This window comes from Anastrepha ludens, chromosome 2, assembly GCF_028408465.1.
Source record: "Anastrepha ludens isolate Willacy chromosome 2, idAnaLude1.1, whole genome shotgun sequence".
In the NCBI taxonomy this organism is placed as follows: domain Eukaryota; kingdom Metazoa; phylum Arthropoda; class Insecta; order Diptera; family Tephritidae; genus Anastrepha; species Anastrepha ludens.
In genome coordinates, this window is record NC_071498.1 from 54341614 (window position 1) to 54411650 (window position 70037).

The 70037-nt window shown below is 36.4% G+C and overlaps 2 protein-coding genes across 2 annotated transcripts; both read left to right on the top strand.

Annotated features, from left to right (window-relative positions):
- The first annotated feature begins 30530 nt into the window (after nucleotides 1-30530).
- Nucleotides 30531-39254, top strand: LOC128871187 (esterase B1-like). Its single transcript, XM_054113308.1, has 5 exons — nucleotides 30531-30751; nucleotides 36616-36928; nucleotides 36994-37144; nucleotides 37278-38017; nucleotides 38095-39254. Exons 1-5 carry the CDS (start codon nucleotides 30702-30704, stop codon nucleotides 38554-38556), a joined length of 1716 nt encoding a protein of 571 aa, XP_053969283.1. The 5' UTR covers nucleotides 30531-30701; the 3' UTR covers nucleotides 38557-39254.
- Nucleotides 39255-51566: 12312 nt separating this feature from the next.
- LOC128871201 (esterase B1-like) lies at nucleotides 51567-60731 on the top strand. Its single transcript, XM_054113310.1, has 4 exons — nucleotides 51567-52370; nucleotides 53397-53547; nucleotides 59052-59785; nucleotides 59848-60731. The coding sequence occupies exons 1-4, from the start codon at nucleotides 52014-52016 to the stop codon at nucleotides 60301-60303; spliced, it is 1698 nt and encodes a 565-aa protein (XP_053969285.1). The 5' UTR covers nucleotides 51567-52013; the 3' UTR covers nucleotides 60304-60731.
- Nucleotides 60732-70037: the final 9306 nt, after the last annotated feature.

Consider the following 70037-nt stretch of genomic DNA (forward strand, 5'->3'; position numbering starts at 1 on the left):
ATTGGGCAGAGCACACTTAAATTCCAATCGGCAGGCATGCTTTCATCCGACCATATTTTGCATAGGAGCTGATGCATGCAACTTACCAGCTCCTCGCCGCCATGTTTGAATAGCTCAGCCGGTAGTCCGTCGGCGCCCGCGGCTTTGTTGTTCTTTAGCCGTGATATTGCTATTCTCACCTCGTCATGGTCGGGTAGCGGAACTACAATTCCGTCGTCAACGATTGGGGATCTTCACATTCTCTATGACATGCGCAGCTGTCACTGTTTAACAGGTTCGAGAAGTATTCCCTCCATAATTTAAGATTGCTCTGTACGTCAGTCACCAGATCGCCGTCTTTGTTCTTACAGGAAAAAGCCCCGGTCTTAAAACCTTCTGTAAGCCGCCGAACTTTCTGGTAGAATTTTCGGACGTTGTTCCTATTGGCCAGCATCTCAAGCTCCTCGCACTCACGTATTTCGGCCTCTCGTTTCTTCTGTCGGATAACACGTCGCTCTTCTTTTTTCAGCTCTCTGTAGCGATCCCACAGGGCTCGCGTTGCGCCCGATCGCAGCGTGGCTCTATAGGCGGCATCTTTTCTTTCGGCGGCAGCATGACATTCCTCGTCGTACCAATTGTTTTTTCGGGCTCGCCGGAATCCGATTTCTTCTTCGGCGGCGGTACGTAGAGAACGAGAAATGTTGCTCCATTGCTCGCGCATGCCGGTGTGTTCGGCAGTGCTCTCCGAGAGCAGGAGTGAGAGTCGAGTGGCGAATCTTCTGGCTGTCTGTTGTGATTGCAGCTTTTCGATGTCGAACATTCTTTGCGTAGGTAGATGTACGTTTTATGCTGCACAGAGGCGTGTGCGCAGTTTGGCTGCAACAAAGTAATGATCCGAGTCGATGTTGGCTCCTCGGATCGTACGTACATCTAATACACTAGAAGCGTGTCTTCCATCTATCACAACATGATCGATCTGGTTTCGCGTTTTTCGATCAGGAGACAGCCAGGTAGCTTGGTGTATCTTTTTATGCTGAAATCTGGTGCTGTAGACTACCATGTTTCGGGCCCCGGCGAAGTCGATCAGCCTCTGTCCGTTACCGGATGTTTCGTTGTGCAGGCTGAATTTTCCGACTGTGGGACCAAAAATTCCCCCTTGCCCACCCTGGCGTTGAAGTCGCCAAGCACGATTTTTATGTCGTGGCGGGGGCAGCGCTCATAGGAACGTTCCAAGCGCTCATAGAAAGAATCCTTGGTCGTATCGTCCTTCTCTTCCGTCGGGGCCTGGGCGCAAATTAGCGAGGTGTTAAAAAATCGCGCTTTGATGCGGATTATTGCGAGACGCTCGTCCACCGGAGTGAACGACAGTACTTGGCGACGAAGTCTCTCTCCCACAACAAATCCGACACCGAATTTGCGCTCCTTTACATGGCAGCTGTAGTAGACGTCGCAGGGTCCTATATTTTTCTTACCTTGCCCCGTCCATCGCATCTCTTGGATGGCAGTGATGGCAGCCTTTCCTCTCACGAGGACATCAACCAGCCGGGCAGAGGCACCTTCCCCATTAAGGAACCGGACATTCCAGGTGCATGCCCTCAAATCGTATTCCTTATTTCGTTTGCAGGGGTCGTCATCAGTGTTGGAAGTTCTCATCCGAGGCTTTGTTGCTGTTTTCATTGGGGAGGCGTTTTACGTGGTGGGTCCCAAACCCAGCGCACAACCAGCTATGCTGGGATGCTTCGCCTTCTCACTTTAGCTCACTCCCGAACGGGTGTTCGGAAGCTACCCAGAGAATACGTGGGCTAATCCCGGACGTTGTGAGCTGCTTGGACCATATGTAGACGAATCGTCCTGGTCACTCCCAAGTGAATGGCGATCAGTAACTTTCCCCACTTGCGTGGACTTCTACACATGGAACCATCCTCCTAAAAAACTAGACTCACCTGCTTGAAATTTAATACATTGGTATTCATACATACCAAAAGTGCACGCCCCTGCGCTGTTTACTGATTTGATTTCCCCATGTACTCTCCTCTGCGGTAAATCAGCCTAGAAAACAATTTCTATAAGTTCTCTGGGCTTACTGTACTTATCGATTCTGTTCATTCTATTCGTTGTTGCCGAACAGAGAAGCTACTGCTACTGCCAATGTTACTGTTACATTTTCTGCTAATCAAAATGATGTGCTGTTAACGGGAACCTAAATGTTGCCCCACAAATATTTCAAACGCGTCTACTGAAGTTTTCAGCTACTCACTGTGGTACCCAGTTTCAGGTTTTTACAAAACTCTGGGCTGGTGATCCATTCTAGACAGTTTAACACGTTCACGCCGGCGAGTACCACCGGTGGCTCGCACAAGTCTGCTTCATGGGGCGGCGTGTACCAGCGGTGGCCCGCACAAGATTGCTTCATGGGACGACGTGTACCACCAATGGTACTTTATTAGACGGTACCTATGAGATGAGAAGCCATAAACGACTACCCTTATGAAAAAATTTCGTTTTATATAACCTGCAATCGCTTCCGATAGAGCGAAAAGATGTAAACGTTGCCGTCTGTGGGCGAAGACCATGAATAACAGCGCCGGCGGGAACGTGTTAATTAGCGGCTGTCTTCCACTATAGGTTCAAAACGAGTGCCAATGTGCTTCTCGCGTTTTTCATAAATAGCCGTGCATGCATATGGAACGTTTCTATATTTCAAAGTAGTAAAAACATAAATCAATAATTTTGTTTTCTGAGATGGTTTGAGCCCTAAGCTTTTTCAAGAATACTAAAACTTATAGGTATTGTAAACTGTTTTTAGAATCTGAATTTTAACCGCGATGAATTTCGTGACCTTGTAAGAATAGTTCTATGAGTAATTACTTAAGAAATAAGGTCGAGCTTTGATAAAAAAATGTCGGGCATTAAAAATATGGACGTATATGGCATCCGATAAGGCTATGCTTGAAGTGTTTAAGAGAAAGATTTTGATAAAGATTTTTTGAGCTTTTATGGTGGTGAGTATCGCAGACTATGAAACGATGAGTTTTGTGCGCAGAAATGTGTAAGTGCTTCATATATGGAAAATTGTTCCAGCGCTGAAAGCATTCAAGGCAGTACCATCTTGTAATGCCAGATCTGTTTTACTAATATCAATTGGAGAGTAACTTGGAGCTTATATTTAATAACAGTTGGCAAGCGCGACGAAGAAACGATAGGCCCATTTTGTTGAACTCCATCACAATCACTTAAGCAGCTCCAGCGCATATCAAGAAAAGCAAAAACTGCCTAGCAGACTTAGACTCAGTTGAGCCAGAGTTGAGCAATTATACAGTTCTTTAAGAGCACTTAACAATCAAATTTTTTGGGAGGGGGTAAAATGTGCCGAGCAAGTGCTTTTAACTGCGATCCAATTCGATTTTCCTGCTAAATACCTACAGCCATGCTTTTGAAGATTAAACTTTTTCTGCTTAACTGAAAGCTGTACAGATACATTTACGGCTACATATTCCAGAATAATGGATTTGTACATTCACATATACAAATGAGTAAATAAATATGTGCATGCTCAGGAACGACCATACATACAAAAATATATTTCGTCGCACAATTCAAACAGACTTCAGTATTTTTAAAGTTTTTAATTTCATTCCTGTGCCAATTCATTGGAAGTGCTATACATTTTTTTTTTTGCTGTTATTGTTGTTTGTTCGCCTTTTGCGTTTGAAAGCTGCTTTTTCGGTTGGTGTTGCTTGAATTGATTTTTGATTTCAGCTTTTACTTGTTTTGTGCTATAGTAATTTTCATTACAAAAATGTTGATAAAATTTAATTATTTTGAAATTCAATAAAAAGTTAAACGAACAAATTGGATGCACATGTAGAGGGGAGCCTTGCGATTTTCAAAACAAAAAACAAATAACGAAAGCAAATCAAATTTTATTTACCCGAAAATGTCGGCGCTTTATTTGGTTCTGCTTTATTGCCAAACTACAAACTTTTTCAATTTTTCGCTTTAATCATAAAATTAGCGAATCTCAAATGCGAAATAAATTCTGCCGCCGGCATTAACATAATCCTCCTATGAGCCACTAATCAAACAGCACTAAGCAATAAGTAATTAAAAATTACTACTGTCGGTTGGCGGGCGCGTGATTTTATCGTTTGCAAAAGGCAAATAAGCTGAGTATTTAATTACACTCGTTGGCCATTTTATTTCAAAGTGAATTTACTCAACGCAAAAATGCGTTGGAAAAATCAAAGCGGACCAAGGAGGCCAGCAAGTGAGCGAAAAGTTAAATTAGGCTTAAATTCTATTACTTTTTAGCTGTAGAACAACACTGCCGCGATACTGCTAAATGCAACCTACCACTTCCTCGATTTATCGACCTCTGCAAACACCTTCCACCACTTCTTACTACACTTCAATACTTTCATTTATGGGCACGTGCTGTGGTATTGCGGCATTGACGCTGAGATTCGCAGATTTTCCACTGACGTAATGTGACACCTTCGAAAATTGAGTGGATGAGAACGCAGCTGACAGTGGAAAGCAATATGAAAGGGAAAATTCCCAGTGGCAATCACGCTGCAAACGTTACTTTCCACCACAAGGGAGCTTATTAAATTATAATATAACGAGTGCGACGAAAACGATGAAATTGTAAAAGTAAACGCCCTTACGCGGCTAACGACTAGGCGATTATTTTAAATTTAAGACAGCTGGCATGCGGATTAATGTATACTTTGTTTTATGCAATAAGAAAATTCTAGCCTGAATAGTTATTTTATTTTTCACCAAGTTTTATACAACACTGCTTTCATAGCAAACTATTTGGTGATAATGATTAGTGAAATGCATCTTAGGACGAAAGGATTCCAGATAATTTTGCTTGCTTCATACGAACATTTTACCGCCTATTTTAGAGAAGTTTTAGTATTTAAAATACCCTGAATCGGTTAGCGGGTCAGAAGGCCTAAAAAATATGTTTAAGGTTAAGGGAATTTAGGTTAAGGGAACATCTTTTATTAGTGAAACGAAATGATTTCGCCAAGTTGGGAATTAACGAGGGAACTGGAACCCAAACCAGTGGTGTCACAACGATCCTCTAAGCTTAAGTGTACCCCTTTACAGCATCAGGGAAAGTGGCTGCTACCGTAACCTAACTTAACCTTAGTTAAGGGAAGAATAAATATATGAAAAAATCTCATACTCATACACGAAGTTACAATTCGGCATTGTAAATACTCTCTATGAATGCCAGAAAGAGGTAAATCTGCCTAATAATGTTTTTTCTTTTTTCAATAAAAAGGCAATTTTCTATCAGACTACTTACTTATCCCAATGAAATAGTGGTGGTCCAATAGTTTTATCTTCATTATATCTGTAAATCAGATGAGCGAGTCCATGCCATGCGTTCCAAGTATTTTGAATATAATAAGAAATCGATCGATTTCCAAACGGGTGTGATAAACGGGTACGTGTGGTGTTTTTCTCTGATTCGCTTTACGCATTTGATTATAACTCGAAAATTTATTGGAAACCTATTATGAAACTTGCTTGGGATTAGAATGCATACCCGCAGCTATTAATAAAAAAATAAGAAAAACATCTGAGAAAGGGCGCTTTTAAAAATAAATCACAAATTCAAATTTGAAGTAAGTTGAAAAGTAATACAACTTTATTTCAAATATTTTTTTTGCAAGTATAAAAAATAAAAATAAAAAATTTTAAATATTAAACTTTCAACTGAAGATATTTAACTTTAGGAAACTGTATATCACTATTTTCAATGTTTAATCTAAATATTTCGAATATTTTTTTTTAAATTTCACTCCTACTTAGACTCAAGTCGCCAAAACAAATTTTTAAAAGAATTGAACACAATATTCACAATACAGGGTCCGGCACTCGAAATGTAACCAGTTAAAAAATCCATAAATTTGCGTTCGGGCAAAAACAAAAATTTGAAATTGCCTTGCAAAAGCACGTCGCACTTAGGGGTGTACGGCGAATACGCATTTTTCAGTGTGAAGGTCAGTATGCAAGTAATGAAGTTTATAATTATGTAAGTTTTATTTGAAGTGATCGTAAATTGACTTTATTGCTTTATTATTTGCTATATAGCCACTTCAAAAAGAATATTTCAGGCTATCTCTTAATTCTTGTCCTCCCTGATGAAACATAAGGCCTCTACATAACGCTTCCAACGGTTACGATCCTTCGCTATAACTATACGTTTTTTACAAGATTTCCTTGCAACCTTAAGTTCTTTTTCGAGAATTCTCTTCCGAGTGCTCCTAAGACGTCCTTTTTTTCTGCTGCTTTACGGGTTCCAATCGAGTGATTGCTTGCATATTTCTGTGGGATCCTTTCGAACTTCCACTTCCTCTGATTTATTTCAGTGTGGTGGTGTGGTAACTGCTTACAATTCGCCCAAAGCTCTCTGTTGTTTATTGTTCCGCAATAAGCGCCTTGAGTGCCTTGGTGACACCTTTCTGGTCTAGAATTTCGAAAAAATTGATTTTTGATTATGATTATGTTATGATAATTTATACTTTCAAAAATATACTTCCAAATTTGTATATTGAAATTCGTTGTGGTTTAGACGTTACCGTCCTTTAAAACGACACCGGTTTGCAGTACGACGCCCAGGTATAAGCGTGTTAACCGTGTTTTTCTCGAAACTATTTTTTCCGAGTCGGCGTTGGTAATTTCTCAAAAAGTACTGAAGCGAACGATTTGAATTTTTAATATGTTATTGCATGACGGAAAGAATAATGAGATGGCACCTATCGTGGTCCCGTTACTTTGCTCCCAGCGAATTTGACAACGAGTTACGTGATTTTAGCACCGGTATGGCCAAATTACCATTTTCGTAACTTAATTTAGCTTTTTTTTTTTGTTATTTAGTCTCGGAGTTTAAGTTCTTTCTTCATGACATTTTTCTAGCCTGTTCTAATTAAATGTAATGTTTATAATTTTGTGAAATATACATTCTTTTTTTAATTAGTTAAATAATTAAATCAGTTTTATTTAGTTTTACTTTTTTTTTAACATCTGGTGGCATTGCCGGCGATTGCAGGTGTTGTTGGTCTTCTTCTGCTTTCGGCAGTCAAATCTCTCTCTCGCTATTGCAGTGTTGCCTAACTTTGGATATAAAAACACACTAAAATGCCCATTTAAAGAAAATAAAACATCAAATTTTTGTTGAATAACTTAAAGAACTTTGTGTGCGGGACAAATTGTCTTGAGAATGTGCGCTTTTTTGAAATAAATGTGTTATTCTTATGTACAATTTAATTTAAGAGTTTTTTTTTTGTTAAGCGCAACTCTTTTGTTAACCCATTTTCTACCGCCGTTACGTTTTCGCAACAGCAACTTTGAACCTTTGTGGCTACAGTAAAAAAAAAGATATCTCTAAAATGTTATATTTTATATTGTAGTTTGGACTTTTGACTTTATAATTATGTTCTAAGATTTTTTGTGTGCGGATTTGTTCCAAATCAGGATAATTGTAGAAAAAAGTGTGCAAAATAATAACCTTTTCATAAAACTGTTTGAGAACTAAAAATAGCTTTTTTTTACGTTTTCTACTTTGGTTGGTTGGTTAGAGTGGTGATTCATCCAGAATCCAACTAGCGCTTCCGCACCATTTTGTTGCCACATCCTCGTTACCAAATTGTTTAACAGTTATTTACAGCAGGTCTGTGCGGTTTAGGAACCTTATTAGGTTGTTGGCATCTAAGTCAGGCAGTTGCTCGAGACTCTCGAACAGCGGTTTGCCTAGGGTTAACATTATGTTCTTCCATAGGGCAGGGCATTCACAGAGGAAATGGAAGATTGTTTCTTTTTTCTCCGGTTGTTTACAACTATGACAGTATGTGTTGTGAGGGATGCCCATTTTGGCGGCTTGTTCTCCGATAGACCAGAAGCCAGTTATGACTGCCGTAAGTCTAAAGGTGTCCCGTCGTTTCATGTTTATTAATGTCGACGATTGCTTGAAGTTGTAGGTGGGCCATAACGTTCTGCTGATTTTGCATTTCGTCTGGTCTCTCCATCTATATACAATCTGCCACGTTTTCTACTAGATAAGATATGAAATAAAAACATTATCATACCAGCTGCTAATGCAGCTTAAGTTTTCTTGCAAAAATAAACTCTTAAAAACAGGTGTTGCGAAAACGCAACGCTGGTTGAAACGACTCATATGACTTCAACGTTTTGATGACATTATTTTTGGCGGGAAAATTGATGTTTATGTCATTTTCATATCGCAATTTGTACCATAAGTGCTATTATTTTTATTTGTGCAAGTAAAAATACATTTAGAAGTATTTCATTGGAAGCTTTTATCGTTTTGGTAAGACTAATGTGCTCTTGATATTTTTTGTCCAAATTTTCTACCCTTACTTAATTCTTTATTGAAAAGTAATGGATCGTCGACGTTTTTTAACCATTGGGGAAATAGAATCCTACATAAATACTTCGAGCAGTGAGGATGAAAGCGAAGTAGTTTCAGCTAAATGAATGAAAATTGTGAAGCCTATTTCGAAATATATTCGAAAATAACTTCTGTCGTACATATTCCACTAGCAGATGTTGATGCTATAAGTGACGAAGAACTTATTGACGATAATGAGATGATAACAGAGGTACCAGCTATGACGGATGTTTGTGGAGAGTTGGAGGTCGAACATAAATCAGATGTGGAAGATTTTGCGTCGCCGCCGTCATGCTTAGTTGGAATACCTCATGATGGGCCATCCTGTTCTGCAAAAACAACTGGGTACACAGCAGAAAAAGATTTCGGTACACCAAACTGGAAAAAAACCAAACGAATTGATTTTAAATTTGGACCCCCTGACGAATCAGGTGTGGAATCTTTAAAAAGCTATATTGTTGATTCTGTGAGAGAGTCTGAATATTTTATTCCTATTATAATTTTTGGCTCATAAAATTTTTCTTTCAAGTGGCAAAACACCATTTGAATTGTTTCTGCAGTTCTTCGACGAAGAAATAATGGAAATGCTGGTCGTGAATACAAATATGTATGCTCACCAAAATAATATCGTAGTGGATATTAGCAAACAACAGATATATCGTTTCATCGGAATTTTGATACTAAGTGGTTATCATAAAGCACCTCACGTTGAACATTATTGCAGTACACAGCAAACACTTGGTATACCTATAGTAAAGCAAGCCTTATCACGTAATAACTTCCAGTTAATCAAACGAATATTTCATCTAATGGACAATTATGGCATTGATGCCACAGACAGATTTGCTAAAGTTCGTCCACTTATTGATGCACTGAATCGTAAGTACATGCAGTTTGGAGTTTTTGAAACGTTTCTGTCAATTGATGAACAAATGATACCATATTTTGGTCGACATTCGAGCAAAATGTTTATTCGTAACAAACCAATTCGATTTGGTTTCAAGTATTGGGCTCTTTGTTCAGACAGCGGTTATTTATATGCAGTAGCACCATATGGAGGATCGAGTGTACCTTATGACAAGAATGTAGGCTTAGGCGCTTCTGTTGTTCTATCATTGTTAGAAAACGTTCGAAATGCAGATAACCATGCCATATATTTTGATAATTTTTTTCCGTCATACTATTTGTTTGGTTTGTTGAGTGAAAAACGTTTCAGAGCAACAGGAACTGTAAAATCGAATCGTCTTAGAGGTGCAGAGAAATTGCTAAGCACTGAAAAAAAACTGAGAAAACACCAATACGACTACTGTTCCGAGATAAATAATAAATTATTTGTTGCTCATTGGCAAGATAATGCAGAAGTAACAGTAATTTCTAATTTCAAGTCTGTCGACCCATTATCTCTCACAACGTTGGTGCAAAGCCGAGAAGAAAAAAGTATCTGTTGAACAACCTGGACTTATTCATGACTACAATCAACACATGGGAGGGGTAGACCTACATAATAATGCAAATGAAAAAGATGGTGGTGGCCGTTATGGACTAATTCAGTCAATAGTACCACTGTTAACGCATGGAAAATTCATTGCCTGGTTTGTAAGGCAGAAGGAACTCGCCATATGTCTCAAATTTCTTTTAAAACTGAAATTGCAGGATCTTTACTTTTATATTGTGAAGAAGTTTCTGATGAAATAAGTGATTCATCAGACATCGAAGAAGCAGAGAGACCAGTCCACTTACCTCGCATAAATGTTCGTGATCATGTCGTATGGAAACCTCCAGGCAACAAACGTAAAATATGTGCTATGTGTCACTCACAAACTGTTTATGAATGTAAAAAATGTAATTTGAGGTTACATTCAAAATGTTTTGATGAATACCATACAGATTTAGGAAATAAGAAAAACGAATGTTTTTTTTTTGTAAATATTGCAAAACTATTACATTGTTAACTTAACAAAATACAACTATATTAATAAAGAGAATTCAAAAAAATACCCAACTACAACTCTGCGTAAGCTATATTATTTCTATGAATAAGATCACAGCGTTTCAACCAGCTTTGCGTTTTCGCAACAGTCTGTCCTGGTGCATCCGGAAGACCTATCGGTCTGAAAATTTGTAAAGGTGATCAGGAGTCCTTTAATACCAACCATACAAAATTTCACGCAATTATCTACAGGGAATCTATTACCGATAAAAGATGGGTTAAGGGAACGACTTTTTTGCTATATTTGTGGTTATGTAAGGTACTCTTTTTGTAAAAAAGTCAATATGGTTTCTTTCTGGTATTTCGTGGCTTATTTTTACAATGAATACACCCCTTGATGCCCTACGTCCCATTAAGGATTGAGGGCAAGAAGAAACGATTACACCTCTATGGTTTTAATCCGCGTTCATTAAATTCAAACGCCTTTTGAAATGTGTAAAAAGGTTTTCAATCTTAAGAAGAGAGAGGGACATTTAATATTCAATTCCATTTTCCAATAAACAGATAAAATGTCCAGAATTTTTTTTTTCAAGCGTACCTGAGCAACCAAATCAGTTACGCCAGTGGCGTGTGTTACGTCAGGGGAAGCAATTTTTGTATTATTGTCATTGAAAATATTTTTTTTTTGTAAATAAAGAATTGTTCTAATGAATAGAAACGATTTTCAATTGATAGCGATTGTTTTTGTTCAATTTTCAACGCCTTCATTTTTCACATCTCTAGACCAAAAAGGTGCCTAGACATTTGTTGAAAAAAATTATTAGGTTATTTGCGAACAAGCCTGTCATCAGCCAGGTCTCACAGCTATACCAAAGGCCCGATTATACATTTCAGTTGAAAATACGAGCTTCGTATATGTGGAAATCAATATAGAATTCGATATCTTGTTCAACTGAGCAAACGCGCTACGAGCTTTTGAGATTCAGCTTTGTATATTGTCTGCTGCACTTCCTTCCTTAGAAATTACACTTCCCAGGTAGGTGAAGTTATTAACGTTTTGAATGCTGGATTACATAACACTAAAGCTACTGCTTAGATCTGCGACATTTACTTTAAGCGATTTAGTTTTTTCCTCATTCATCTTTAGCCCGACTTTCTTTGACTCTTCCACCAAGACGTATAGCTTCTTCTGCATGCTTTGTTGATGTCATCGACGTAGTCTTCAAGGTGTTCGCTGAAGTTCTATTTTGGGCCCCTGCGGTATCCATCTACAGATCTTGAAAGCACGTTTAGGAACAGCATAGGAGAAATTAGGTAACCTTGTCGAACACCAGATATGGAGTCTAAGGTGGACCACAGACGACCATTTTGTTGAACACTGCGTTTGAGGCTATCATACTTCGTTTTAATTAGCTGGATAATGTTCGGCGCAATGCCTTGAAGATATAGGGAGTCACATCCTCTATATGCTATCGAAAACAGTACTGTAGTCGACGAAAACGAAGTATAACGCCGCTCTCCATTCTGCCGACTGCTCAACAATTATTCTTATTGTGTTGATTTCGTGGACACAAGAACGGTGTGGCCGGAACCCAGTCCAGAAGTTGTCTTTCAACGGTATTTACCCCGTATCTAAACTATAGTTACACGTTTAAGAAGTGCAGTACTCTCCAATACCAATTTCGCTACTGCCTTAAAGCGCAAACTCTGAGTACTTTCTCGAAGCAGCCATAAAGCCTTTAACCCCATGTCGCTTCCTACAAGGTTGGCAGGCACTGCTCTAGTTGCGCCAGAAATATCTAGATGATAATACTGCTTCCACATTAAACCGGTGGCAGAAAGTAAAGGCTCTATACCAAGACTTTTGCAGACGATGGGAACTGGAATACCTCGAATATGAATACGCTTTTTGTTTTGAAATAAAAGACACAAGACGTTATACAGCTGAGACTCATTTTATCTTAAGGGGTCCCGGTGGTCTAAAGCTCGAAAAATTAAGGTACTTTCAGGAATTTTTTTTTACAATAGGTACAAAAATGAAAAACGATTTTTAAATTGGTTTATTTGAGAAAATGAATGCACATAATCTCAAGAATGTTGTGTCCAAATTTTAAGTCAATCGGTGCAAAACTCACAAAGTTAGAGCATTATAACCGTTGGCCGCTCCGACTCGTTTTTCAAGTCGGTGGACACTTTTTCTCTGAATCTACTCAACCGATCTTCCTGAAATTTTGTACACACTTTCTCTACATAATTACCGAGGTAACCCTGGGAGGTTTTTGTTTTTCTTCAATTTTTTTTTTGTTTACAATGAACAATATTATGCGATTTATCGTCTAAAAATCGCACTTCTACTTCAAATGTTAAAAAAAATTGGAAAAAAATTTTTTTTTTAATAAAAACTCGACAGGGTTACCTCGGACAATTGATTACCTAATGAAAACTCTTTGATTTTTTGATTTCAGATGATCCAATGCTGAGAAAAACTGTCCACGGCAAATTGCCTTTTTTTCGAGACGTCTGCGTAGATCTGCTGTCAACGGCTCAATTTCGTATATTTTCTTGTGAAAATTTTTGAAAATATTTTTGAAATATGAGTTTACAGTATACTAATTGGATAAATAAATTTACATGAATCATCTTTCCAAAAAAAATTCATAAATAAGTGCATATTTTTAGTGGAATTAACCCTACCCCCCTCTTAATGGGCTGTAGAAGCTATAATATTGGGAATTTCCGCATTAAATTTTCATAATATATTCTTAAATTTCTATATTTTCGAAATATTAAAAAAATAAAAAATCGATTTTTTGATATTTCTAGACCACCGGGTCTAATTTAATTTGAAAATAAAGTCCTAAAATATGTAAGTAAGCCAATAACTTTATACAGAATACTCCGATTTGTATAGAAATCTTTACATTTTGAAGCTGGCCTCTCCTGGAAGGTTTATTTTTGGCAAAAAATTCGGAAACTTACAAAAGAGGAGTGTCAATAAGGCAAAATGTGTTAAAAAATCACAAAATTATTTTCAAACTGCAACAAATAAGAAATGATTAAGCCGATTGAAGTACGATTTCTTTGCCTTAAAATTTTGAGCTGTTTGTCATCGCCCTGTATTAACCAAATTTAGCAATTATTTCGTTCCCTATTTACCAAATTCCACTAAGCGGGAACTTCCTAATGCACAATTTTTAATCCCTTTTCATTTTACTTACATTGGTGCTACCGGAATATCCTCAATCTGCGTCGCCGCCAAAGACATACATCGGGTGTATAAAGTCTATTTAGACCCACATTTGAACACTTATTTACTTGTTCTATTTATATTTGCGTAATGGAACTTTAATTAGTGAAAAGTATTAGTATATTCGCTTTACTTCTTCTTTGTTAAAGTGCCGCAAAATTTTTGGAAGGAAAATTGACTCGAAAATGTTGTGCTTGTATATTTTATATACACAAAAATAAATGGTAATTGACAAATTTCAAGTAAATTCTTTAATTTTCCTTTTTCCATTATGCATTTGAAAAGAACTACCATGCGGAAAATAATTCCGTCATCAGCATTCCGCCAAAGTGCAGGCTAAGCGCGTACCCAAGCACAAGTAGGTATACCATATTTATTATTTATGGATGTGAATATATTTTTGGCAATGATCAACCAAAAAAATAAATTAGAATAAAATGAAATAACATAAAATAACGAGACCCCCTATGATGCGCGCCATTTTTTGTATTTGCTTCGCCACAAGATGTATGCACTTGTAAAGCGGGGACGCTGTAAAAGTAGTGTACGAACAGGAAAAAAATGTAAGTAACAGCAGCCAAAGCTGAGCTACTGGCATTAGTACTTCCACATTTACACATACACGTTTGCGACAATGATGTTGGTGTTGAAAAAGGCAGTAGCTGTGATTTTCGCGCGGTGAACTGCAAAATCTGGCAGTTTGGAAAATGGAAAATTGCGGTTACAGCAATCATGAAGAAAATAGGGTGTTGCTAACCGAAAAGTATGAGTCGCTCAAAAAAAAAAAGGCAACACAAATTTGCTGAGAGCTGAAGGCTCAGCAGGGCATATATGCTTATACATATATGAGTACAAGTATGTGTATATGTATGTGTGTGAGTATACGTTCAGAACTGCACTCTGGCTGCCATACTCACTTCGCACTTCTTTCGCTCTATGTCTGTTCGCTGCTCTTTAAACTTACAGTGTTTTTGTATGAGTATGTACAGAGTACACATATGTTAAAAATCGTTGCAGTATATATGTCAAATGCATCACTGAACAGTAAAGCAAACGATTTATAGCGCGGCAATCACTCATACATACAAACAAATAGCTAAAGGCTTTTATGAATATTCGGAGTGAAACTGCTTCTTGTGTGCTGATAATGCGCTTGTTTGTGTTATACTTTATTCACTTTGTGTTTTACGGTTAATTCAGGCGTACAATTTAGCAATTTCTAAGTTATTCACTGATTCAAAACAAAAACAAAAACAATGTGGGATATAGTATTACCATATATATGTGCCTCCCAACACAAATTTCCCTAGCATACTAGGTACTACAAAATATTTTTAATTGTTCAATTTTGTGCTGTCTCTGCAGCTTTAGGTTAGGCTAGGTTAGCCCTGTTGCTTGTCTAAGGCAAGACACTTAGTCGCCCTAACGCCCATTGTGATACATCCATTTCCTAACTAAGTTGATTAAACCATCATATCTTTTTAAGAAAGTTATAGATCCCTCCAGTGAGACGTTTTACAAATTCTCCAGGCCTTCACAGAAATAATCGCCACGTTATTTGAAGTGCAGGACATTCACACAGAGGAGGTGCTGCACCGATTCAATTTCTTCTTCATCTCCACAACTCTTTGCAGAAGTCACTGTCAGAGATACCAAACCACCATGCAATTTTTTCTACTGGCTAACGTACAAATAGTGCAGGGACTCGTTATAAGGGGTAAGGGGTAGTCAGAGGGCCGAAACAAATGATGACTTTCAATATTTTTTTTTTTTGCTAGTCAGTTGCCTTATTTTACAAAAATAAAAACATAGCATTAGTATCTATAGTACATCATATTTCGACTTCACTTTAGCAAAATTAAAAAAAAATTAATAATTGTAATATACAAGTTATCGCTGTTTGTGTTGAGCCCGCTTCTCTAGACGTCCCTTGCGGAGATTCATATAAAATCATCTTATGCTTGATCGAAGCGTTTTTTTCACAATTAACAATATGGCGGCCTCAGAAAATATTTTTCAGATTTTCGAAAAAAAATCGAACTTTTCGAAAAAAATCCTTCAATCAGGCACGAGATTTTATGTTTTTCAAAAGTAGTATAGATTTTATTGAAATCTACCAAGTGGTTTTTAAGTTACAGTGGTCACAAGTTCAAAAAGCATAGTTTTGAGAAAATCGCATTTAAATTGTTGCACCGAGCGCTCTTTTTTAAATTGTTTAATAACTCGAAAAATATTTGTTTTGTGAATTTCCACACAATATTTTTAAGATATTATACTTCTTAAAAAATGCAAAAAAAAAGAATCAATTCTTTGAAAATTCTGACTGTCCTTAGCCCCATAAAACCTGTTAGGACGCTGGTACTTGATCCGTTGAATCCAAGTAGGCATTTTGTCTCTTTAGATTCAGTTTTGGCAAGAGCGCTTTGGAGACTCTGCTGTTAGTAGTCAGAGACAATCTTTTAGTTGTTTCCGCGGTCACGCTCAAGTTAATTGCGGTATATAAAGGGTGATTAAATTTCGGTCGATGTTGAATGTGAACCACACCTAAGCATCAAGGTTTTTCTGCATTTCATTTGACATTTTTCAATTTCTCAATTTGAACCATGGAAAGATACACAATCGAGCAACGCGTTAAAGTTGTTCAGGTTTATTATGAAAACGGGCGTTCAAATCAAAATGCATATCGCGCACTTTGTGATTTTTTCGGTCAATTTAATCGCCCAAATGTGCGTATAATCGGAAAAATTGTGCGAAAGTTTGAGCAAACCGGGTATGTAGGAGATGTGAAAACACCAGTGCATGCTAGAACAGCTCGTACTGCAGTAAATATTGCTGCTGTTCGCGATAGTGTGGTTGAAGAGCCGTCCACCTCAACTCGTTGTCGTGCCCAACAATTGCACCTCTCACGCTCGTCGTTGATGAACATTATGCATAAAGACTAGCATTTACATGCTTACAAGGTGCAACTGACTCAAGAACTAAAGCCTCTTGACCATTTCAAGCGTCGTCAATGTCCATTGGGTCAGCATGGTGGCAGGAAATGGCAACAGTGAATGGCCAATTTTCGAAGAAAATCATATTCAGTGATGAGGCACATTTTCACCTCAGTGGACTCGTCAATAAGCAGAATTGCCGCATTTGGGCGAATGATAATCCAAGAGTGATTGCCGAAAAACAAATGCACCCACAAAGAGTGACTGTTTGGTGCGGTTTATGGGCCGGCGGCTTCATTGGGCCGTATTTTTTCCAAAATGAGGCCGGTCAGGCCGTTACTGTGAATAGTGTTCGCTATCGTGAGATGATAACGAACTTTTTATGGCCCGGATTTGAGGATATGGATGTGGACGATGTGTGATTTCAACAGGACGGTTCCACTTGTCACACAGGCAACGAAACAATGGCTCTTTTCTGCGAAAAATTTGATGGCCGAATAATCTCACGTCGCGGCGATGTCAATTGGGTGCCAAGGTCATGTGATTTGACACCGTTGGACTTCTTTCTTTAGGTGTACGTCGATAAGCCAGAAACAATTCAAGAGCTAAAGAATGAGATAATTCGGCACATTAACGGCATAGAACCTCAATTTTGCCTCAGCGTCATCGAAAATTTGGGCCATCGGATGGAGATGTGCCGCCGAAGCCGCGGCGGCTATTTGGCCTATATTTTGTTTTATACGTAATTGAGCCATACCAATATTATCATAATAAAGAGAAGTGACAATAATTTCCTAAAAACATTCTATTTTATTCAAAATCAACACCGGCCCTTAAAACTTAACCACCCTTTATTTCCTTTAGAGGAACACTCATGTCTTCTACTACTCGCGGAAGGTCAAGCTCAGAGCCTTACTTTGCACACTCATCCGCTCCTTCATTTCCCTCCACTCCAGGGTGTAGTGTTGTTGGATACGCGAGAGGGATATTCTGATTTCTTTAACACAACTTGAATTGATGCGCGTTGAGGCCAATGTCCGTGTCTTGATTGCGTCTTGACTATCACCAAAAATGGTAAGGTTTACCGGAGGTAAGTCCATCAGTCTCATCGTTTTTGCTGCTTTGTCTATAGCGTAGATCTCAGCTTGAAATACCCTACAGCGGTCTGGGAGTCTAAAGAAGAAATTTAAAGATATTTGTCCGGAGTACCCTCCCGATCCAGTGCCATTGCCCATGTTTGAGCTGTCAATATAAATATAGTGACCACTACCAACTGATTCTTCTCTGGTCTACCCATCCTTTCTGTCGGGTATTCCTGAATTGGTTGAAGTGCCAGTCTGGCACTCCTCAAGTAGCACTAAAGCGCCGGGTATTCCAATTTATAGTATTTTTTCAGATCTATCTTGGGAACCAGATAGTCGTTTTTCGATGCATCTTGCGTGATAGTGACAGATAGTAGAACTGATGCATGACAGTGAGTGTTTTCTTTTAGCTTGCCTGCTGCTTTAATCCTGGAAGCAGATTTGGCCGATATCCCTTTAACATAGGGCGGAATATGTGGGCACCTACTATTCCTAAACAAGCTAATTGTTGGACTTTTATGAGACTCTTTAGGTAGGATTGTGTCTGCACCATAAGTCAAAATGGGTCTGATGGTCGTAGTGTACACCCAGTGATTTATATATGGTTTCAAACCCCGTTTTTTGCCTAACGTCTTCTTACAGATAAAGCGGACATTATAGGCTATCTCCATCCTTTCCTATACATATATTCCTTGATCAAGAAAGGTTTGAGTCCAGAAATACGCCAAGATACTTGTCTCTGCAGCTTACTTTGATCTTTTTAAAAGTTCACACCATCTACCAGGAAAGCCATAGAAGGCGTAGAGAAAACATCTGCTACCACTTAAACTTCAGAACCTAGGGAAAAGGCAGTTAATTGTATTGAACCTCAGAGGCATCACATCTTAAAACACCCTCCCTACAGCCCAGACCTGTCCCCTCCGGACTTCTTCTTGTTCCCGCGCCTGAAGAGAAAGCTGAAGGGGAGGCGTTTCGACTCCATCGAGGCGATCCAAAAAACTGTGACAGCCGAATTGAACGCGATTCCGGCGGATGAGTTTAAAAAATATTTCCTGCAGTGGAAGAACCGCTACCAGCGGTGTATTGACGCTCAAGGGTCCTATTTTTAAGAATATTAGTTGTATAAGCCAAAAGGTTTAATAAAACTGCTTAAAAAAATAAGGCTCATTACTTTTCAATCAAACTCTGTATAAAAAAAAAATAAATAAATAATTGGCGCGTACACTTCTGTTAGGTGTTTGGCCGAGCTCCTCCTCCTATTTGTGGTGTGCGTCTTGATGTTGTTCCACAAATGGAGGGACCTACAGTTTCAAGCCGATTCCGAACGGCAGATATTTTTATGAGGAGCTTTTTCATGGCAGAAATACACTCGGAGGTTTGCCATTGCCTGCCGAGGGGCGACCGCTATTAGAAAAATGTTTTTATTAATTTTGCTTTCACCGAGATTCGAACCAACGACCTCTCTGTGAATTCCGAATGGTAGTCACGCACCAACCCATTCGGCTACGGCGGCCGCCGTATACCAAGAGAAAATTCCTTGCAATAACAGCACACCTGAGGACCGTGCAATGGAGCAAGAAGCCGAAACCGAGCACAGCTATACCTTAAAAGGTGCCGATGGCTGCGCGAGCAGGTCCAAACAGCAGTAACAGATAATCATACAGAAGCAATAAGGCATCTTCAAAAATGGCAGCTTATGTAACACAACAGTGCAATGCTCTTGAAATAGGAATTTGAAAAAGGCGAGCCAAGAAACACCGATAGATTGGTAACTCCTATAACACTCCAGCTAAAAAGCCCATTGTATTCAAATCCCTGGAAAGTAAAGTAGTAGATAGTCAAATGGGAAAGGTGAGAAGTAACAGAGAGAAAAAGATAGCAAGTCCTGAGAGAATTTTCCTGACTCTTTGGCAAATCTGAAAATATCCTCCACTTTGAGAGAAAACATATTACGCAATCTCATGACATTAGAAACCAGAAATCGTAGCCTTGTTCTTATATAATTGGCCCGTACACCTTTTTTGGGTGTTTGGCCGAGCTCCTCCTCCTATTTGTAGTGTACGTCTTGATGTTGTTCCACAAAATGGAGGGACCTACAGTTTCAAGCCGACTCCGAACGTCAGCTATTTTTATGAGGAGCTTTTTCATGGCAGAAATACACTCGGAGGTTTGCCATTGCCTGCCGAGGGGCGACCGCTATTAGAAAAATGTTTTTTAATAATTTTGGTTTCACCGAGATTCAAACTAACGTTCTCTCTGTGAATTCCGAATGGTAATCACGCACCAACCCATTCGGTCACGGCGGCCCCCATCCAATTGCGGCCATAAAAAATCGTTAATCATCTCTCGATAGCGTTGCTCCAGCTTCATTTTCGAAAAAGTAAGGTCCAATGACTCCGCCGGATCATAAACCGCACTAAACCGCACAAATCACACGTTGAGGATAGAGAGGATTTTCAACAATAACTCTTGGATTTTCTGAGCTTCACATCTTACAATTTTGCTCGTTGACGAAGCCACCGAGATGGAAATGGGCCTCATCACTCAAGATGGTTTTTCGATGGAATTCCAGATCATTTTCATGCATTTCAACAACCCAATCAGCAAAGACACGACGTCGTTGATGAGCGGACGGCTTGAGTTCTGACGTTAACTAGACTTTGTAAGCCTTAAGACACAAATCTTTATGCAAAATACGGTGTAATGACATTTGTGGAATGCCTAATTCCAAAGAATGACGAGGAATGGACAAACCTGGATTTTCATCAACACTTTCGGCTACAACAGCAATATTTTCGGCTTTTCTTGAGGGACGTGCACGGGTTTTATTCTTCACATCACTAATTTTCTCGAATTTGTTCACCACTTTCTGTATTGCGGTTCGACAAGACTCTTCACGATGACCCAAAAATGTTCGAGTTTTAGGAACCGTCTCTGCTAAACTTTCACCATTTTTATAGTGAATTTTAATAATTTCAGTGCGTTGTTTAAGCGTTGCTTAAGCGTGTATCGTTCCATTTTTATTAATGGTGTAGCTTATACTTGTCAAATATCAAAAAATTACAGCTTCGGAAGTGGCAGCTACCGAAATAGCGGGCTATTCAAAATAATACCTGTTATTGGAAAACGCTTTACTTTGCACAACTGGGAATTTCTATTCATTATTCTGAACATTTTGATATCTAAATGTGTGTTTACTATATTTCACTTCTGTTTAGCTGTTATAAAGAACCCTTAAGTAAATACTGGAAGTGTAACCCATTCCTCATTAGGTCAAATGGCCGTTTTTGCTGTGCAAATGTGATAGGAATGGAAGTGCGATTTACTTTTGTTTTTATTGTTTTGTTGTTATTGTTTTGTAGTTAGAAATACTTCAAAACAACGCACCTTTGTTGGATTTTATATTCACCTAATAAAAAGCACCGTTACACTGGCACGCGTCAAAGTCAATTCGTATAAATTTGTTTGCGAGTTCCGCAGTGATTGGTGAACTTTGAGTCCGCGTTTCGCGAATTGTGTTGAAAATAAATCATTCGTATAAAATGGAAAATAAAAAGACATGTAAGTATATATGCATTTAGTTATATTAACACGCTTTATATTTATGTTGCTATATTTGTAAATAACTTATTAAGCTACATAACCTTGAAGCGACACAAGTTATCTTCCACATTGACTTTCTGGAAGCCCTATAAAATTTTGACCCAATTTGACCTTTTTCAAATTAGAAAAAATAGATGCAATGTTATTTAATGAGTTATTGACAATTTATTTCAAATTGCGATTTTTTGCGTTTTAAGAGTAATTCCACTTTTCTTTAGGCATCCTCGGTATAAAAAAAAAACGATTTGTTTGAAATATGTAGAAAAGAACGTTCACAACAAGAAAAATTTATTCTGTTTTTAATCATGTTCTTGGAAAAATTATGGTCATTAATATTTCTGATGAAATGGAGAAGGATTTGGTGCAAAAAATACATTTTTTTACTGTAAAATTAACGCAAACGTGGAAAAAATGTCACAGAAAGATAAACGTTTTTAAGGATCAAAATCATGTGTGGCTAAATTCGGAGTTAAAATTGGTGGAAAATAGCATAGCCGAAAAGGAAACTAATACCAATGTTGGTCGTCCGCGTGTGCCATTTAGTGAAAAATCAAAATCTAGCAAAAGAAAGAAGCGGCAGACCTTTCAACTGAGAAAGCTGATGCTAATCTTCTTGTTCGTACAGCAGTAACATCGGGATGCCGATTTGGCTGCAATCCTGAAAGAAAGTATGAAAAACCCAACAAGCCCATTAAGAATGCGGAAGATATGTATTCAAGCTACCAAATCGCCAATTCAACTTTCTGCAGATGAGGTTTTAGCTTTTCTTCTTGAAAATAATTTTTCAAACGAGCAATACAACGCAATACGCTGCGAAAAAAAGTTAAGAAACTATGATATTTATCCACACTATTCAAAAATTACAGCCGCTAAATTCAAATGCCGACCTCAGAAGCAAATGAGACCCTTGTAAAAGTTTCGTTGCAATATATTTTAGAACATACGGCTGAAAGAATTGTTGAGATACAAAAAGAAATTTTTCTGTAATAATGGAAGAACAGGCGTGAATTTTTTAAGCTCTAAGTTATTATTAAGCTATGGATTTGATAGTAGCACTGGCCAAGCAAGCTAGCAAGCTCAATTTAAACAAACGTTTGATCAACCGGATTCGTCGAATTGCTGTGTTGCCTCTCTTTTCGCTACTATAGTAATTCCATTAAGGTTTTCTGCTCTTGTCAAGAAAACCAATTTGGAACAATCGCTCGCCCGCAATCTGTAAGATTTTGTCGGCCCATCAAACTGGAATTCGTAAAGGAGACAAAAGAAGTTGTTTGAAAGGAAGACGTTTGGCCTTGAAAGAAGAAATTAATGCTTTGAAAAATCTACGAGCTTTGAGACAGCCATATTAAGAGCTTTATTCTTTCTTGCCAATGACTTCTACGATACATAAAGAACTTATACACTGAAAACAAGGTATAGAAAACACTGTACTTTCAATTGGTTCTTTTGATGAAGATGCTGCTAATTCGCGCCGTAAAATATACAAAGCTGATAGAATCACAGAAGCTCACAGAAACAACTGCAACTGCATTATATTTTTGTTTTTATTTAACTTTTTATTATTGGTTCTATTTCATCTTAAAATATTTTCAATACCACTATATATAAGTGTATATATGTGGGAATGGTATAATACCTACTTCCCCTCTCGTGTTTCTGGCAACCCTGGTTGACAACAACGGCGAACGAGAGAGTCGTGTTTTAACTGGCGTGGAAGGTGGTCAATTTCGGGCGAAAAACTAAATGCACAATTAATTAATTCCTTAATAAAAACTTACCTTGTTAATACTCATATTTTAATAAAAGTACGGTGAATCTTATGAACGAATAAACCGGCGTACTCAAGAAAATTATAGATTTCTAATCGGTATGATTTGAACATATATCAACGATAACTTCTTTTTCTTCTTGATTGGCGCGATAAACGTTAAAGAATGCGCGCCAGTCATATCTTTCTGGTGCTAACCGGCGCCAGTTGGAAACACCATGTTAAGCCAAATCCTTCTTGACATTTCCAACGCAGAGGAGACCGTCCTCTTCCAACGATAACTTCGTGTCTCCTTTTTTCTTGAGTCAAGTTGTGGTCCACCACATTTTTTTTTTGGAGTAAAAAAATTATTAGCATTGCGCCAAAGATTGCATTATAGTCGATCTAAAATTATACAGAGTTACTTAGGGCATAAAAGGACATCATCACAATTTTCATGAGAGGATTATGTACATATACGAGTATAAACGGAAAATTGTCGTCTCATTATTAATAAGGTGTGCGTGACTGTGCATACGAATTTGCATCTTAAAGTTGATGTTATTGTATTGATGTATTCGTTCCATTTTCTAGGAGGTCTTCCTGCCGGTCTAGTTGTTAAGGTATTTAAAACATAGCTGATTTCAAGAGTCGTTGTGTGGGCATTCTTTTAAGGTTTTTGGTTTATTTTTCCCTGTGTTTTCTACTCTATTAAGTTAAGTCTTCAATTTCATTAATGCGTCTTATATCGTCGTTCTTTCGGTGGTTTAGTTTCGAGTAGCCCGCTATATATCGCAGAGTCCGCATATCTCTTGTGTAAGCGTATCTGCTCGTGTCTCCATATGTCATAATGAGTCTGACGCATTTCTTATGGCTATAGACTTTAGTTATGGTACTCATATGCTTAATTTTCCATACTTAATCGCGTGATTAGCTTGATATGCAAGATTCTTTTGTAGTTTGCCGTTTGTTAGATTTCTATACGTCGTAATGTAAGTTCCTAAGTATGATACTTAAACTCCATGACTTGCTTCACACTTTCACCACAAACAGTAAGATTACATCTAACAAGGTTTCTTGATAGTGTCAAGGATTCAGTTTTTGTTGCTGATATTTTGATATTATATTTTGCTGCAGATTTCCCAATCTTTTAACTATTCGTTCTTTTGTTTGTTTAATATCTGTTATTATTCCATTCATGGTTTTATTGGAATCTATCAAACTGTGATCATCTCCTCGCCTTACACCTTATTTTTTTTTTTTTTTTTTTACCCTTTATTATTGTTTCTATTTCAACTTAAAATATTTACAATTTTTCTTTCTTTTTGGGTTTCAACAGTATTTAGAAGCCAATACCACTATATACATTTATCTAAGAAAAAAACAAACATTAACTCGTTATTTAATTAATTTAATTATTTAATGAACAAATATATTCATAAAATTGTGACACCATTTACATCTGCAGGTCAGTTGGTCGTTTGCGCTTAAGTCTCCTCGTCTCGGTTTCCTCTTTTAATGGAAGTTGCCGAATTTCCCTGTTAGAATGTTGTAGTAGTCGGTTTGTGTGTCTTAAGCTGTTGTTGCGTATTTCTTCATGGACTGTTTTTACTTTAAGTTCCCGATGGATATTATCATTTAGTATATACCACTCTGCTTTTGATATTATACGGAGTATCTTATTTTGCGTTTGTTGTATTGTATAATTTTTATATTTGTTCTGCTCGCAGTTCCCCAAAGCTCTGAGCCATATTTCCATATTGGTGTTATAATTACTTTGTATATTAGTATCTTATTTTCTAGTGAGAGCGTTGACTTTTTTCCCAAAAACCCATGAAGTTATTTAAACCTAGTCTTGATTTCGCGTCATTTTTGCCCCATGTGTAACTTCCAGTTAAGTTTATTGTCTATAATCATACCCAAGTATTTTGCCCTTGTGTCGTGGTGGATTTGTTTATTCTTTATGAATATTGGATTGTACTGTTTTTTTCTCTTGTTAGTGTATGTGACGTGGGCGGTTTTATCTTCGTTTATTTTGATTCCCCATTTCTCGAACCATTGAGTGGTGTTGTCAAGTAATTCCTGAAGTTTATAAGCAGCCGTTCTTGGATCTTTGTCTGACGCTAACAAGACAGTGTCGTCTGCAAATGTTGCTATTAGAGAATTCTTAGTTGCCGGTGTAGGGATATCAGCAGTGTAAAGAAGGTACAGAAGCGGCCCAAGGCCACTACCTTGCGGTACACCTGCTTCCATTGTTAGTATATCAGAATACTTATCTTCGAATTTTACATAAAATTGTCTTCCAGTTATATAACTTTTCATTAGTTCGTAGTAGTCTGTTGGTAAATAAGTCAAGAGTTTTTGTAGAAGTCCTGCGTGCCATACTGTGTCAAAAGCTTTGGCCACGTCGAGATATACTGCTTCACACGTTCGTTTTTTATCGATGCCTTCTAAAATTTTGTTTGTAACTCTGTGAACTTATTGGATGGTGGAATGTTTTTGCCTGAATCCGAATTGGTGGCAAGGTATTATTTTGTCCTTTTGTATAATGGGATCGATTCTGTCAAAAAGCAACTTTTCAAAAATTTTTGATAATACTGGTAGTAGACTTATAGGTCTGTATGAAGTTACTTGCGTAGGATCTTTGCATAGTTTTGGTATTGCGGTAATTTGAGCAATTTTCCATACTTTTGGCAAATATTTCAAGTTCAAGATTTGCTTGAACAAGTTCCTTATATAGATAAGCGCCTTCTCTTGGAGTTCTCTTTAAAATTTTCCAGTTATTACATCGTATCCTGGCGACTTTTTAGGATCACTTCTCTTACATATGCATTGTTTTATTTCTTCTAATGTAAAATTTTTTGGTTTGCATGGATCTTTTTTTGCGTGGGTGGGGGAAAGGTTTACATTAGGCGTATTGTTCGTAAAAGTACTTTTGAAGTGTTTTGCGAGAACTTCAGCCTTGTAAAGATTTGTTCTAGTCCAGCTACCATCAAATTTTCTGATAGGTGGTTTGTATAAAATTTTTGTTTTCGATTTTGTTTGTAGCTTTCCATAGTGAATAGTATGTCGTTATACCGGGTCCAAGATTTTCGAAGAGTCTTTTAAGTTTCATATTTTTATGGTCGAATAACATTTGCTTGAATTCCTTTGTAGCTGCGTTTAGCTTGCTTTTGTTAAGTGGCAACCTTGTTATTTGCCAGCGTTTACGTAAGCGGTTTTTGACTTTGATTTTCTCTTGGGTGTGTGCAGGTATGTTTCTTGTGGAGTGTATTTTATAGTGGCATTCATTATTGTGTCATTAAAATAGGCTATCGCACTGTCGATTTCGTCAAAGGTATTTAAGCTTATTTTATTGTTAAGTTTTCGAATGACTATTTTTTAAATGTATCCCAGCAAGTTTTTTTGTTATGTATGTTTCTATTCGAGGATTCCTTCGTATATGAGCTCTGCTATATCATTATTATTGGGGAATAGTCAGATGACAATTCAATTAACGATTTAATTGACATATCTTCGTGGTTAACGTTTTTGGTTACAAAAAAGTTGATCAGATCTGGACTTTTTTTTGGATCAGTTGGCTAGTATGTTGGGTCACTACTTATGAACTTGCTGTTCTTCCTTTTTAGGGTGTCCAGTAAATTACGTCCTTTGGAGTTCGTCAATCTTGAACCCCAAATTGCATTTTTAGCATTACAATCCCCGCCAGCTATATATCGTTTGCCAAGTGTTTTTAAAAAGTCGTAGTATTGCGATATGGAATTTATGTATTTTGAGAGATTGTTAGTTTGCCGCCTTCGTCTTCAATTTGGACCGACGTCGCTTCTATGTTTTCTTTTTCGTATTTTTCTAATTCAATGAATTTAATGTCTTGCCTAATTATTATCGCTGTGCTTTGTTGTCAGGGTGGCTTGTGACAAATATTATTTGTGATAGTGATAGTTTGTAAACACTATCTGTTCTTTCAAGTGTTGCCCCAAGCCGTTTGCATTCCAAGCGACTATTTTCAGTTTACTTGTGCTGTCCATCTATTTTGTTAACGAGCAATGTTATAATATTCTTTATATTGCACATTTGTGTGAATACTCGTACCTGCTTCATCATTTCTTTTAATTCTTTGATGTCGTCATTTGAAGATGCTTCAGAATTTGTTACACCCTATTGTGGGTTGTTAGAAATAACTTGGGCATTAGACTGGCCGTAACTTTTTTTTTGTGGAAATCCATAAATTTTCGGGTCTTAAAACATGAGGTTAGGAGTAATGAAAAACGGTGTAAATTTTTAACCCGATCCGATGATGCCTAACCGTGCCCATTTGATCCCAAAGTATGGACAATTTCAAAAAATCACAATTTTTACAAAATTTTTTTTTGTTTCCAATTTATATAATTTATTTTAATTTAATATGTATATACTTAATATATATATAATTTCACTTTATCTATATAATTATTTTAATTTAATAAAATTTTAATTAAAGAATTAGATTTTCTATTTAATGAGAGATGTTTTGGTGTAAGACGGATACAATTGCCTGTAGTGCTCAACAGCTTGCAGTAAGTACTGTTATCTTCTTCATTATAAGTAAGCGATCTGTTGTAGTCTGTGATCAATTTCAATGACTTAGAATTAATGTTTTTCCAGCTTTCAGAGAAACGATTGAATAAGGGAACTTCCGGTGCTGATGATTTGCCAAAATTTAGTTCGAACACAGCTTTGACTAGCAACTCACTAACATGGTGACGACAGGGAAAGAAAAGTAGATTTCGGCCCAACCTTTTTTCAAGCAAGAACGCTGCTCCATTATTAACTCCCGTATTAGCAGCTGTTGTATCAAATGATACAACTTCCACTAAATCATCGAGCTTCCACTTGCACAAAAAATTATGTATTTCTGCAACTATTGCATCTCCCGTTGATCTTTCAATTTTTAGTATCCCCAGCAGTTTTTCCGTTAACGTTCAGTGCCGTTAACAGCAACAACGATATCAGCCTGGAGATCAAACGAAGAATCACTCTTGCTAATAGGTGTTACTATGGGCTAAGTAAGCAATTGAGTAGTCGAGCCCTCTCTCGCATGACCAAACTGACACTTTACAAGACGCTCATCATACCCGTGTTGCTTTATGGCGCAGAGACATGGGTAGTGTCACAAAGCGATGCAGCCGCTCTTGGGGTGTTCGAGAGAAAAGTTCTTCGTAAGATCTTCGGTCCTGTCCGCGTTGGCGAAGACTACCGTTCAAGAATGAACCACGAGCTGTATGAGTTCTACGCCGACATTGACGTAGTTCAACGCATCGCCATCCAACGCCTGCGTTGGCTAGGGCATGTCGTGCGTATGGATGAAGAAGCTCCAGCAAAGAAGGTGTTCGAGGGCGAAGTCCAAGGGAGCCGACGAAGACGAAGACCATTGCTCCGACGGAAAGACCAGGTGGAGGAAACCCTATGCTCGCTTGGTATACAGAATTGGAGAAGGCGCGCGCGGAGCAGAGGCGCCTGGAGAGAGCTAGTGGTGTCGGCCGTAACTCGGTAACGGGTTGTTATGGCCACCTAAGTAAGTAAGTAAGCAGTTTTTCCATATTTTCTCCTGTGACAACGAGAGACAATCTATCTTTCTTTTCTGTGCCTCGGATTTCTGCAAGCAGCTTGCCATCCCAGTGGAGGGCAAAAACGTCCGGAATCTACCAACAAGTAAAAAGAAAGGTCAAGAATTCAAAATCTTATAACATATTCAGTAAAACCATTTCATTGAATCCATTAATAACCTCTTGTTGTTCGATTAAGAATTAAATCTTCCATTTTTATTGACGGCGTTGTATTAACATTTTGCATGGTATTTATGAAGGCAGCAACCGTTGCACTCACCAAATGCATGACATCTCTTGTTGAGAGGTTACATTTGTCCATGCATGCAAGCATTCTATCATCAATAAAATAAATTTTTCCTCGATTTGCCTTTTTGGGTAGTAAATTAATTAATTAAATTGTAAATTTCTCCATTCCTCGTAAAGATTTTTAAGTTTTTTAATACAATATTTTTCTTGCATCGTGGGAATTTTAGCTGTTTTCCAAAATTCAATCGTGGCACCAATCGTGTATTTCATACTACTTTCCAAAGTCAAGTTTTCGTGCCTCATTTTGTAAAACAATAATTGGAGCACCTGTTTCATTGATGGCAACTTGGCACCCAAAATAACACTTTCACATTCCCCCACAAGAAATATTTTTTGCTCAGAACGTAATCTTTTTTTCGGAATGCCTGATGATGATTTTGAACTCATTTTTTCACTAACTAATTACTTCTGTACTATTAAATTCAAAACTTTTAGCGTATTCAGCGAACACAACAGTTGATGAATTGTTTAGTGATCACCAATGTGTTGATTATGAAACAAATTTTTATTTTTATTATTATAGTGAAGTGTGAAAAATTATTTAAAAAGTACCTTTGCATAAAATTTAAAAATCATTATTTCATTTAGCAGCTGGCTCAACACACCGTATATAAAACACAATTTCTATTACTCAACTGACGGTGACATATTTTCCATCAGTTATGTGTGCTGAAAGCGCCTTTTGTCAGGTAGCTTTCGCGATATAAATTGGGTCATACCGCAATAAAGTAAACAAGATCATTAATTAAAATCGCATCACATCAATAAATATAAGATTCGAACAAAAAAATTGGAAACGAAAAAAAATTAGTACAATAAAAATTGTGATTTTTTCAAATTTTCCATACTTTGGGATCAAATGGGCACGGTTAGACATCATCGGATCGGGCTGAAAAAATATACCGTTCTTTATTGCATCTAACCTCATGTTTTACGACCCGAAAACTTTTGGATTTTCAATTTTTATTTTTCTCCATACAAGCTGCGGCCAGTCTATTGGGCATACGACATTGTCGGTTTGTATGTAATTATGACAAGTAATTAATAACGTTTTCTATAATTGAAAAAAAAAAAATTAAATGTCTAGTTCACATTAATTGTTGCAAAAGTGTTAATGTTAATTTATGGTCGTTAATGGGTTAAATTCCATTTTTTTTTTTAATTTATTCTAACTAGTTTTGGATTGAGTATCATGATTTTCTAGCTATAATTAATTTTGCACAGAAAAAGTAGTCATTTGACCTATAGTGCATTCGAAAGTACGGACGCCCTTACTTTATTTCATTCAAGGTAATAAACCATTTCAACGATGAATGAGGTAGTTTTATTTATAAATATTCATCGTACATTTACCGGCTCGGATAAAGATAATAATTCTATAGACACTATCTACACTTATTAGGGTATTTAATCAACAGCATTTCTAATTGTAATTACTACAGGTTTAGTTTAAAATATGAATAGCAATTTGAGACTTTGTTATAAAAAGAAGGAACAAAAAAAAAAATAGATTAGTGACGCATATACACATGTACTCATATTTATTTATACTTAATCGTGCCTACTTTGTCTACTTACATACGTAATTAAATTCATAGTCGCAATTGCACTTGATAATTAAAGTCACTGACTACTTACCGAGGTCCAACGGGTACCGTTGGAGTCATTATCACAAATGTATTCGCTGGCTATTTCATAGCGGCGCATTGTGTCAGTTTCCGATCGTCCGTTGTATGATAATAAAGCAACTCAAGTGCCGGGCGCGTGTTTTTAAGTCAAAAGAATTTTGATTACTTCTGCTCTAATTTTTAATTTATTATAATTTCATCACCTACAAATTGTTTGGAATATCGCAAAAATGGTCGATATTAGTTTGCCGTTTATCGATTTGTTGCGAATGGGAGCAAAGTAAGTGAAATGTAAAAGGGGGAATATTGGCTGGGAAGCTTCTAAAGCAATATTAAATATGTACACTGATACTGTATGATGTGAAAAGTGATATGAGATTGGCTTCAACTACACTCTATGTTTACAACAAATTCTTGACTTGAAATTGGAATATACGCGTATTGAATCGCACAAATAAATTTTAATAATAATATTTTTAATAAGCGACAATTCGAATTCGAATCACTTGTTTGTGGTATGGGAATATCATTCCAGTTCATGAACTTCCACAGATTAGAAATATGCACTGGCTTCTGGAGTTCATTCAGAAGTGGTGTGTCCTCAACCCCAAAGCCTTATCCTTCCAATCTTTCCTACCACACAGAAGTCAGCGCATTACTTGCATTGTGGCTGCTAAAACAAACAGAAAACACAAAGAAAACCACACAGCTACACAATGCATCAGTAGCGCCAGCAAGAGGAAGCGGGCAATCGCGATAATAACGCAGACACACCAAGTGTAGCGAAGTCCTCAACCATCTGTGTGATTCTTCTGCCAGAAAAAGTTGAAACACAGATGGTGCTCTAAACACTTAGCGGCAGGCTAATCACCAACCCTGCCAGAAAGCAAAATAGATTAACGAAACCAACGCAGGACGAAATCTTGTCGAGGCACTATGCTCCCGAGTGGAGTGAACAAAGAAAAACAAAAAAAAAGATCTTCGAATTCATTACAGGATAGTCTACCTAGAATAGTGAACCTACGGATGCACAAATGCATCTTCCTCATCTAGACAACTTCTGCAGAAGTCATGTGTTTACACACCATTCCTCTGGGCGTGCCTGCCGATTAGGCAATGCCCCATTAAAACTGAAATCAGTGTGCTAAGACTGTGTTTATATTGTCTTAGCAGAAATTCTGTGCGTTTAGCATTTAAAGTCGTTCACAGTTGTCGGGCGATTCTGCATGTGGTTTCATTACGCCATCTTTCATTCGCGGCACTTACAATTTGCTTTCATTATTGCCAACAGTTCAGCTTTAAAGACTCTACAGTAGTCGGGAAGCCGAAAACTGATGTAATTTAATTTATATAACAAAATGTGTCATCATGTCAGGATAACGCTGACTGTTCACCCCGAAAATTCTACCGGCACCGTTTTCAAAAATGACTCGATGACTTCGCCATTCTAAACCCCGCAACAAAACCCGTGACGCGTTGTGTGTCCATAGTTTTTCTGGAATGACTTGTGAATGGAAATACTTTATTTGCAATCTATCTTAGAATACAGATATTCAGCAAAAGAGATCTTATTACCTAATGACAGCATAGTATTTACACTGGTGCAAAACTACATAGAAAACTATAGAATTTTTTCTTTTTACAATTCTTATGCATATTTTATGTTATTAGATTTAATTTTTACTCGAAAATTGTATAACTTACTTCATGTATAACTTATATTAGAATTTTAAAATTTATTGGAGCATTTTAACAATTTCATATTTAGCTCTTTTTTTTTTTTTGTTTTTTTATTATTATTATTAAATTGACAAATTTAAAGGAATGGCAAGTCTAAGACATGATTGCGCTTTAATCGTCTAATTTCATTGGTTGTGTCCAACAAGCAAATAGAATTTGTGTTTACATGATTTGACAATCGTTCAATGTATCTGTTAGAATATACTGAGATTTCTCTCTTAACAAATGGAATACCTAGAGCCATGTGTATGACTTCGTTTGTGATAAACCAAGGTGGATTAACAAGTGTTCGTAAGGTCTTTGACTGGTAGCGTTGCAAAATCTCCACATTGGAGACTTACTAGCAGTTCCCCAAAGCTGTATACCGTAAGTCCATATAGGCTTCAATATAGCTTTATACAATCTAACCTTGTTTTCTAGACTAAGTTGAGATTTGCCACCAAGTAGCCAGTAAATTCTTTTGGTTTTATTTTTAAGCTGTTGATGCTTAGCTTTAATATGATTTTTCCATGTGAGGCGTCGATCTTTCTGAAAGAATGAAAAATAAATTCGCGACGGGGTGTTGCTGGCTGTGCTTACTGTGGGTACGGGGCCGTTTTTTGTGAATTGCTAGAATCGCGCATAGGTTCAGAAAAATTGTTATAACTTTTTATGCAATTAATATTTCTGTATAAGATTTTAAAGAAGGGAACATAGGACTTGTTTATATACAAAAATGAGGGTTTGAAATTATACTTTAAAATATTTTTATTATTTATTATAAACATATTTTTAAATAATTTTTAAATTTCATTACATTTCATTGTAATTCAATATTTTTTTTGTTTTTGATGGTAAGCTAAAAAACATTTTTTCAATATGTAGCGGAACTTTACAGCTCTAACACATACATATATGACGTATCTCGATAGTTTTTACAGTCTTACCGTTGTTCAAAATTTTCACAAATTCGCGATATTTTATATTTCCCGATAACCTTTGGTTGAGTCAAAATGGGGCGTTCGTGTAAAAGTTGAGGGCTCATTGGTTGCTTCTTCGGTATTAAAATGGGATATATTAGGGCTTTCCTCTATCTAACTTTCCGCTAAGCTCATGAAATCTAATTTTTGGTTGTGAATTCAATATTTGATAAATACGGAATGAATTAAATATGGTGCCGTGAAGAAGATAGAAAAAGACCCCTTTTAGTCCATTTGAGATGGGATTGTAGGTAAGATTTTGATCGGCAAGATCGACACCATTCATATATTGATTGTAATCAATGATGCAGTGCGGCTTCTTGATAAAAAGTTGCGTATTTCGGTCGATTTTATTTAAATCGATCAGATCAGCATTATGAATAGTAGAGATCATTTGAATATTGCGCTTTTTTTTTACTGCTCCATACTTGTATCAAAATTTCACCTCTTCGCATGTAACGTGCCCCTCCATGTCGCAATTTTATATTTCTTAAAACATTCGTTACTCCCCGATTTGGTCTTATGTGCCACTAACTCTTACCTTATGTAACACTAATGTAGAAGCCAACTTAACACTGTTGTAGAAATTATCTGTGTATATATGATGTCATTTGTTCAAGTATGGAATCCAAAGTTCCAAGATGGTATTTTCCAACTAACGCTCTTTCCACAATATAAAATAAAACTGCAAATATAACCGGTTTTCGATTCGCAAATCATTCTATTGAGAATGCCGTATTTTAAAATTTTATTTGGATTGTAAGTGTGGAATGGAAGTCTTCCCCTCCATGGGATTACCCTTCATCGAGTGATAAATTCTGTCCTGGTTTGTATACACTTTTCAATTTATTGCTAAAATAATCTATAGTTGCTTGTAAAAGCTAACCTGTTTTCCGTTGAGTAAGCAATTGAGTTATCGGAGAAATGTAGGAAAATACAAATTCGTAAAAACCGGTCTCTACCCATGATAGTACCGAAAACTGGAGTTCCCAAGGTTTTTCTTACTAATCCCATAAGTAATATAAGACCAAATACTTTTTTCATTTCCGAAACTTTGACATTGACTCATTTACATCCATGTTCATGTTTTTTATACTTTGCATTTGCTTTTGCTATTTTCGTTAACGGCAAACGATTTTTCAGTTCGGTCCTCCCCAACGAATAAAGATGTCACATCGGCGGTGCTTTGAGGATTGTTTGGAAAGATTTTAAGTCCACAAGCTCCTTCAAATTGCTCATCAACTACATCTTTCTAGATCCAAATCCGACCAATCCTGATCACTTTCTTCAACTTCTACTTCTTCTTCACTTGATGGCGATGAAAGCAAACGTAATGCATTCGCTCTTTCTCGTAAAGGTTGTATATGAGAATCCTCACTGTCACTTTCATTTTCAGCGATATTTGATAATGAATCTTCATATAGTATGTCTCCGAAAGAAAGTCTTCCTCCATTTTGAGGGATTTATGAGGGAAATATCACACTTAGTTTTTATTATTCAGAAGTAGGAAATTATTGAATAAATTTCTATAAATTGTACTTTTTAAACTGGATTTGTTCTTATATCGTTGGAAGTTTCGAAGATAATGTTAACTAAATACCGGTAGATACCTATGAAATGAGACTTTCAGCTATTAGTCCATAGATGTCGCCAGGAGTAATTTTAAACCTTCCCAAATGTCTTGTTTTTTCGTCTGTCATCTGTCAACAATATTCAGTCCATTGTTTGTTACGTTTCATACAACAATGCATTTTTGTCGCTCTGAAAAACGGTTCAAAAGGAAGTCTTTTTTGCATCGAATCGTTACGGGTGGTGAAAAATGGGTGTATTTCTCCAATCCCAGGCGTAAACGATCGTATGGTCCGGTCCGCCTGGCCACAAGCCAAAAACAACGGTCAAACTAAATCGTTTCGGCCGCAAGGCAATGCTATGTGTTTTCTGGGATCAGCGTGGTATGATTTGATACGAGCTATTAAAACCAGGTGAAACAGTTGACGGTGCACGCTACCAACGACAATTGGCCAATTTTAACAGCGCTATACACCAAAAACGTCCAGAATATGCCGATCGGCGTCACATCATCGAACAAGAGCGACCCGGGAATTGGTGGGGACGTACGATTGGGAACCGCTGGTGCATGCAGCCTACTCACCAGACTTGCCGCCTTCCGATTATCATTTGTTTGCATCGATGAGCCAGGCACTTTCCGAGCAGCGCTTCAATTCTCACGAAGAAGCCAAAAAATGGCTCGATGATTAGTTTGCGGCCAAAGACGGCCAATTTTTTTGGCGCGGCATCCACAAATTGCCTGAGAGATGGGAAAAATGTGTCGCTAGCGATGGCTATTATTTTGAAGATTAAACTTGTAACCATTTTTTGTTAAAAAACGTTTGAAATTGAAAAAAAAAGTCTCGACATTTCACAAGTGGTTTTTCGATGTCCGCAAATCGTAGTTTGAAGGCACGAAATTCGACATTTTTAAGCGCGACAAAAATGCATTGTTGTATGAAACGTAACGAACAATGGTAAAGTAATTTGAATTTGAATTTGAAAAATGACATTTTTAAAGAATTGTTAAGCGATAACTTAAATGACGGCATAAAGCGTCATCCGCACCCAGGCGAAAATTTTAAATTGTGTTAAGGGGACCGTCCAGATCATGTGCTGAAAAAAAGCAATTTTTGGGAATTATTTTTGAGTATGTAATGAAAGATTGTTAGATATAATAAATAAAGTCTTAAATTGTGTAAAAAAAATTTTTATTCATTTTATTGCATTTTAATGTACAAAATGGGGGCCGCGCGTAAACGCCTTAAAATCGAAATGCAAAACGTCACCAAGCAGATCTCGGGAACGGCTAGTCTGAAACAAAAAAATTAAAATGGGTTAGATTCAGTATAACAAATACTAGTTAATCCACCTATAAAAATCAATATTTATCAAAAAATATTAAAATGGCCGACAAAAATTGAAAAAATGCACTTTTTTTCGCTGTTTTTTTAAATAAACAATTAGTTACAATGCAAAATTTTAATACTTTATAGGTGGACTACCTCGTTTAGTATGCGTAGATTATGTAGTTTAAATTTCAAAAGAATCGGTCTAACAGTTTTTGTAAACTCCTTGGTACCGTTTTTAAAACGTTGTTTTGAGAAAAACGCGTTTAAAGTTTTTTTTAATATAAAAAGCGCTTCTAGGTAGTGATGTTCTGGTAAGAAAAAAATATATGTACACTGCTCAGAACTCTCTGAAATTTAAACACAATATTTCTACATACATATACTTTCGAAAAGTGTAAAAAAAAAATTGATTTTTTGAAATTGCTAAACTAGACGGTCCCCTTAAAATACATCACAAGTAATTGCCATCAATTTTAGCATCACCCTTGAATCCCTCTATATCATCTCTCTATCAATCAAATACTTTTTGCTTTGTCTGATCTTAGAATGCTCAACCATCGCATACAGCAATATCGTATGACCACCAATGAAACAGTTGTGGTGCCCACAAGCTATGGCAAAGTTAAAGGTGTTAAACGCAGAACCATCTATAATCATCACTTTTACTCCTTTGAAGGAATACCATATGGCAAACCGCCTATCGGTGAGCTGCGTTTTCGGGCACCACAGCCGCCTACGCCATGGGCGGGTGTGCGCAATTGTACCAGTCTAGGAAATCCACCGCTGCAAAGACATTTTATAGTTGGTATCACGCAAGGTTCCGAGGACTGCTTGAATTTGAATGTGTACACCAGAGAGGTGAGAGAAATTGCTTTGTGGCTATGCAACATTTAAACAAATATATTACTTTTACGTTCTTGCAGTTGAAAAGTGACAAGCCCTTACCGGTGATGGTTTGGATCTATGGTGGCGCTTTTCAGATTGGCGAAGCTACGCGGGATGTTTATGCGCCTGATTATTTTATGGAGCGGGATATCGTTTTGGTTACGGTCAACTATAGACTTGGCGCTTTAGGTTGGTTGTATATTATAAATAAAATTTATCTCAGAAAAATGTTCAATTCTTGCACTTTATAAAAACTTGCATATCTATAAAAATTTGTTTAACCTGCTACTAGTTAATTCCCCATTCTAACGTACGCCCACAGGTTTCTTGTCCTTACGCGATCCAGATATTCAAGTGCCCGGAAATGCAGGCTTAAAAGATCAGTTGCTCGCTCTGCGTTGGATTCAGCAAAATATCGCCAACTTCAATGGTGACCCAAATAATGTCACATTATTCGGTGAGAGTGCCGGTGCGGCATCTACGCATCTCCATATGCTCGCTCCAAAGGCGCGCGGCCTTTTCCATAAAGCCATACTACAATCGGGTACAGCTCTTTGTCCCTGGGTTGAAGCTACACCCAGTGACTGGGCTTTTCGGCTAGCCGTCGAATTGGGCTTTAGGGGTGAAAATATTGATAAGGAGGTATTTCGTTTTCTCTCCAATGTGAGCGGCTCAAAAATAGTACACGCTCATAATAATTTGATATTACCACTCGAAGAACGAGAGTATATTTTATTTGCTTTCGTGCCAGTAGTGGAGCCATACGAAAGTGAAGATTCTCTGATCACGAAGCCTTTCAAAGACTTGCTGATTACGTCGTGGAGCAATGAAATACCATTGATAATTGGTGCTAATGCACATGAAGGACTTATTCATTATGATGAAACTAAGCGCAAGCCATATCTGGTGAATGAATTAGACGATTGTGTATATGCACTGCCAGCTGTAGTGAAAAACGAGCGCGAGGCACACGAACACAAAGAGTTGGGACTAAGAATTAAGCAGGCACATTTTGGTGAAAAGGAACCACACCATAGTGAAACGCTCTTACAATATTTGGAGGTAATATAGGAAGCGAAAATTGTTAAAAAAAAATATGTACAATCTCATCTTCTTCTTTCCTTTTCTTCATTCTATAGGTGTTGGCCTACAGACATTTCTTGAACGACATGCATCGCACGCTTTTGTCCCGTGTAGCCTATGCATCGGACGTGCCCACCTACCTCTATCGCTTTGCTTTCGATTCACAGCATTTCAATCACTATCGCATTTTAAAATGTGGCAAGTCTGTACGCGGCACCTGCCATGGCGATGATCTCTCTTACGTATTCTACAATGTGAGCTCAGTTAAATTGCCACCAGAAAGTGGAGAGTTCAAGACAATTCAACGTATGATTGGCATGTGGACGGCATTTGCAGCAACCAGCAATCCGAATTGCGATGAAATTGCATCGACTCAATGGCAACCGGTCGAAGCTAAAGATGTGGAACTAGCACAGCCAAAATGTCTGAACATAGACGAGAAGGTAGAATTTATTAGGTTTCCGCATGAGAAATTGAAGATCTGGGAAAGTCTATATACGAACGATAGTTTGTACTAACTGAGCTAATGTGCAATTTATTGCTTGCCTCTTGCCAGTTTATATGTGAGTAGAAAAGCAGGTGTCTTTTACATTCTACCGAGAAGGCCACATAAACGAATTTTGTTAATATTTTGTACTTAAGTATAATATTTTGTAGTATAACGTTTGTAATAAGGCTGGTGAAGATTATTTTTTTTTTTAAATTTTTTATATTAAAAGAAGATTCTGGTCGCCACATTCTGTTATTGGCAGTTACTTGCGCGCAAATTTGGGCAATTTTGGTATGAAATTTACTCGAAACATTATTTTCTGTGTAGAATATTTAAGTCAAAGTTTACTGAAAACTGTTTCATTTCACATTTGTAATTTTTGTTAAAAATATCAAAGATTTTTTTCATATTAAAAAAGTCTTGCTGGATTCTAAACAAAATTGGCGCACAACACTCATTTAGTTTTTTTGCAAATTACTTGCCAAATTGTGTGATGAGTTATTCTTTCATCACACTTAGACAGTCACATATTATTCCCGTTATCATTTTAGTTCATCAAACTAAAACAAAAACAAACAAAAAATAAGAAGGCCTGCTGGTAGGCCTTAATTAAGAGAAACGCTTTCAGGCATCATTGGGGTCAAATTGGGGTTAAAAAAATAAAAATAACTTTTTTGTTACTCGAATAATAAATTTTTATTGTCATTAAAAAATAATTAAATTTTACTTACCATATAATAGTTTTTCTAATGATATTTAAAAAATAATAGTATACAAGGCTCCTACACGTGAGTAACGTCTGCGCCTTATCTTATCACAAAAATGTTGATCACTGCTCGCAGAGAGGAAAATGGAAACGCGTCAATCATTGATGGAGCTGATTACTTGAAAAAAAGCAATGCATTTGCGCTCTTCGACTATACGAACGACTCGCCGGCAAAAATCGAAAAAATATGTACAGTGGCTCGATAAAGAACTCGGACACCCAAGTGATATGGTTTTAAATCACAAAATATATATATACATATATATATTTTATGTGTAGTAGTATGAGAAGTGCTAAGCCAATTTCAAAGGAACAACTCACAAATGATGTGGGTTAAAGTGTGTTAGTATGTGTGCCCTGTTAGAAAGACAAATGTAGAGTTGCTAAAGAGCGGATGCGAGTTGGATGCTCGTGAGTGCTTAGTAAACGTAGGTGCGTTATGTGTTTTTGAATGTGTTCGGTAATTTGCTATGTAGATAATAGGAATTCGATTACCGAGAATTCATGGGAAACTGGAAGGCTGGCTAGAGTGGGCACTTTTAAGGCGCGCTCTCTGTGCGAAGAAATGACGAAGGTCAGTGTTTGAGTTGAAAAATATAAAAAGGTCACAGAAAGCAGAGCCACAGCAGAAAGAAGTTTCATTACTCAATTATTTAAACCAAGTGGAACTATTTTGCAATGCCAAATTTATTGCTTTATTAATTCGAAATGAAAAGTGCAAACTTATTTAACCCTCCGATGTTCGGTGCCTTATGATGCGGTAAGTGCATCATAAGGGTCTGCCCAGACCCATACAAATAATGTAAGAAATACGGTTTTAAAAATAATTGTATTTATTTATTTGAACGGATTAGTATTAATTACGAAGAGTAATTGGGTTTACAACTATATAGTTGCATGGAATGTTCATAAAGACATATGAGTCGGTTACATTTGCTGCAGTTATAACGAGTTTTACGTCGCTTTTTCGAAGAAGAAGCAGCACAATGGTAGCACGATGACCGTGTTGAAGCATCTTGAGCATATGATTGTTGCTGTGCTGCATCTGATGTCGATGGACAAGATTCCGGTACCTAAAAGTAGCGAAATAATTTATTTTAAATTAGTAAATATGAATACATGCATACACATATCTTTATACGCGGAGATATATGTAGGTGTGTATATAATTCATACTCACCTTGATATTGAAAAGATTCATTGCTTGTCTTATATGAGCAAACCTCCATTAGTTAGTCGCCCGTTTCGTCATATGTGGGATAACTAGCTGCCGTGCCAATTCAATGACAAATGAGCGCCTCTTATCACTCTGCTTTGCCGGATTCAGCTCGTCATAGATGATGAATGAGGCCAAACCGGCAATATCAAGCATATTATAAAACATTGCCAGTGGCCAACGGTTTGTCGAGCATTTGCACGAATAGCCAGTCAACATTAGATCCATTGTATCTACCCCCGCTTTAAATTTATTGTAGTCCAAAATTTGATCTGGCTTGAATCCTTTCAATGGATCGGTGCTTTGACGGTAATGGGCAGTGGAAAACATAATTACTGGCTTTTTCGGCTTTGCCATATACGAGCACAGAGCGATATCATTATTGTGATACCACTGTTATCGAAACGGATGAAAGTAGTTAAGCTCTTGAACCGATTCAATGACATAGTGGCCTTATACATTGGCATATTGTAACTGGCCTACAATTCTTTCGCTGGCTGAGAATTCGAGTGGAATACACCAACAATAAGTAGCATCCCAAAAAAAGCATGCATTTCGTCTTCGTCAGTCATTACCCAAGAACGCTGTTTATTACTGGGATGCTTTTCATTCCATAGACGAAACGCTTCAACGGCTTTTCTGTTGGTTTCCCGCACAATGATACTTACGAAAAGAGCTTACGAAAAGAGCTTTATGTCTCAGTGACGCTCCTCGTAGTGGCCCTTTACGAGTAAAAGTTGTAACATTGTGACAACGAGGCCTTCCAGGTGGTGGAGGATTTGAATTCCACATCTCACCATCTTTCGACCTGTATATAAGGCCCTGGGTAATAGATGTGCTGCATGATTCCATTGTGGTTGAAGCCTGAAGGGCAATAGCTTCTCTATACAAATCCTCAATATCATCATAGTTTTCTTCCAGAACAGCCTCTAACTCGATTTCCTGTTCTATATCTGATGCGTCACCGAAGTCATCTTCATCTGGAAAATATTCATCATCTTCTACGTCGCCACTTGTTTCAAATGGATCGGGCTCCTGTCCCATAATTTCTTCAATTTGTGCCTGAAGTCGCTGACGTTCTTCCGGACTCACATTTGCTGCACTTAGCTTACGAAGCAAACGGGTCATCACATCAACTTCATCCATATTTACTTGTTCTATTTTATTTAAAAAAATACTTCCCACTAATTAAAAAACACGTGTTCAACTAAAAAATTATCTCTGCCGCTGCCTCCGCTAACAGTTTAGTTGTTTACACCTAACGGTTAACCAATTTACATGAGAAGCTTATTTGGATCTGCACAGACCCATGTGAGCTTAATTAACGAAATTAGTTTAAAATTATTATTTTTACAACAAATATAGCAAAAATCTTAATTTTGCTACTTCATTGTGTTTAGCACACTACATTTTAGGAAGTAATGGACTAAGAAGCCTCAGATATTAAAAATAAAAGATCTACATACACTTAAAGATCGAATGGGTCTGACCAGACCCATATGAACATCGGAGGGTTAATAGCAAATTCGAGATATGCCAGCTCGTAATGAGCAAAAGTTGAAATTGAATAAAAAGTTTAAGCCTATGGAGGAAGGCATATTTTAAAGACACATTTTGATTATCATACAAAGTGACACAAAATTAATCATGCTATCGGATTACTTATATTTTTTACAAATGGTGCAGTATGTCAATCATAATTGAAATTTGTGAAGTGTAGAGCTACTGTATAAAAACAGACAAGCGATGGCGGGCGTAAAGGTCAAAAGTCATCACTCAATATAATTTCTTTACTTATTATTTTATTAATTTTATTTAATAATTTTCAAATACAAATCTGGATGATTAATTTGGCACCACCTGAAAATTCAAAAATTCCATCACTCAAAATTATTTTTTTATTTAATATTTTTTAATTTTATTTAATAAGTTTTAAATACAAAAATGGATAATTAATTTTGCGCCACCGGAAACGTCAAAAAATTTCATCACTCAAAGTCATTTTTTTAATTTAATTTTTTTTTTTTTAATTTTATCTAATAATTTTCAAATACAAAACTGGATGATTAATTTTGCGCCACCTGAAAATTGAAAAAATTTCATCATTCAAAGTAATTTTTTTTTATATAATTTTTTTTTTTTTTATTTAATAATTTTCACATACAAAACTGGGTGATTAATTTTGCGCCACTTGAAAATTCAAAAAATTTCAGCACTCAAAGCACACTTCAAAAAGAATTTCAATTGCAAATCAACAACAATCCAAGGGAATCTACTACCAAATATGGAACAACAATAGATGCTGTATTTGTGAGATATCTTGATAATATTTCATTTTGATCAATGACCTTTTCCCATCTTTCAGGCAGCATCATAATCCCAAAGTCATAAAGCAGCAAAAAACTGAATCAGGTACGATTTGACATCATCATTATTATTGAAATGTTTACCATTCAAGGAGTTTTGTAAAGATCGAAACGAAAAGTAATCAGATGGTGCAAGGTCAGGACTATATGGCGGATGTGGCAAAACATCCCAACCAAGCTCCAATACATTTTACCGAGTGCCCAAAGATGTGTGTGTCCTTGCATTGTCATAATGGAATACAATACTTTTTCGATTTGTCAATTCTGGCCGCTTTTCTTCAACTGCATTCTTTAATTTCGTTAGTTGTTCAATGTAGACATCAAAATTGAACATTCACTTGTGTGGTAAGAGTTCAAAGTAGACAATTCCTTTGTAATACCACCAAAATGATCACAAAACCTTCTTTTGATGAATACCAGCTTTTGATGTTGTTTGAGTTGGTTCACTTGGCCTGCGCCACGATCTTTTCCGCTTGATATTGTTGTAAACAATCCATCTTTCATCGCCAGTTATCAGTCGACATGCCCCCCACGCAAAAAGGGTGTACGCGCCAATTATATAAAATTAAACCTTAGCAAAAAAAAATGTGACGAAAGACAAAGTGAACTTCCAAAATAAGTGTCCATAGTGTCAAAAGTTTTAAATGAATGCCCCTAAGGCCTAAAAATATGCTATGTGAGAGCCCAGCTGGCAAGCTAAGTGAGTGCAACTTTGACTCAAATAATAATAAGGTAAACATTTTTTTTTTCGTATACATATGTATGTTTGCATGTAAATTTGTATTGCGCTGAGAGTTTTCTTTTTTTCTCTAGAGCCATAAGTTATGTTTATTCTATACAGTAGCTTCGAAAAAAAAGTATATCAAACTTTGAAATACGAAGTAATATCGAAGAGATTTGAAATATTTGAAGAATTTCGCGCGAAAGGGTCCACATTTTTTAACCCATTAATTAACTCACACAGAAGCGGTCATTTTGGCCAGCATAGACATACAGTTAGTAACAGAAGTAAGTATACACCGGACACGTTTTCAATTTCCCCCCAATCGATTCCTTAAAACAACCTAAGTTATAGCAAAAGTGTGTTTTATTTACATTAACGAAATACAAAAATCATATTTAATCCAAATAATGACAAAATTTTAAAAAGGAACAAAATTATAGCTTTTTATATTAAACTTTATAAAAATTCATGTCTCAAAAGTAAGTATACAGTTCATCATATTATTAATTTGTGAAATCAAAAACATAATTAGAATAAAATCCTGGAATTTGCTAGGATAACCATTAGACTTTACAATCGCTTTAGTCGTGATGGCATTGATTTCACCAAGCTTTCAGTTACAGCTGGTGGTATTTTATTCCATTCCTCTTGAAGGACGTTTTTCAGCTGTTCATTATTTCTAATCGGATGTTTACGTAATTGCCGCTTTAAGTGTTCCCATAAATGTTCGATTGGGTTGGTATCCGGGGACTGTGGCGGTGTTGTCAGCTGTTTTCGCACATTGTATAACAGCCACTCTCGTACAATGTTGGATGTGTGCTCGGGGTCATTATCCTGCTGAAAGATAAACGTTCTTCCAAGACCTAATTTCGAAGCACTTTCTTTCAAATTATTTTTAAAAATATTTAAACCATATCGGTCCTTAATATTTTCGACAAATACCAAGTTTCCAACTCCGTTCGCAGCCATACATCCGCAAACCATCACAGAGCCCCCTACATGCTTCACAGTGCCGGTCATATTGTTTGGATCCAATTCCGCGTTAACTTTTCTCCAAACTTTTTCACGGCCATCAGATCCACAGATACTGAACTTACACTCATCAGAAAATATGACTTGGTTCCAATTTACATTCTCTCATTCATATTTTCCATGATCTTTTGCGAATGAAATCCGTTTACTCCGATTGACACTACTCACGAAGGACTTTTTCCTAACATTGCGCCCATGATAACTGGCACTATGAAAAACCCGGCGAATAGTTTGGGTGCTAAATAGTTTTCCAGTCTCATTTTCAACTTCAGATTTCAACTTGGTGGCACTTATTTTGGGGTTTGTCCTGATTTTCCGTACGACTAAGCTTTTTTCTCTGGGGCTTAAGAGCAGCAGACGCCCACAACGCTCTTTATTAGTAGTGCTTCCCGCACTTTTATATTTATCACAATATTTTGAGCTATAGCAAAACTCCTATCTATCAAACGTCCATTTTTTCGCAATGATTTATGTCCCTTATGATATTTTATAACCAGTTTTTTTAAATCATTAGAAAGCTCTTTTCCTCTTGGTTCCATTACTAAAAATGTCTCAAAAATTACAACAAAACGTACTTCCCTAAATTTTTATACTCACTTTATTTATTTCCTTTTAAGAGTTTTAACTTTTTTAATCAATGCGTAAAAATAAATGTTATGCTAACTGAACAATCGTTTGCTGTATACTAACTTTTGTGACATAAATTTCGCTGGCATCAAAGATAAAACAAAGCGTGGATAACGGTACCTAAAATTTACAGCTAAATTGAGGTGCATATGAAAGCTTATCCTAGTGCACAATTACCATGTGTAAAATATTTTGATAACATATTAGGGAAAGCGTTAGCGTCAAACAGTTCCATAAATCAGGCTCCTGTATTCTTATTTATGTTACTAACTGTACATACGATGTATTTAAATACTAGCCAAAAAAATTTTAAACTTATATTATAATATTTAAAGGACGCTTAAAGTGCTAGGGATCCCCCGCCATTCAATTTCCAAACCCATAGCGGTGATCACCGGTCACTGGGTGATCTCGAAACTAATGCGAAGAGGCTTGGATTTTTATACAACTGTCATTACAGAAGATGTGGGGAGCCGGCTGAGAAAGAGACTGTTGAACACGGTGTGGCGGTTAGGCGCTTGCAGTTCCTTTAAGTGCCTTTCGGGGATAGCCTGAGGCAATACTTCAGCCTCAAGATCTCTTTTCTGTCCACCACTACATCAACACTCCTCCTATTTGTGGTATGCGTCTTGATGTTGTTCCACAAATGGAGGGACCTACAGTTTCAAGCCGACTCCGAACGGCAAATATTTTTATGAGGAGCTTTTTCATGGCAGAAATAAACTCGGAGGTTTGTCATTACCTGCCGAGGGGCGACCCCTGTTAGAAAAATGTTTTTCTTAATTTAGTGTTTCACAGAGATTCTAACCTACGTTCTCTCCCCCCTTCGGCTACGGCGGCCGAATTCTTCCTTTAAGTTGTGAAATTTATCAGAGGTAGTGGTTAACATTATGATACCAAAGCGGTGGTCCTCTTGCCATACAACCTACCTGTCTACCTATAATATATAAACAGGTTTACAAATACTTAGTAATATTTTGCCCAAGAACCTAAGCATCCAAATCACATGCAAAATAGGTCGCTGGGTCCGAAAATCCACAAAATTTTCTTTTTCTTCATGCAGTTTCGGATTTTTCTTCAAATAATGGTTTTGTTTTAAAAAAAATGGAGTATCAGAAAAATGTCGAATACCTGGAGAATCCGTGAACCGATCAAAAAAAGTTATGAAAAAAATTGTAGTTTTTAATTTTAATTTAATCGGCAGGAAATAAAAATTTTAATTTTAATTTAAAATTACTCCTTTGTGAAGCATAGAGCCTCAACACGACTCCTCCAACGTGAGCGGTTAGATACCATCGCCTTAACATTGTCCCACCTTGCGTTTACAGAAGATAAACCATGCAGTATGGATCTCTTCCAGGTGTATTTTGGCCGGCCGGGACTTGTACTCACCGGAAGATTCCAAACCAGGGCCATGCTTGTGACGGTAAATGAAACGAAAGGCAATTAATTTTTTTATATTCCTTCATACCTCATTTTTCAATAGCATTAAAAATTTTCAACAAATATTGTACGAAGTGTGTAAGAAAATGACTTTGAAAAATTTTTACGCAGGAATTACGCATTTAGAATGCCTGGGAGCCCCATTGTTTGAGGGTCTGAAGGACGTCTCAAAAGCGGATCTAAGCGCTGCTTAGATTTGCCAATAGCGCTGACATCCTACATGATGTCTACTTTCGGTATTCATAGAGGTCGGTCTCCATCTGTTATCGCTAGAAACCAAAAGATCTATGCGTGGCTTGTTGCTAACCAGGCTAACCTAACTTAACCTAGAAATTAGTTATTCAGGTTTTTTTTAGCTGTAAACTAGTTTAGCTACAATTGCCGAAAATTAATTGTAGGAAATGATACTGAACTTTTAAGTGGTGGTATAAGTTTTTTGTTAAGTGGTTTGAGTTATTAGATGTGAAATATGAGAGTTGTGTCTTAATAGCTCCATTTTTAGGGTATTAGAACCATATTAGGGGCATTATTGTTGGGTACCTGTTCTGACCCTCATTTGCTGAAATCTTGATTTGTGTCACGTGAAGGTTTGATAGGAAATTTTTTAAATTCCTTGAAGACTTCAGACTCTTCACTAACAGAGTGACAGATACCTGTAAAATTTCGAAAAAAAATATTTTTTTCTTAAAATGTTAATATAATCCTTTAAGAATACATATGTCAAAAAAATTTTAGAACGTAAATTTAAGTATTTCTTATATTATAGATCGTCAATGGTGGCGACTCTATTCTTTGTGTTCGAGCGCTGGGAGAGGTTGAATTTTCATGTATTCAAACTTTAGACGCGTTTTTTCTCAAAACTATTGTATATTTTTCGAATTGGCGTACACGATAAGTCGAAAAGTTGTTAACCGATCTCCCTGAAATTTTTCCCACCTCGTTTTTATGATATTACCTTCTATTACCAAGTTTTCAAAAAAATGTTGAAAAAATAATTTTTTCGAAGCAAGAATAGTAGGAAAATTCGCCCCACAATTAATTTTTTTTTTTTTTTTGTAACATTTTATTCCGGGTTTTTTTCCATTTTTTTTAATTCATATAGAGATTTGTTTTTTGTATTCAGGTCACTGACGCCAATGCTACAATGACCGCCGAATGAGAATCACTGCTGCGACCTTCCTCGAAGAATTGAGTGTACATCCGCCATTTTAAATGATTTAAATAAAAAATGATTTTAAATGACTTAATAAAAAAAAATATTATTTTAATGTATAAATAAACTGTATGCCAATTTTTTAAAAATATATTGACTTCTCCATTTCAAATTATTTTAATGAAAATCAAGGAAAATATGGCCGTTTACAGGTATCTGTCCCCTTAAGACAAAAGATTTATTTCAATTGTAAGAACAGCAAGCGCTATTTATCTTTCTTATTTAATCTGCCTTCTATGTATTGATGTTTCAAAATATTGTCTGCTGTAATAAGATTTCTGTTGCGAAAGTTTTTACATTTTTTTACTTTTTATCTTTGTGCTGTTTGCATTTGAATTTTGGGCGCAATCTGCGGGGGCAAAATGCACATCTGTGTTCACAATAATAGCACAAGAGAAAGTTTCGACAATTTTTTTTAATTTAAAAAAAATGTTTAATAAAAATATAGTGTATACTATAAGAAAAGCTATTAATTCCAAGTTTCATACTTTGTACAAAATTTAGAAGAACTCAACAAAATCACCAACTTTTTAATCGGAATTTTTAGAAAAACTCCTGGTATGCACTTTTGTACCCCATTCAATTTTGGAATAATAATTGTGCCCCTTTAAGTTGCCACAGCGAGTTGTGAGAGTCCAGCTCTCACGATAAACAATGCTCCCTCAAAATAGTTGATAGCTTTAAGTAGGTACCTGAGCTCGCAGGCGCAGCAAAGATGGCAGCTTCGAACGAGAAATTGCTCGCTGAATTCAATGTGTATGGCAAAGCTGGAGAGCTGCCTCCTGTGTAGTGTGCGACAAGAAAATTCCACAAAAATGTATAGGAAAAATCTGCAAAAGCATGATCAGGCCGGCAATGGCATATGCATCCGAATGCGAGGCTGTACCATGTAAACTAGACCTGAAACTGCACGCGGCAGAAATGCAATTGCTGAGGTGGGCCAGCGGCGTTACACTGCCGCAATAAAGTTGATCTAGTAAAACCGCGTACGCTGGTACGGTCATGCAATGAGACGACCAGAGTATCGAAATGAAATTTGAATAGGTCGAGCCAAGAAACACCAAGAGATTTGGTGGCTCCTAAAACACTCACGTTAAAGAGCCCATTGTATTTAGAGCTCTGCAAAGAGTCAAGGAGGAAAGGAGAAAAGTATCAGAGAAAGAGAGAGTGGCCATATGCTGGCGCCACGGGCTGTGTCCTGTAATAATACCGGCCATCAACCGAACCTCTTTCCTTCCAAGTTCTAGTAGAAAGTTTGACAGTTTCCTGTACGAATTTGTCACAAAACACTTTGCAGTTCTCCAGCATTTAGACCGAACCATCGCTCTTTATGTTGATTGCCTACATAATCGTTGATCCAATTCATGATTCCTGCGGAACTGATTCCGATTATTGGTTCTGGCCCTTGTGGGGGAACCGCTGATCCACGGTTGGCCAATGCATCGGCAATTTCTTTTCCTTGAACACCGGAGTGTCCTGGAATCCATATAAGTACAAACATGTTGTCTTGTGACAGAATTAAGCTTCTTCTTACATTCTTGAACAATCTTTGAGGTGTGCTTCGCGTTCTCCAGGGCCTTCAGTCCAGCCTAACTGTCACTGAAAACTTCAATCAGTTTCCCGCTCCACCTCCTCGCGATTATCACTTCGTTATTGTCATTTCCCCCAGCATAGCGATACTTATTACCATCGTTTAAGTACCATCCGACTCCAGACCCTATTTCATTCTTGGACCCATCGGTAAAGAAAATATCCGTCAAACCTTCCTGAATGCATTCTGGACTGCTCCATTGCGTGACATCAAATTTCCTTCCTTTAGGTGCCAAAAAGAGTGAATACTGCTCAGATAGCAACTTAAAGATTTCTCAGCGAATCACGCAGTGAGGCAAGTGTTGCAGATGGAGGTAGCAAAAATTGGGCCCAAAACCTGGAAAAATACCATTGAAAACGAGATGCAATGAAGAAACGTCAGCGAAGAGAGGACTTAGGATCGCGCGACCTGGAGATTTCGCACAAGGAGAGCCGACCCGAAATAGGATAAGGCTGGGTTAAAGCAGAACAAGGTTGTGTCACTTTAAGTGGTTCGAGAGCCGGATTGATTTCCGTTATTATTATTATTTTTGAAGTGAAACTTCTTAGGCATCGATGGACGAGCGAGAATGGAGAGTAAAATTTCAAGGCCATGCAACGTTTTGGGCATTTTCGTTCCGCGAGAGAGATAAAAGATATAACGTAGAGGAAAAGGAGAGAGAGTGCTATACCTTATATATATCTTAGATACTTACGCTTGTTTGTTGGTGCAAACTTGTAGGAAATATATTTTTGGTACCTACTTTTTGGCGTTATATTTCTTTGGAGCCTACTGTTTGGGGCGTTTTATGGTCCCAATTTTTTTGGCGTTTTTTTGGAGCCTACTTTTTAGCGCTTATTTCCGTTTCCTGGCTAGTGCTTGTGCGTATTATAAAGTGCTATCCATTTCGGCGTCCCTTCTCCGCTTTTTGTAAATTTTGTCTATTTGTATTCTCTGCAAATTTGTGAATTTATTGAGATATATAGGTATTCTTTCTTTTTCTCTATCTCTCTCATTCTTTCTCGGGTCTCTCCCTCTTTCTTTGTCTGCCTTGAAAGCTTTACTTCCGTTATGTGTACTACACTGCACAACACGCACTTTTTTTCTGACGCTGTTATGCATTCTCTTCCATCCCACGAATGCTTGAAATTTCTTAAATATGGAGAAAATGTACAAACCGCAAACAAAAATAAAAATATCAAAAAACAACGCGATTTTTCAGCTATTTCAAGCTTGCATTTCAGGTACCACAATGTGCCTTAGGGCCACCGAGTGTTTTGTGTTAAACAAGCATCCTGACTAACCTAACCTAAACTTGCATTTTTTTTCTACTACAGTTAAATGCACTATAAAACTAATAAACTTCGAAATTTTGTTTGAAAAATTTGAAGTTTTGATGACATTTTTTTATAAATTTTTCTAATTTTGTGCAAAGATTCAAACTTTAAGCTATGTTTTTTATTGTACTATAAACTATAATTTTATACAAATAGAAAAAAATTAAATAAGAAATAAATAAATTGTCAAAACTTTGCAACATGTCGCACTGCTATTATTGTGAACGCAGATGTATGTGGGTTTCTTCCAACCGTTTACAATACCTGAATCTGATGCAATTAACTTTTGTGAAGTAAAAAAAATTAGATTGCTTTTTCATTATATCTACCACACATCACAAATACTTTAATAATTTCGTAAACAATTTTAAGATTTTTTTTCAAAAATAAAAACGCACACAACAAATGAAACATATCTACACATATTAGGATAGCCCACAAAAATAAATTTTTTATTCTATGGCCAAAAAAATTAGTCAGCTAAATACTTGTTATTCTTCAGATTTAATGCGCACCGCCAGCAATTTGGAAATTACCATTGGATTTGCATAGAGAAAAAAAACAATTTTCCATAAATTTTACACGAAATGTCGATGTTATTTAAGATCCGCTTTTAATTTTAATTATTTTGTATAGTGACTTTGTTAAAAATTAGAAAAATTTAAATTAAAATTGAAAATCACTTGAAAATAAATATAAATAAATAAATAAAATATAAGTATATTTTTTCTAGTTTCCGTAGCATTTTTTGAACATTTGCGGGTTTTAAATTAAAAGGGGAGCTTAAATAATATCAACATGTAAACATTTTATACCGAATTTAAGGAAAAGAGCCTTTTTTCTATGGTACTATGCAAATTCAGTGGTAATTTTCAATTTGCTGGCGGCCCAGGTCAATATTAAAATTAAAAAATGGGCGATTCATTTCTTTGGCCATAGAAAAAATTTTAGGGAGCAGCATCAAGAAAAAACCTACTTTTTTGGGGCATCCTAATATATATCTAGTATGTGCGTGTGTAGATTTGCGTATGAAAAAGATAAGCAATACAAATGGAAAGCAACATTACAAATAAAAAAAAAATAGGTACAGCTGCACGTTCAGTATGAATTTTTTGCCAGAAACGAGCAGTTAAAAAAATTATGGATTCAAAGTGAGTGCTTTAAATTAGTAACAAACTTTATTGCACTACTATGCAGCATAAATCAAAAGGTGGTAATTTGTGTGCATTTTCAATTTCTCTCTCAATTCTCTCCCTCTTTAGTATTATAAACGGTGTTAACCCACCAACAGTGTCGACCACACATGGCAAGGTGAGAGGTCAAATGCGCCAAGGCGTCTATGGTGATATTTACTATAGTTTTGATGGCATACCATACGCTAGGCCACCACTCGGAGACTTGCGCTTTAAATCACCTCAGCCAGCAGAGCCTTGGCTGGGTGTACGCGATTGCACCAAGTGCCCACCTAAATGTATGCAATGTAATCGTTATACAGGTGTAGCTGAGGGATCTGAAGATTGCTTGTATTTGAATGTCTACGCGAAGCGAGTAAGTTTTGTAGCTAGCAGTAACATTTATAAAGGGTGGTTAAGTCTCAAGAGCCGGTGTTGATTTTGAACATAAAATTTTTTTAGGAAATTATTGTCATTTCTCTTTACTATGATAATATTGGTATAGCTCAATTACGTACGGAATAAAATATTGGCCAAATGGGCGCCGCGGCCTCAGTGGCACACCTCCATCCGATGATCCAAATTTTCGATGACGCTGAGACATAATTGAGGTTCTATGCCGTTCATGTGCCGAATTATCCTATCTTTTAGCTCTTGAATTGTTGCTGGCTTATCGACGTACACCTTTTCTTTCAAATAACCTCAACGAAAGAAGTCCAACGGTGTCAAATCACTTGATCTTGGCGGCCAATTGACATCGCCGCGACGTGAGATTATTCGGCCATCAAATTTTTCGCTCAAAAGAGCCATAGTTTCGTTAGCTGTGTGACAAGTGGCACCGTTTTGTTGAAACCACATATCGCCCACATCCATATCTTCCAATTCGGCGCATAAAAAGTTCGTTATCATCTCACGATAGTGAACACTATTCACAGTAACTGCCTGACCGGCCTCATTTTGGAAAAAATACGGCCCAGTGATGCCGCCGGCCCATAAACCGCACCAAACAGTCACTCTTTTGTGGATGCATTGGTTTTTCGCCAATCACACTTGGATTATCATTCGCCCAAATGCGGCAATTCTGCTTATTGACGAATCCAATGAGGTGAAAATGTGCCTCATCACTGAAGATGAAGTGCGCGATATACATTTTGATTTGAACGCCCGTTTTCATAATAAGCCTGAATAACTTTAACGCGTTGCTCGATTGTGTATCTTTCCATGATTCAAATTCAGTTAGTATGAAATTGAAAAATGTCAAATGAAATGCAGAAAAAAACTTGACGTTTAGGTGTGTTTCACATTCAACATCGCCCCTTGAAATTTAACCACCCTTTATAATAAACAAATAAGAAAAATTAAGTTACGGTTCAATAAGCTATTATTTCACTTCACAAAACAGCTGCATTCTGACAGACCACTGCCAGTCATAGTTTACTTGATTGGCGGCCGATTTACAACTGGTCATGCTTCACGCACTGCCTGGGGCCCGGATTATATTATGATGAAAGACGTACTGCTCATAACCATTGGATTTCGCTTGGGTGCTTTAGGTGAGTAAGAGGGATAATGTATATAAAGTAAACAATTGGGAGTTGACAAAATATTTCGAGATTAATATGAAGGTAATGATTAGGCATCGGATTCTTATGCAAGTGCATATTTTTGTTTAACATCACATGATAAAAATTGAATTAATAGGATCCTAATTTACATATTTTAGCATGTTTTTGCATATTTGCACCTCTTTTGCATATATTTTGCATATTCAATTTGCATAAAAATCCGATCTCTAGTAATGATCCACTAAAATCATAATCAAGGTTTGTTTGCTTTGTCATATCCATTAACTGGTCGTTGACGTAAATAGGTAGCTAGAGTTCGCTTGGATGCGGTGATTTGTTTGTTAATATTAACCTTTGGTAGACACCTGTTTTTTTTACATGAACGACTCACTGGAGTAAGTTTAACCCTAATTTATAAATACTAGGATCGCCCATATGTCGAAATTTCGACGTTATTCGACGTTATTCGACGTTATATATAATAAATACGGAGAGCAAAAGTTTGTCATACCTTTTCTTAGTATTTATAATCATAGAAAAAAGTTGAAACATATATAAATGGATAGCTTATGTTGAAACTTTTTACCTGATACCATATATGTGAATAGATGTAGTAAAATTAAATGTGAAAAATATCCTATTTTACCTGTATTAAGCGATCTTATATTTGTGTATTTCAAATATCATAATTTTTTTATTCATGAACTGGAAACATTTAACTTCATGTATTACGGAAACAAAAATTTATTTTTTTTGAAAAACCATAATAAAAAACAATCATCAATTAATCCATGAACATCGTAATTCCTGAATCAAATTTATAATACAATAGTATTGATTTACAATATATGATATAAGTTTCCAGTTGTTTCATCAACTTTTATATCATGACATATATATAATATCATGATACATATTATAACATGATACATTATAATGCAGGTAAAATAGTCTGATTAATTTTACCTGCACCTATTCACTTGAGTATCTATGTATTTTAATACATTGTGCACACTGTCTCCACATATGCTATCCATTGGTATACATATCAAATTTTTTCTCTGACTATAAATACTAAAAAAGGTATGCCAAACTTTTGCTCTCCGTATTATAGATTTTTCCACAAACAAAGACAAAGGTGTTTACACATTAGTTTGAACTATATTTTTGTATAAAATTAATTAAAATGAAAAAATAAATAAACAAATAGTAAAAACTTATCAATATCTGGTATACACTTTCCTTTGACCCTGACAGCTTAGTTTTGTAAAATGTGAATTTTTATGCTTTTCAATTCCATTTCTATAAGGAGTGATTTTCCTTTCGAGTAATTATGACAATGTGATCTAGAAGTCGGCCTCTAAAAGAAAGCGGGTGGAAAGTATTTTATCTGATTTGGATGCTGAAATAAATGATTTTGAGGACAATGATGGATTGCTAGACTTGCCAATATATGGGGTACACTTTTTTTGGCGTTGACTGTATATGCAAAAAAAAAATACGCAAACCACAAATTTCACCCAATCACTGTTTTAGATATGCATTAATTCGGTGCGCACCAACTAATGAGGACTTACTGCATAAACTCGAAAAGTCAAATCGGCGTTGTTAAAATACAGCTAACGGTATATTTCCAGATGCTAGAAAAAAACAAGCCACAACCCATCAAACATTTTGTGGAGTGAATCACATCCCAGTATGTTTGCCGAATGTTAATGATACAGTTCGTCCCCTTAGTATTAAAATACCCTATAAATTTTTTGATGTTTTGAGAAAATGAATTTCAAACTTTTTGTCGAAAGTAGCTCTCACTCAAATCTCGTTGTGTCTGTAAATATTTATTATTTTTTGACTGATGTTTTGACCCACTTTGTGGAACTAGAATTTGAAAAAATTTTGACCACATATAAAATCGACGATGGAGAAACCAAAAATTCAATAAAAAAATAATAGCCTATGAGCACATAGACTATTGTTATACTAAGGGGACGAGTTGTCCATTCAAATAATTTACACGGAGTTGTACTTATAAGTGAACAAAAAAGAAGATTTTAGACGTGATAACGTCTTATAATTCGATGTAGTCATGTTATGTTATGTTATGTTATGTTATGTTATGTTATGTTATGTTATGTTATGTTATGTTATGTTATGTTATGTTATGTTATGTTATGTTATGTTATGTTATGTTATGTTATGTTATGTTATGTTATGTTATGTTATGTTATGTTATGTTATGTTATGTTATGTTATGTTATGTTATGTTATGTTATGTTATGTTATGTTATGTTATGTTATGTTATGTTATGTTATGTTATGTTATGTTATGTTATGTTATGTTATGTTATGTTATGTTATGTTATGTTATGTTATGTTATGTTATGTTATGTTGTGTTATGTTATGTTATGTTATGTTATGTTATGTTATGTTGTGCTGTGTTCTATTAATGTTGGTTTGTGTGCGTTATTATGTTTATATACATAACAATGATGTGTTTATATATATATATTTATATATTATTGTTGTTATGTGTGTATAAAATATGTAATTATGTACAAATAAATATAACAATAATATTTATATAATGGGTTATTTGTATATAAAGGGCTCGACATATAACTTTACGGAATTAAAAATGCTATAAAATAGAAACTACTCAATATTTTTCCAAACTGTTTTTTTTATTTTGAAGTACAATCCTTCCGGTTAATGATGGAACACAACTTCATTCATGCGGCTACCTCGGCTAGCCATGCACCATCCCATACGATCGGTCCAATTTTTCAACACATTTACGATTGTATGCGGCTGTATTTCAGCTATGACATCGCGTATGTTGGTCTTCAGTGCATCAATTGTTGCTGGTTTCTTGGCATAACACTGGTTTTTGACGGCACCCCAAAGATAATAATCCAACGGCGTCAAATCGCAGCTCCGAGGCGGCCAAACGATATCAGAATTGCGGCTAATAATGCGATCTTCGAAGACAGTGCGCAAAAGATTGATCGTAGAAGGTTTTAAGACCGGGGCGTTGTCCTGTAAGAACAAAGGCGGTGATCTGGTGACTGACGTACAGAGCAATCTTAAATTATGGAGGGAACACTTCTCGAACCTGTTAAACGGTGACAGCTGCGCATGTCATAGAGAATGTGAAGATCCCGATACCCCAATCGTTGACGACGGAATTGTCGTTCCGTTACCCTACCATGACGAGGTGAGAATAGCGATAACGCGGCTAAAGAACAACAAAGCCGCGGGCGCCGACGGACTGCCGGCTGAGCTATTCAAACATGGCGGCGAGGAGCTGGTAAGGTGCATGCATCAGCTCCTATGCAAAATATGGTCGGATGAAAGCATGCCTGCCGATTGGAATTTAAGTGTGCTCTGCCCAATCCATAAGAAGGGCGATCCTGCAATTTGTGCTAATTACCGCGGGATTAGTTTTCTAAATATCGCAAATAAGGTTATAGCGAGCGTAATGTGTGAAAGGCTGAAGCCCACCGTCAACCAACTGATTGGACCTTATCAGTGTGGCTTCAGACCTGGAAAGTCTACCATAGACCAAATATTCACAATACGCCAAATCTTGGAAAAGACCCATGAAAGGAGAATCGACACACACCATCTTTTCGTCGACTTCAAAGCTGCATTCGACAGTACGGAAAGGAGTTACCTGTATGCCGCGATGTCTGAATTTGGTATCCCCGCAAAACTAATACGGCTATGTAAGATGACGTTGCTCAACACCAGCAGCGCCGTCAGAATTGGGAAGGACCTCTCCGAGCCGTTTGATACCAAACGAGGTTTCAGACAGGGTGACTCGCTGTCGTGTGACTTCTTTAACCTGATGTTGGAGAGCATCGTACGAGCCGCAGAACTTAATCGCTCAGGCACAATTTTTTATAAGAGTGTACAATTATTGGTTTATGCCGATGATATTGACATCATCGGTCTTAACAACCGCGCTGTGGGCTCTGCCTTCTCCAAACTGGATAAAGAGGCAAAGCGAATGGGTTTGGTGGTGAACGAGGACAAAACGAAGTACCTCCTGTCTTCAAACAAACAGTCGGCGCACTCGCGTATCGGCACCCACGTCACTGTTGACAGTTATAATTTTGAGGTTGTAAAAGACTTCGTGTATTTAGGAACCAGCATTAACACCGATAACAATGTCAGCCTTGAAATCCAACGTAGAATCTCTCTTGCCAACAAGTGCTACTTTGGACTAAGTAGGCAATTGAGCAGTAAAGTCCTCTCTCGTCGAACAAAACTAACACTCTACAAGACTCTCATCATGCCCGTCCTAACGTATGGCGCAGAAGCTTGGACGATGACAACATCCGATGAAGCGACGCTTGGAGTGTTCGAGAGAAAGATTCTGCGTAAGATTTTTGGACCTTTGCACGTTGGCAACGGCGAATATCGTAGACGATGGAACGATGAGCTGTATGAGCTTTACGACGACATAGACATAGCGCAGCGAATAAAGATCCAGCGGCTTCGTTGGCTGGGTCATGTCGTCCGAATGGATACAAACGCTCCGGCTTTGAAAGTATTCGATGCGGTACCAGCTGGTGGTAGCAGAGGAAGAGGGCGGCCTCTTCTGCGTTGGAAAGATCAGGTGGAGAGGGACTTGGCTTCACTTGGAGTGTCCAATTGGCGCCGGTTAGCACGAGAAAGAAACGACTGGCGCGCTTTGTTAATCTCGGCCAAAATCGCGTAAGCGGTTATCGCGCCAATTAAGAAGAAGAAGTTGTTAATAATACCTGTTGTTTTAATGTTTTTATTATTAATTTATTATTATATATGAAGGAAAAAATGTATTGTAATATTTACCACATACCTTATAAAATATGTTGTATACTAATATATATACTTATATAAACATGCATACATACATATACTTTGGTGCAATTTTCATAGTCTAATATACATATCGCACCCTAAATACAAAAGGGTCACAACTCAAAATATACCTTCTGCTCAAATATGAACGAGACGCTATCAATAAAACGGTCCGCGGATGTCATATGGCAAAAATAATTTTTTTGTTTTTTGGTAGGACTGTTATAAGCTTACATGGCAAATTTCAGCGTGATATGTCACATAGTTTGTTTTCTGTAAACAAGTCAAGCTCGAGTGTGGAAAATTTTGAGTTGTGACCCTTTTGTATTTAGGGTGCGATATGTCTTATGCCAACACATATAAATATACATACATGTATACAATTTCGCTCAATTTTCAAACAACAAAAAACAAGTATCGTCAGTATACCGATTTTACAGTCAAATTCTTTTTTCATAAAAAGCCTTTTCGATACATAAAATTTTTCGGGATCGCGGGAATACTGCAAATTGATCCCACAATTTGCGAGCCCTGATAACACCGGCATACCGGAATTGGCATCGCTAGTATCATATTGTATATACCTTCAGGATTTTATTTTACTTTTCTGTTCCAATGGATCCCAAGTTATTTTTTTTTTTTGCAGGCTTTCTGAGCTTCCCCGAACCAGAACTCCAAGTACCCGGCAATGCTGGACTCAAGGACATATTTTTGGCTCTACAATGGATCAAGCAGAACTGCAACAATTTCAACGGTGATCCCAACAATATAACTCTTTTTGGTCACAGCTCAGGCAGCGCCGCGGCACATTTGCTCATGCACTTGCCTCAATGTGAAAATCTCTTCCACAAAGTCATACTTATGTCGGGCACACAAATGTATATACGTAAAGTTCCCCATCTGGAGTATCGTTTTGCCAAACATTTGGGCTATAACGGGCCAGATGATAATCACAAAATTCTGGCATACCTGAATTCACTCGCACCAGAACGGCTTTGTGATCTAGAAATCTGGACCGCAGAGGAAATGGAACAAGGACATTTCTTTGTATTTTCGCTTACAATCGAAAGTGAACACACACCAGATGCTATAATTACCAAGGATCCACTTGATATGTATGCCGTTGATAAAGAGGCTTGGTTTAATGGTCTACCGCTGGTGTTGGGCAGTAACTCATTTGAATCACTAATGCACTACAAATACTTCACGAAACAACCAAAGCTATATGAGACCTTAAAAGTTCATCCTGAGTACTTAGTGTCACATGAGGTGAGAGCAAAATGTGAGTTGTCAGCGCAACAACAGTTGGCAAGAAAACTTATACGATTGCATTTGGCTGAGAAAGAGTTGAATATCGAGCAAGTGTTCGATGTCATGCGTGTAAGTGTAAGTGTAGATTATGGAAAATATTTTATTTACTAACAAAACAAAGGCCGCTGCAGCTTTCCTCTTATGATTTCATCTATCATCCAGTACATCGTTTTCTGCAAACGCGTCTCGCGCAAGCAAATGCGCCCACCTACTTCTATCGCTTCGATTACGATTCGCCTGATTTCAATTTGTATCGCATAAGGCATTGTGGACGTGAAGTTCGTGGTGTTTCGCATGTGGATGAACTCTCATATATATTTTTCATACCAGATTCTTTCAAATTGAAACGTGAATCAAAGGAATTCCAGATGATCGAGTGCATGGTGGATTGGATAACTAGTTTTGCTGTTAATTCGAATCCAAATGGAGTTAAAATTAAGCCTTTAGTGTGGGAACCGTTAGCAACGGAAGGTGCGCGCTATTGTCTTAATATTAGCGATGAATTGAGTTTTATAGAGTGGCCAGAAGCTGTTACTTGCGCAATTTGGGACAAGTACTATAAGGAAGCGGGCATACGGCTTTTTTAGGGGTAAATTTTCAATCAAAACACAAAAAAAAAAAACACAAACAGATGAGGAAGAATTCGCAAAACAAAAAACTTTTTTAGATATAAACAAAATAACAAAAACAAAGCAATGTTTTTTCTAAAGTAAGAAATATTTGAGCAAATTTTCATGGTAAGAAATATTTGATCCAATTTAATGTAAAAGATGGCTAGACTGTGACGAAGATAATCTGCAAGCAATTGGAGAGAGAGACTGGCGGTCAGTAGCAAAAGATAGATAAGCATGCAACATAAGAATGGAGCAATCCAAAACCCATCCCCTGTTTATAGCGCTGACTGATGATGATGATAAATGCAGGAATACCCTGCTGATTTTTTGAAACATTCTATTAAGAACTTAATAAAATATTTTTCAATGATTTTTGCATTTTTTTTCTCTGAAAAATTAAACCCTCGCATTTATTAGCAATTTTCCACAATGTCGTAGTTCCTAATGAAGAAAATAATAAATTGAAAATAAAACTATAAAGTACGAATCTTTTTTAAAGACATAATCTGATTGTTTTATACAATATCTCGAATATTAATTAGTTTTTCGCAAAAAATTATTGAAAAACTCGTTGTCTGAAGGAGCTGCCCCCCTTAAAGAGAATCCTTATTTTTGTGTAAATGGTGTAAAACTGTTTTATGGTCGGTCTTTAACTCCTACCGATGCACAGTGGTCCGGCGGCCGGACAAAATTCAATTTTTCAACATTTTTGAAATAAAAATTTGATAATGCAGATGTTTTCTTAAATATTCAAGGCAGATTTCCTGAAAATATTACTTAATTTAAAAAATTTTTCATTGTAGTTTTTTGACTTTAAACATGAGATTGTATGCAAATCGTACTTCATAGAAGAGTTTCATTTTCATGTCTGCAAATAAATATTACCATTTGATTGTTAACCAAATACTGAAAAAAAAATGATCCTGAAGTATCATCAGAAATTACTGGAATTGATATTAATTTAATCAAGCGGTTTGCCACTATTTTACAAACATTATCGTCTGGTCTTGATATTAATATTGAAGCATTTCAAAAATATGCCCTTGATTCTGCTAAACTATTTGTCCAACTATATGATTGGTATTACATGCCGGCTTCCGTGCACAAAATATTAATTCATGGGAGTTTAATTATTAAACATGCTTTGCTGCCTATTGGCCAACTCTCCGAAGAGGCTCAGGAAGCACGCAATAAGGATTTGAAAAATTTTAGACAAAACAATACACGAAAAATGTCGAGAACTGACACAATGACAGATTTATTAAATGCTTTGCTTTGATCATCAGATGTAGTTATAATATCAAAAACTAGGGTTCCGAAAAACAAGCCAAAACCATTTTCAAAAAAGGTTCTTGCGCTTTTAAATTTGAAAAATGATCCAGCATCAGAAAACAGCTCATCAGAAACTGAGGATTCTGAATCATACAAAAAAATGAAAAACCAAAAATCAACTAAATATCCAAAAAAAATTTAAAAACTAAAACAAAAAAAAAAAATTTAAAATTAAAAATAAAAAGAAATTAAAAATTTAAATTTAAAATAAATAAAAAAAAAAATAAAAAAAATCTAAAAACAAAAAAAAAAATGAGGAGAGAATAACCTTACCGTAAACCTCCACGTGGTACTCTCTGGGGTCGTGAAAAATGTAAAAATTAACTCACCAGCTAATTACGGAAGTAAAAATGTATTTATAGTATTCAATGAATTTAAAATTTGCTAAACCTAAGGTCAGATTCGTCATCACTGATCCTTAAAACCCCTAAATATATATTTTCAGCTTAATTAAATGAGTTTTTGAATTATATCCGCCAACGCCTTCTGGTCGGACCACTGTGCGATGCTGAGACTACTAACATGCCGGTCAATTTCGATTTTTTTATGCCTATTTCTTTATCGACATTTTTGACATTATCGACGTTTTCTTTAGCATAAAAAATGCCTGAATGGAATCGACGAAACCAAAATTGCGCGTGATTAGCTGTTACATTATCGGTACCACGAACATCGTTCACAATTCTAGCCTAGCTAGCACTTTCGCCTATATCAAAGAAAAACTGTGAAACTCTCCTCTCAAATCGCCAAATTGCCAAAAAGATTGGTCGAAGTACAAACCTTTTGGATTTTACGTCAAATAAGGTGTTTGCTATGGTAAAAACTACAAAAGCAGAACTACGATGGCTTTGATACCGAAAGAAACTCGCAAAATCCTTAGGATTGCATCAAATTCCGCTCTTCTAACAGAAACAGAATTAAAGATATAGCAAGTGTTGCCGCCAGCAAATATAGTACACCGTCATATGGCCTATTCTAAATGCGCCCCATCTGAAACAGAAAAAATTACAAACAAAAAAAAAACACCTTTGAAAAAATTTCAGCAGGAACGGTGTTTTCAATTTTGCAAGGGACCACATGGCTTGGAGTTTTGCTACAAATAACAATCACGGTGAATGAAAAGAAATGAGTATTTAGTGACGAAAAAAGTGCAATCCGGATGGGCCGAATGGATACAATTACTATTTTCGTGACTTAATAAAGGAGGAGATTCGTGAAACATATGGACCCATATCGACTTCAAGTGTGGTCGAAAATGGGTTTGCGTTTCAAAACGCTCAAACTTTAGCATGACCATAGCACTTCCCAGATCTGAAAACTATTGAAAATCTATAGGGATGGCTTGCTCATACGGTTAACGAGAATGGGCAACAATTCGAAGACAAAAATGCTTTAATTTGAACCATTAAAACGGCCGGGTCTGAAATTTCATTGGGCTGTCTGGAGAATTTGTACAAATCCATTAATCAACTTATTTACGAAGTAATTTATAAACAAGGTGGCAGCAGAAACTATGAAGCTTTAACCCTTTGCAATTCAGCCTAGTAATGCATGGAGGCTACCAGCAACTCCAGCACTATATTCGTTCCAAGTGCATACCTATTATGAAGAAGAAAAATAGAGTCATTTCAATAAAGCAAAATTTGTATTTCTTAGCTATTTTACAAACAAAATATATTCTAACTTACAATATATTATAAAATAGAAATATACATTTTCGGTCTTAAAATTTCTTAAAGTGTGATATATTTCGAAACAATTGCCCATATGCATTTTCGGTTTACCGGGACAAGTATCACAGTATTCCAAAGTTTCGCGTTTTTGTCCCTTTTCCTGTATGTTAGAACAAACAACACAATCTCTTTTCTTACCTTTTCGCAATATGCAGTTTTTTGTCCAGTCTTGTTTAATTTGCTGCAGTGGAAGGTCTTGATCGATCTTCGCGAAATTCACCTACAAGTTGATCGACTAATCTCTTGACGAACTTCAAATGGGACAGCGGTTTTTCGTTCTTGCTTTTCTTTACACACTTACATAAAATCTATGCATTTATTGCAGACATCTCCATTCCCGAAAAGAACATCTATTTACTGTTAGCTTTTTAATGACGCAAATACAGCGACAACGGAGTGCAAAGGGTTAAGTAATAAATGTAATAGAGAAATTCTTATATTTCCTAAATTTCTTGTACCTCTATTCAAATGAACCAATAAATCACTCACAGTATTACAACTACTGAAGTTTTACTGCTGCGGATGGACTAATATTTCATTGCATCTAATCATCATGAATCGGACTGTAAGTATGTACGCTCATAATTATGCAAAAAATGCCTCGATTTGCATACGGTTTTTTTGTATTTTGAAGCTCTCTCTCTTGAAATATTTTCTATCAATACAAGTCCCATTAACTTGCTAAAGAGGTGTAAAATTTTCAAACTGCAACATAAGGAAAAATAGTCATCCATTCGGAGTACTGTTTGTGTACTAAACAACTTTGAAATGTTTACTATCACTCTAGCCTCTAACCTCTCATCTAACCTACCCTTACTATCGGAGAGGAATAATTTTTGCGTGACGTTTACATTTTACGTTCACAGCTTGCAAAAATATACGAAGATGAAGAAATTACAATGACAGAATCAATGTGTGTGTGACGGCTCACGGGTGCAATTGGTGAGAGCGGAATAGCGGTACCTTTTAAGAATGATAGAAACAAGATTGCGCCCATCAGAGAGTGCGTGACGTCACTTTTGCCAAATTGTGCAGTGTTGCCAACCTTGTTGCTCTTCGCAATAAATTTTGTGCTTTTTTATATATCAAAATGCTGTGTTTGTTTCTTTTTTTTTCATTTAAAGCTACCGAAACTTTAGGTTAAAAAAAACTGAAATATTATACAAAAGAAGGTTAAAAAAGGCCACTCTGAGACGATTTTAGTGTGAATTAATGAAAATTTCTTGGTTCTTATAAAATTTGATGTTTTGAAAGTGTAAATTAAATTTTTTGCTCCCTTTAAGGTTATGCAAGAATATTAAATGTCCCTCTCTTAACTCTTCTTAACATTGAAAACCTTTTTCCACATTTTAAAAAGCGTTTGAATTTACTGAATGCGAATTTAAACCATAGAGGTTTAATCGTTTCTTTTGGTCATCAATCCTTAGTGGGACATAGGGCATGAAGAGGTGTATTCATAGTTAAAAAAAAACATCAGAAAATACTGAAGAAAGCATAACGATATTTTTACAAAAAGAGTACCTTACTTTTGTTACAGGGTGCGCCATCTTTTATGTCTGTATGTAAAAGCTGGGTAACTTTGTCATTTAGCAACCGATCGACTTCAATATGCATGTTTTCGATACGTCAAAAATATCATACTTATACACATAAGCTTTTTTTTCAAAGTTATTTAATGTTTTCAGTTAATGTTTGTTTACCAATAAAAATTTGGTATTTTATTTTCTTTAAATGGGTCTTTTAGTGCGTTTTATACCCAAAGTTAGACAACACTGCAGTAGTGAGAGAGAGATTTGACAGCTGAAAGCAGAAGAACACCAACAACAACTGCAATCGCGGGCAATGCGACCAGGTGTTAAAAAAGTAAAGCTAAATTAAACTGAGTGAATTATTGAACAAATTTTAAAAAAATTATATCTGAAAAATTATAAACTTTACGTTTAATTAGAGCAGGCTAGAAAAATGTTAAGAAGAAAGAACTAAAACTCCGAGAACAAATAACAAAAAAAAAATGTTAAATCAAATTACTAAATGGTAAACCACGTAACTCATTGTCAAATTCGCTGAGGGCAAAGTAGCGGTACTACGATAGGCTCCATCTCATTATTCTTTCCACCATGGGTACCGTTCTATTATGTACTCGTACATCGTGAATAAATATATCGAAATGTATAGGCTCTGATTATGTTGCTCATTTCTCTTTGGCATTGATTTTGTCTCAACGGCAGCGCAGTGTCTGCTGGGTATTTGCTAGCCTTATTTATTTAAACATTTGGAAATTTCTTTATATTTATAATTATAATTAATTATAATCATACTTATATGACCCAATCGAGTACATTAGAAAAATATAACCGACAGGTGGCATTGTGGTGGAAATATTACGAAACCTCTTAAACGTTTTCATATACATAAGTTATGTTATCTAATTTGGGTTATATTCCAGGTATTCCTTGGAATACATTTTAATTACTTTAAAGCAAAAGTTGTCAAAAAAATTTAAAGCCACTAAATGGCACTACCTGCAAAATGCTCCACAACCTCCCATTTATGGTTCGATTGGGTTGATATGCAGAATATATTAATGTTCTTAAGAATATTTTTTTGCAGAAATTAGAAACACTGCCTAGTGACGTGTTTATTGACCAGTTATACTCGTACTCGTATTGGTTCACACTCAGAGTACCTACTTGCTCGAACCGTTATTAATTCGTATTCCTAGGATTTCTTCTTAAGAAAAAAGTTTCTTTTTTTTTACATATAATCCATACTGCAACAAACGGAAAATTTCAAGCTTTGTAAAAACTTTTCCCAAATTTCATTAAAACTTTGAATTTTTCAACCGGCATTTTCAGAAGTTCGGTATGCAGTTTTATTGCTCATTGAATTTTATGAAACCGAAAGTTTTAAGTGAATTCGAAAGTATTATCCTCTTCTTCATTATAAAAAAACTTCGAGCATGCACTTTGTCATAAGCACGATTAGTTCCTATAGCAGAGCAATAAAGCGTGAGCAGGTATAAGTATTCTGCATTACAATATTTTTTTGAGAAAAAATTCTGCATAAAATGTGAAACAAATTCTAACCAGCCTAAATTCTTTTGGGTCATAACTCTGTGAAGATAAAATAAAAACAATTAATATTCTGGGTATTAAAATTCGGTATCTAAATTTATTTTGGGCCATTATTCGGTATTTTCCAAGTACTGTATAAGTAAGTATTTATTAGTAGAGTATTTTGAAATTCATCAATAAATGCAATAAATAATTTTATAAAACACAACTTTAATATACAGAATTTCAACTGGCAATAATTTGAATGCGGAATATGCAACCATAAAAATATTCTACCCAATCCGGCAAAAACCTTAATAATACAACTCTTGGCGTAACCTACACCACAACATCCGAAAGCACTATTCATAAATTTTATTATGTTAATATAACTTTTTAATGAAAAAATTAAAAAATTTCTTTGTTTTACGTTTTAAAATTTTGTATGAGATATCTGTTACAAAAGATTATCATGAATCATATTTCGACTTCTAATTAAGCGCATACAGACATGTCGCGTTATATTTTTGACGAGAAATAATAATACTTAGGCGTCGATGGACGAGCGAGAACGGAGAGTAAAATTTCAAGACCATGCAACGTTTTGGGTATTTTCGTTCCGCGAGAGAGAGAAAAAAGATATAACGTAGAGGAAAAGGAGAGAGAGAACAATACCGTATATATATCTTAGATACACTTTAGGCTATTTTTCCTGAGTTTTTCCTTGTGGTTGCTAATTTCTAGTGAGAAATAACGCTGCCTACTTTTTGGCGCTTGTTTGCTGATGCAGGAAATGTATTATATTTTTGGTGCCTACTGCACCATATATTTCCTTGGTGCCTATTGTTTGTGGCATTTCTTGGTCCCAATTTTTTTGGCGTTTTTTTATTTGGTGTCTACTTTTTTGAGCTTATTTCCGTTGCCTGGCTAGTGCGTATTATAAAGTGCTATCCATTCCGGCGTCGGATTTATTGGTATTACCTTGCGGTAATTTGTGCCGTTGCTGCGGTCCTGGAATCGCTGCGTTTGTGCGGGTGATAAATGCTCGGAGTAGTGCGCGTTGTTGCCATGGTTTGTGTCCGGCGTTTACCTACACCGGTCGACCCTTTTCCCTTTTTGTAAATTTTGTCTATTTGTATTCTCTGCAAATGTTGTGAATTTATTTAGATATATGTTCTTCCTCTCTCTCTCTCTCTCTCTCTCATTCTCTCTCGGGTCTCTCCCACTTTCTTTGTCTGCCTTGAAAATTTCACTTCTGTTATGTGTACTAAGCTCCATGCACTTTTTTTGAGTCAAATTTTTTTGATGGGTGACTTTTAGGGCCCGAGAACCTAAAATAGTACAATAATACAAAACAGAAATATAATTGGAATGATTTTTTTTTACTATAATCTAGTAGATAATTTCTAGGCATTTATTTTTTTGATATGATATCCAGCATTTGTACCGTCATGGCGACGAGTTACATTGTCCGATCGATCAGTCTAATTTTTTATTACTTCTTCCAACAAATCTGGGCGTATGGCGTAAATGGTGACATGAATATTGCTGATTGTTAATGGGAAGTTGCATCGTCTTGTTGGAATCAAATATCGTCGACGTTTAGCTGTTTTTTAGAAACAAAAATTTATTCAGATTGGCTCGATAGCGCTCACCATTTAACGCAAGAGCAGGCCCTTCCTCATTTCGATAGAAATAAGCACCGCTGACGAAGCCAGTGCTCTATGAACTTCGCGCACATATTTATTTACTTCTTTTTTTTTCAAACAAGTTTTGCACAATTTGAAAGCGTTGTTCAGGTTTTAAACTATTCATGGTGACTTTCCAAACCTTACTGAAAAGAAATGTCGTCACAGCTTGTCATTCTCAGCAGTCAAACTACAGTTATCGATATCGATAATTCTCATGCAGCTGAATAAAAATTCGGTATTTTAAATTGTTTATCAAAGGGAACGATAATGTTTTGAGTTTTATTTTATTTCATTTTTTTATTTTCTTTCAGAAATAAAAGTTCGTTTTGAGTCAGTGCAAACTTGCATTTTATTATACCAAAATTTAATGGGCTATAAAACTGGATACTCGAAATTTTCAAAACATCCTGATTGAAAAGTTTCATATTCTGTTCAAATTTGCTTACATTATTTTCTCGGTAAATGGCTGTAGTGATCGATATCTCGTAAAGCATCGATCAAACAATTTGAAGTTTATGCTCGTTGTCAAGGTGACATTTCACAGTAAACAAATTGTTTTGCTGTTTCTTGTTTGTTCCTCTTAGTTGTGAGTTACAGGGTGTTAACAATCGAAGCCAATAAAGAGAAAATTCAGTATATTTTACATTTATTCGTTGTTAAAGGCGGAAAAGCAAGTCAGACCGCTGAAATTGGGAATAGTGGAATTGTGCCGATTCCGTTCAGGCATTTTTCATGTTTTAGAAAATGTCGATAAAATTGATAATGTCAATAAAATCACAGAAATAATCGAAGTTGGCCGGCGTGTAAGTAGGTATAACATCGCCCAGGAGCTGAAGAACGACCATAAAACAGTTTTAAGCCATTTGCGAAAAAAATTTTACGCAAAAATATTACTTTTTTCCCAAACCAATATAAAGGGTGGTTAAGTTTCAAGGGCCGGTGTTGATTTTGAATTAAATACAATTTTTTTTTAATTATTATTATTTCTCTTCATTATGAGAATACTGGTATAGCTCAATCCGATGGTCCAAATCTTCGATGTCGCTGAGGCATAACTGAGGTTCTATGCCGTTAATGTGCCGAATTATCTCATCCTTTAGCTCTTGAATTGTTGCTGATTTATCGACTTACATCTTTTCTTTCAAATAACCCCAAAGAAAGAAGACCAACGGTGTCGTTGACGTTTAGGTGTTGTTCACATTCAACATCGGCCCTTGAAATTTAACCACCCTTCATAAGAAAAAAATATATTTTTATTTATTTATCAAGCCAATGAATATAATACATTCTAATAGGCTAAGTATACATATTTTAAGATTTATATACATTAAATAAAATTACAATTAAGGGGTTACAAACGACCAGAATTTTCAAAAAATCCAAGTTTGTTTCGATATTTTTGAAAATTTCATGCGGAAATTTCCAATATTATAGCTTCTACAGCCCATTAACTAGGTAGAGCGCGGCCCGCGCGCTCCTGTACCTCAAACTTTACATTCGTTTTTCTCGAAACTGCTTTTTCCGGCACGGTCTGCATGATAACTCATACAGTTTTTAATATTTTTTGATGCGGTTTTTTTTTAAATATTCGAAATTGTTTACTCTATAGATTTGATTTTTTGATATTTTTATTAAAAAATATTATAAACATAATAGTTCGAGAGCCAGGGGTCATTTTGACTTCATCATTTCATGCCAACTGATTTTAATACTGAAGGCAGACGCCATCCAATGGATGACGAAACCAACCGTCAGCTGGCCCAGTAGCGGTGGGAACGTGCCTTGGATGCTGCGAAACGTGTAGAAAAAAATTTTTAACAACTCATTTAATACCGGCTGCAATTTTTTTTGTGCATTGTTGACATTTAGTAGAATAAAAAAAATAGTCAGCTGCGCGG

Coding starts and splice junctions, on each gene's coding strand:
- LOC128871187 (XM_054113308.1), top strand. CDS start 30,702: ATGGTCGATATTAGTTTGCCGTTTATCGATTTGTTGCGAATGGGAGCA. Junction 36,929..36,993: donor TGAATGTGTACACCAGAGAG/GTGAGAGAAATT, acceptor ACGTTCTTGCAG/TTGAAAAGTGACAAGCCCTT. Junction 38,018..38,094: donor CGCTCTTACAATATTTGGAG/GTAATATAGGAA, acceptor TTCATTCTATAG/GTGTTGGCCTACAGACATTT.
- LOC128871201 (XM_054113310.1), top strand. CDS start 52,014: ATGCAGCATAAATCAAAAGGTGGTAATTTGTGTGCATTTTCAATTTCT. Junction 52,371..53,396: donor TGAATGTCTACGCGAAGCGA/GTAAGTTTTGTA, acceptor TTCACAAAACAG/CTGCATTCTGACAGACCACT. Junction 53,548..59,051: donor ATTTCGCTTGGGTGCTTTAG/GTGAGTAAGAGG, acceptor TTTTTTTTGCAG/GCTTTCTGAGCTTCCCCGAA.